General features: G+C 41.3%; 2 protein-coding genes across 2 annotated transcripts; both read right to left on the reverse strand.

The window, feature by feature from the left end:
- Window positions 1-31,170: 31,170 nt before the first annotated feature.
- Window positions 31,171-47,829, reverse strand: LOC139158856 (perilipin-3-like). Its single transcript, XM_070736196.1, has 8 exons — window positions 47,713-47,829; window positions 46,295-46,385; window positions 45,481-45,663; window positions 42,137-42,219; window positions 39,878-40,127; window positions 36,505-36,692; window positions 33,532-33,660; window positions 31,171-31,878 (listed from the first exon to the last, which is right to left on the reverse strand). Exons 1-8 carry the CDS (start codon window positions 47,794-47,796, stop codon window positions 31,525-31,527), a joined length of 1,362 nt encoding a protein of 453 aa, XP_070592297.1. The 5' UTR covers window positions 47,797-47,829; the 3' UTR covers window positions 31,171-31,524.
- Window positions 47,830-52,382: 4,553 nt separating this feature from the next.
- LOC139159525 (tigger transposable element-derived protein 1-like) lies at window positions 52,383-54,113 on the reverse strand. The gene has a single exon (XM_070736836.1). The coding sequence runs from the start codon at window positions 54,111-54,113 to the stop codon at window positions 52,383-52,385; it is 1,731 nt and encodes a 576-aa protein (XP_070592937.1).
- Between the last annotated feature and the right edge of the window lie 17,976 nt (window positions 54,114-72,089).

Here is a 72,089-nt window from a genome sequence, read left to right on the forward strand (position 1 = left end):
TGAATGAAAGAAGAAATACTGTTAGTTGGTTAACTATCTCAGCTATTGTATACATTTGGATTAAAAAATTAACTGTTTTACAGTTTTAGAATTATATGCCATCCAGAGTCACTTGGCAGAGATAGATAGCTGTAGAAATAAAAGAAGTAAATAAATTTACAGGTTAAACTTATTAAAAATGTGGATAATCAAGAGAGGGAACCGCATAGTCTTACAAAATTCCTCATCAGTGATTGGCAGAAAGTGCTCTAATAAGTCATCCGATTTGAAGATAATCTTGTCAACACTACTGGCCATCATCTGTGCCATGTCGATATCCATAATGGTGTCCACAGCACTCCTCGCTGAACACAACGTTACTTCCACGCTCTCCGCGGCAGCTTCGATGCTTATATCTAGCATGGTATCCATAATGTCCTTTACTTCAGTTAATTTGGTATAAATAGATTCAATGGCATTTGTCATGATCTGGCAGTGAGAATCCAAAAAGAGAAGAATGAAGAAAATTGACAGAATTAAGCACCAGCGCATATATACTGTATCTTCCTCTCTAAATTTGGGTTACTGTGTTCCCCCAAAGTAAGACCCTGTCTTATATTGTTTTGAACCCTGAAATAAGCGTTTGGCCTTATTGCCAATGGCTTAAAAGCCCGACTATCAGGGGATGTCTTATTTTGGGAGAAACAGGGTATGTGTCATTTTTGCATCCAATTTGAATTTTATTTCAGTTTGCTTTTAGGGCAGCAATTACGTTTAAAAAACAACAACAACAAATATACAGATAGTCCTCAACCTACAACCACAATTGAGCCCAAATTTCCATCATCTAAGCAAGGCAGTTAAGCGAGTTTTATCCCATTTTACATCTTTTGCCATAAAAGTTAAGCAAATTATGTAGTTGTTTAGTGAAACTGACAATGACAGAGTGGGCCTCCTCCGGGTCCCGTCAACTAAACAATGCCGGTTGGCGGGCCCCAGGGGGAGAGCCTTCTCTGTGGCGGCACCGGCCCTCTGGAACCAACTCCCCCCGGAGATCAGAACTGCCCCTACTCTTCCTGCCTTCCGTAAACTCCTCAAAACCCACCTTTGCCGTCAGGCATGGGGAAACTAAACATCTTCCCCTGGGCACGTTGAAGTTATATATGGTATGTCTGTATGTGTGTATGTTAGTACAGGGGATTTTCTTAAACTTATAATATTTTAATTAATTGGATTGTATTGGATTGTTTTTCACTTGTTGTGAGCCGCCCCGAGTCTTCGGAGAGGGGCGGCATACAAATCCAAATAATAAATAAATAAATAATAAATAAATAAATAAATAAATATGTCAGCTGGTAAGATTAGAAATTGTGATCACACAAGACACAGACAGTGCAACTGTCATCTATACATGCCAATTGCCAAGCACCCAAATTTTGATCATGCAACCATGGGGATGTTGTAATGGTCATTAATTGTGAAAACCTCTTAAGCTACTTTTTCAGTGCCGTTATTAACTTGGAATGGGCACTAAATGAATGGTTGTTAAGTAGAGGACTATATGTGCACAAACCAAATTGATTAGTATGTTCTAGGAATACTGAGCAATGGGTCAGGGTAAGAAATGAAACAAAGATTCCCAAGAAACCTACACAAAAAAAGAATGTGAGGCCTCGTGTGATCTGGAGCTGCCTCAGATAGGCTGCAGAAAAAACACCACCTGAAGGTAAATGACATGGCAGATTCTGAGGAATCGCACAATTGTTTGATACTTTTCAAAATATGTAAAAAATTCTTTCTCATGTGTTTTTGTGTGACACACACACGTAAGAGTCCCCCTCTGAAGGAGATAGGCAATTCAGAAATGTGAATAAATAAAATAAAAACGTTAACTGTTTTCCAAAATTTTGACATGCCAAGCCCAAACGTTTTACCCTCACATAGACCCTACTAAACATAAGGGGCTGTTTTACATTTTTTATAAAAAAGGCAAAAAAAGCATTTTAAAATGTTTGCTGGAGGAATCCTACTAGTCCAAAAATTTGGAAGGTGAAATATTTAAAGGAGAAAATAAAATGTCTTTTTTTCCCACCCATAGGAAGAAAAGGCTGGTTGGCATTTCAGCATGACCTGGTTGGTTCAGCACCTGCTGATAACAGCTATGTCTGAAATCCATTCTCATGAAGTTGATCACTTATCTCTTGTACTGACTATAGTAGAGAGAGAAAGAGAATTTGTGGTCTTCTAAGTCTTGCTGAATTACAGTGCCCTGCATCCTTCACATTCCCTGTCCTAAGGACGTTGGGAGTTTGAAATTCAATGAAATGTAAAATGTCACATTTTGGTTACATGAATCTACACAGATAGATATGATATTTATATTTATGATATTTATATTTATTTACTTACTTACTTATTCCAAAACGGAGTCAGAGCTGCTAACACGTAAGATAAATACAACAATAGTAAAATAGGGAAATAGAACAATCAGATTAAAATCAATAATTTAATAAAACAATATCCTAAAAGAACCATGCATACACTGCAGTCAATCTAATATTATGGAAGGTCAAGTGATTACCTGGTCCACCGTCAGTTGCATAATAGGATATTTGTGTTGTAGCCTGTAAAGATTCCTACAGGCAAACATATTTGCAAAAGAAACTGTAAACAGTAAAGATGAAAAAAAGATTTGATTACTTAAAAGATTCCCAGTTATGTTCAACAACTGGATTCTAGTTGCATTTGGTTTTTATGCTACTTAGAATTTACAAAATGCGATATTGTTTTATGCTGCAGTGTAATGATAAAGGAAAGTAATCACATAAAGGTGGGATTGCAATGCTATGCACTCATTTAGGTAAAGGGTGGGTTCTAACTTACCTCGTTGCCATTCGCTTCCTCCTGCGCCATGTGGGCGTGTGCGCGCAAAGCGCAGGGGCCCAAAATTTGCAAAATATTTTTTATAAAAAACCAAAAACAAGATGGCGGCTCATGCGCAGTGCCGGAAACTTGGCTTCTGCGGAAAGCAATAGACATCACAATCTCTGGAACGTTTTAATTTTTTAAAATTGTACTAAGCTACAGTAATTCATCTGTTTTGTCCATGGTCTTGTAATAGGTCTGTATTGTTCTTCACACCCACCCACCCCGGAACTTTAATCCCAGGGAGTAGAAAGTAGGGAACTCAGTCTCGGAAAAGTTCTGGTTCCTCTTGGATTTTGAGATACCGTAAATTGCAAGATACACATGAAAGGGGAGAATTTTGTTAATCAGTAATAGAAGATTCTCTCCCCTCTCCCGCCCACTCTCAATTAATAAAGATCAGAAACTACCGTATATACTCGAGTATAAGCCGACCCGAGTATAAGCCGAGGCACCAATTTTTGCCACAAAAACTGGGAAAACGTATTGACCCGAGTATAAGCCGAAGTTAGAAAATGCAGTGGCTACTGGTAACTTATAAAAATGGAAAACAATAAAATTACATTAATTGAGACATGTTTTAGAATATTTATTTTAAAGAAAACCAGTAAACTAGCTCTGTAAATTTAAAAGAGGGTAAACAAATTAACAATATTAACAATAAATTAAAAAGTAAAAAAAGTAGCTCGATCAGCAACAAAGCTAAAACCTAAGAGTTAAAATCCTTCAAAACTGGATTCCTTCTCATCATTAATTGGATTTACATTATTGTTCTGTTTTTATATATGCTGTGAGCCACCCTGAGTCCTTGGAGAGGGATTGCATACAAATCCAATTAAATAAATAAACAAACAAACAAACAAATTAATAAGTGTATCCAAAGAAGAGCTTCAGCATTAGCTGCTGTGAGGTTATCAGCATAGAAAACCAAATAGATAGATAGATAGATAGATAGATAGATAGATAGATAGATAGATAGATAGATAGACAGACAGACAGACAGATAGAAAAATAGATAGATAGATAGATAGATAGAAATAGATACAGATAGATACAGATACACACACAAACACACACACACACACACACACACACACGACCTCACCGGCTTCCCATTGCTTTTCCCCTCTCTCGGTTGGAGCAAATGGCTGCCTCGTTTGCTTGAGCCAGGGAGAGGAACTACAGCGTGCGAGAGTGGACAAAAGCTGGTGCCTCCTCGCTCTGGCTCAAGCAATGGCGCCCTCGTGTGGTGACTTTGTCAATGACCTGAGTATACTCGAGTATACTGTATACGGTATATTGCAAACAAAGACCAGGCACTATTCAAAGATGTCTCCGTGGTCATGTGGCTGGCATGACTAAACACCAGAGGCACACTGTTACCTTCCCACGAAAAGTGGTCCCTATTTTTCTACTTGCATTTTTTATATGCTTTCAAAGTGCTAGGTTGGCAGAAGCTGGGACAAGTAACAGGAGCTCATCCTATTATGCGGTACTAGGGATTCGAACCGCTGAACTGCTGACCTTTCGATCGACAAGCTCAGTGTCTTAGCCACTGAGCCACCGCATCCCTACTGACAATCTCAAAAACCATACATTGGAAAACCAAGCCAAAAAGATGAAGAATGACATGGCAAAGAATAATTTGGAGTGAGCCTACCAGCTATGACCAATTACTTACGTTGAGGTTCAAATATGTGGAGAAGAGGCTCTGTGCTTCTTGCAATACTCTTCACATCCGTCTCTGCCATCTCAAAGACTGCTTGGATAGCTGGATGAGACTGCTTGGCAAAAGTATAGGGAGACAAAACCCACTCATAAGTAGAACCGATTAATGGCACATCACCAAACCTTTGGATGGACACTAAGAAATAAGATACCATAGAGTCACCATCTTGCTGGATTGCAGAACAGCTCTACCTTGCTGAACTGCAGTTAGATCATATTTTCAATGAAGTTACGATTCATGCTGGTATGTAAAACTGAATAAATAGTAAACCGATACTGTTGAACTTTAGTTTCTCAGCACATTATTGTGAGCTTAAAAACAGTACAGTGTAAGAATGTACACTGCTCAAAAAAATAAAGGGAACACTCAAACAAAACACCCGAGATCTGAATGAATGAAAAATTCTCACTGAACACTTTGCTGTGTACAAAGTTGAATGTGCACAACAGCATGTGAAATGGATTGTCAATCAGTGTTGCTTCCTAAGTGGACAGTTTGATTTCACAGAAGTTTGCTTTACTTGGAGTTATATTGTGTTATTTAAGCGTTCCCTTTATTTTTTTTGAGCAGTGTATTTAAGGAGTACAAAAGTTTTCCTCAGCATGTTAAGTCCTTTGATAGTTTTACTGTGATAAAACTAGGAGCCTATGGGCCTGCAGATCTTTATAAATCTATGAAATAGATTAGAAAATCCATGCTGGGTTCTATCCTTGTTACAGTTTGATCCTTAAATGGTATCCTGGCTTCTTCCAATATTGGTCACTTACCTGGTGATCATCTACAATTCTTGTAGGGATTAACTCTGCTCCAGGAGAAGACATGATGATGATAATAATGAGAACAAGCGGGCAGCACTATAGAGAGACAAGATCCCATGCAGTCACCACAGTAATATATCAAATTACATTACACACAATTTTAGCAGCTTTTGCAGGAGGAGGAAGTCCAATTAAATAAGCAAACAAATAAACCCTACTCTATCTCTATACCTCTAATTAAGCAGTATTTATTCCAAACCTGATCTATTTTCACCACAAGAACATCTGGAGATCTCAGATTTAGCTTCAGCTTTAGCGGTGAGGTCAAAAGATTCCTCACCACTAATATTTGATTCCATACTTACTGTATGTGATTTGTTTGCTTACTGTAATGTGATTTGTTTGCTTTGGGCTGATCTTTATTCTTGCACTTTTGCCAACTAGCTGTGTTTGTACAAATTATTCAGGTTTTGATTCTTATTATTTACAAGTCAATAGCTCGGGTGTTTTCGACCAAAGACTTACACCCTCAACAAAGCAAATGTTTTAACCCTGATTCTACAGTTATCAGCATAACTTTCTTTCAAAGTAATCAGAAATTGTTGGCATTTCTGAGCATTACAGGTAGGTCTCAACTTACCACAATTGAACCCAAACTTTATGTTGTTAAATGAGAAATTTGTTACATGAGTTTTGCCTCATTGTATTACTTTCCTCACCCATTTTGTTAAGCAAATCACTTCATTTCTTAAATTAGCAACACAGTTGTTAAGTGAACCTGGTTTCCCAGCTGACTTTGTTTTTCAGATCGCAAACTGTTGTAAGGCAAAGACTGCTAATTTCTTGCAACTAAAGCAATATAGCCACAGAATTTCAGACACAGGATTTTAAAGAGAAACCAAATAATTCTGCAAAACAAGCTAAAGGGGGATAAAACCCCACCAGGATACAGCCAAATATGGCCCCCTTTAAAAAACTCAATGAAACTAAGTTTCTGGGAAATACCTCCTCTCTTAAAATATAGCAAAGTTATGTTGGCTCCGGAGCATTTTGGTGGCATTGTTGCACAATGTAACATCCACACTGCAGAAGGCCAAGATGCTATATCTGACAAAAGTCAAATATTTTACTAAAACCTAAACCCAAATTATAAGGATAAATCATCTCTTCCACCGATGCCCAACATGTGTTATTCAAAAGGACACAATGCAATCGACTTATCTCTGAATGAGCAATTTCCATTCAACTATCAAGCCTGGGAGACCAACACTTTGCAAAAAATTTATTAGTTTTGCTTTGCAGAGTCATTTAAAAAGAAAACAGAAAGACCAACTTTAAACCACATTTCAGGTGGGGAGGAAAGCAACTCAGGTTGGTCATACATACCTCAAAGCCAACGATAAAGCCATTTCCGGCCTCAGTGGTCTTTATATACTTATAAAACATGAAAAGGAAGAGTCGGGCTATCATTGACTGACAGTTCCAAAAAGCAATCAAAAGCTTCTTCCACTGCTGAATGGGAGATAAGGTAAATTGTGTTGGGAAAGACAATGGCTGCAATTCTATACTGTATTCCTTTAAAAACCCACAATCAGGTTGACTAAGAATTATGTTAACTAGAATTAAAACCATCCAGAGGAGCCCATGCTAGAAAAAGTAGCTATAAATTTACAGTGACCATATCTGTCCTTTATTAAAAAGGGCAATCTTTTACTTTTTTTAAAAAAAACTGTCCTTTAGATTTTTTAAAAAATTAATCCTTGTATTAATTAATGTTTGTATTCTTATGAACCTCTTTCAGATTTATCCCTTTTGGGGATTATACTTTATTTTTTTCCAAGGGGGAGAGCGTGCAAGACCGGCGGCAATGGAGCGAGACTACGCGCTCCATTGCTGCTGCCGGAATAGTGCTTCCACCCATTCTGGGTCCTGCCCATCCCTACGTAGCGCAGTCTCCTGGAGTTCCGCATTCCCTGCAGGCTTTTCACAGCCACCTACCAACTCACCTCTGGAGGTGTCTGGAACTGGTTCTTCGTCATTCCGTTGCAGCTCCTGGGGAAGGAAGGAAAGGCCAAACTGTCCTCTGGAGAATCCTGTGGACGACAATGATCCCATTCTCCATTAAGGACACCAGTCCCTGCTGACTTGCGGCTGCTGCTGCTGCTCCCTGACCCCATTTGAGCTGACATCTAATCCTGCAAATGAAGATACGGAGGCTAAATCCTAAGCTTTCTGCGTCCCAGTAAGATTGAGAAAGGACAGGGTGCATCAGGCCCTATGGGCCAACAGCAACCCTTAAGGTTAGGGCGATGCCTTCATTCCTGATGGGAGGGGGAGAAAGCTTTTGCAAGCCTTAAGCTTAGGAGGATATCTACCATAATTTCTCCCCCTCCGAGCAAGAGTCAAGGCATCGCCGAGACCCTAACGCTCACCCTCTGCCCCCCTGGCCAAAGGTTTCTTACCTCAGAGGGCTCTCGCTGCCAGATGGTATAGGTCGTCTCTCTGGGGGAAGAAAACAAAGGGGACAAAGATCAAAAGCAGCCATGGCCCATTTTGCAAAAGTGGCCATGTGGAGGCTCCAAGAGCCCTTCCAGCTGGCCTGCCAAGGGGTTTGGCCTGCCAGTGGGACTGCCCTGTGTCACCTGTCCTTTGACACAAGCAGCAGCAGCAGAAGTAGAGACGCCTCCCCTCTGCACGTTTTTTTACCTACCCTGAACACTGGCTGCTTTCTCCATCTTGTGGCTCCTGAAATGAGAATGCAAATATTATATCTATTGCCATAATTTCTTGGCAGGATGTCTGCCATTATAGTAGGGAGGGGGTCTTACCAGTGGCCTTACCATTTCCTTAATGGACTCCACAATAGGGGAGAGCCCTGGAGTCCATTTGGTTGGGATCACCATCCTGGGGAGAGAACGAAGGGCCTGGCATTCAGGTAGGGCAACAACCAAGGACTGTCCAAACAGTCCAGCCACCAATATTGGATCCTAACAACATTCAAAATATTATTGCCCAATACTATATAACAGTGTATGGCTGCTTTTCAGCAAATGGCTGTTTTTCCACTCTACATGGTGATTACCTGAGCTTGCTCTAGTCACCCACAAAACCAGGCCCAGCCTCTGCTGAACCAGCCTTCTTTGCAACACAAATCTTTGGAGGATTAGAGGATCATAATTATTCAGATACCTCAGGTAATGAGAGCCAAGCCTCAGCAATGGAAGAGGCAGAGTGTCAGGATGAGGCCCTCTCTGCTGATGAAGCTTTACCAATAGAGCAGCCTACTCCTGCAGGCCTTTTTCCACCAGCCTTATTTAAATCACTTCTCCAGAAGGCTACGACTGCTTCTGGCCTGGCCACGCCTCCTATCACAGGAACTGGAAACAAAGCTTCTACTTCCATTCCATATATTGCTGAACAAGTCCAGGCAGTGGCCCTTATTCCAGCTCCTCAGCTGTTCATTGATAACATTCAGAAGCAGTTCACTGTTCCTGTGGCAGACTCAATACCTCCAACTTTTGACAAGAAGCATTTCAATGTAGCTCTTGAGCTAGCAAACTTGCTCAAGCCCCTAACTTATCACCTACAGTTAACAACAATGGCAAAAAAAAAAGATAGTAAAATGGGGCAAAACTCACTTAACAAATGTCTCACTTAACAGCTGAAAGTTTGGGTTCAATTCTGGTCATAGGTTGAGAACCACCTCTATAACTCATAGTAGCTTTCCTAGGGCTAAGATTCCAGGCTTTCCCTCCCTTCTGTCCATCCACTCCCAGCTCCCAAATTTCCAACTTCTCTTCCCTCCAAGAATATAAACAGGAAGGAGGACCCCTGTGTTATTGATTGATGGTTATAAGAGCCAATCAGCATTCACTGAATTTGTGGGTAATAGGAAATGGCCTTTCCCAACACAAGGCCTCCAAATCAGGCCTGAGATGAGAGATGTTGAGATGTGGTCCATGCTGTTTGTCCTCCTGTAATTCCCCCCAGGATGAGACAGCCAGTGTTTTCAATGGTTTGCATCAGGGGTAGGTTCCAACTTCCCTCGCTGCTGGTTCGCATGGGTGCGCTTCGTGGGAGGGCCAGTTCTTCGTGGGCACACATGCACAGTAAGAAAAAAATCCCCTCCCCCCCAAAAACCCCAAAGCCAAAAAAACAAAAATGTGGCCTCCATATGCACAGTACAGGAACTTGGCTTCTGCACATGCTCAGGAGGAAAAACATTTTTAAAATGTGGTGGGAATTTTTTTTTATTTTTAAAGATGGTGGTGCCCATGGACCGGCACTGACCAATCCGGTTTTGTGACATTATCATGACGGCACCAGCGGGTGGCTACCAGTTCTTGTGAACCAGTACGAACTGGGAGAAACCCACCTCTGGTTTGTACACTTTTTGCAGTGAAGAGAGACACACAAACACAAAAGCCCATAATTAACTATGAGTAGGTTTATGATGGCGATAAAATACCAAGGCAAAACAAAGCAAGGCAACAGGAAGGAATTATTACACCGGATATTTCCATTTGGGAGCAAATTTTATTTATTTAGACTGGTCTATATCATATACGTGGCATATACATGGATATTCTAATTTTTCAAGTTTCACCTGCAGCATCACATGATGCTAGATTAGTTAGACCAGCTGGACATGCAAATCCAGATTCTCAATACAAAGTTATGGACTTTCTTAACTTAATTTTGATTTTTCGTATTATATGGGCTTAGAAGTCAAAATCTTTTAAAAATCAGTTTCTCTGAAAATTTGATGGGCTTAAAAGACCATACATTTCATTAGGGGTTTAACATAGATGTGGCTGCTCCATCTTATTCTTATTTATCTGAAAGTTCTAGGTTAATATTTGTTTTAAATTATTATAGATGTATAGACATTTGGTCCTACCTCAAGGCATTGTTTTAAACCAGGGGTCTCAAACTCAATTTACCTGGGGGCCGCTGGAGGTAGAGTCTGGGTGAGGCTGGGTCACATCAGGTTTTCCCCCAAAAAAGCTCTTACAAAAACATTCCAATGTTATCAAATGTCTTTATTTTTTCATCTTATTTTATGTTTAAAAATAAAAATAAATTAACAAATTCATAAGAAAAATAAAAATAAATCAGTAATAAATAAAAAAAATGAAAATGATAATAATAATAATAACAACAACAACAATAATAATACAGCAGATATAGAAGACTGAAGAAACCACATATACTGTAGTTGCTGACTAGAGAAATGTAATTAGTATTATTGAGATTCAAATGTCTGTATTAATAGTTCTTTAACATTTAACTTTCTGAACATGAATGGAACATTGAACATGAACTGTTTTGAACGTGGCTTCTTCTCCCTACTTCTTGCTGCTAGAGATCTGGCAGCTCTTACTCTTGCATAGCCAAGCCACATTTGGTTTAAGGGAGGAAGCAGTTGAGATCCTCCATAGGGCTTGGAGATGCTCATCAGTAAGTCTGGACCTGTACTTGGATTTGTTAAATCAGAAGCTGGTGGCCGAGGAAGGTTAACAGCTCTTTATTGGCAATCAGGAACAGTTGAAGTGACCAGCTCGCAGGTAGGAAGTGACTGCTGGCTACCGGCTAAAGCTGCGCCTTATATACCTTGCTGGCGCGGGGAAAACAGCCGTGAGTTCCTCTTTTTAAAACTTTTGCGCCAAGGTTTCCCTTGGCCGCGACTTAAGCCAATCAGCAGTTACCTTTATTTAAAAGTACAAACATAACACCCTTCCCCCCATAGCTTGAACAAACTGTCAATCATTTAGATGTGTGACGTAGTCTTGTAGCCTGATTGGTGGCTTGCCGACTCGCCCAGACCTGCACAGTTCAGTTTGCAGGGAGTTGTCCTCCTGGTCGGCTGGCTGCTGTGCTGCTCCGTCCTGGTAAAGATTGTCTTGCCCTATGGATGTAGAAGTGGCCTTTCCAACGCCAGCCGCCAGGGTTCCAGGGCAGCCGCCGCTGGATGCCAGAAGAGGATGCGCTGAGTAGTCTGGTTGGTTTTGGTAATTCCCATGCGTTTGATCTACGGGAAAAATGTCATTGTTACTTTGTGTTAACTCACTTGGATGTCGTTTTCTGATTTGGTCTATGTGTCTGCGCCAGATTTTCCCATTGGCTGGTTGGATCGTTTATGATTTGGGGCCGGTTTTGGATTCAATTGTCCCCTCTCTCCAGTGGAGATTTGAGTCAAAGTCTTTTGCATAGACTGGGTCACCCATTTTAAAAGTCCGTTCTGGTTCCGTTGTATGCTTATCTTTCCTTTCGGAATACTCTGGGTGAATTCTGTCCAGCTGGGAACGGAGTTTCCTCCCCATGAGAACTGGACTTTTGTTTGTGCTAGCCGACGGGGTGATGTCCTGGACTAATAGGAATTCGCCCAGCTGCTGTTGCCATTCTCCAGGTGCTGACCGATACAGGGCTTCTTTTGTGAACCTCAACATGCGTTCAAACCGGCCACTAGCGGCCGGGAAATGGGGAGATATTAATGCATGTCAGATCCCTCTTTCGGCCAGGAAGACCTCCATTTGCCTGGAGGTTAGTTGTGGGGTGATGTCCTGGACTAATAGGAATTCGTCCAGCTGCTGTTGCCATTCTCCAGGTGCTGACCGGTGCAGGGCTTCTTTTGTGAACCTCACCATGCGTTCAAACCGGCCACTAGCGGCCGGGAAATGGGGAGATATTAATGCATGTCGGATCCCTCTTTCGGCCAGGAAGACCTCCATTTGCCTGGAGGTTAGTTGTGGACCGTTGTCTGAGACGAGCACATCCGGCAGTCCATGTGTTAAGAAAAGTCTCCGCAGCCCCTTTATTGTAGCTGCTGTTGTAGTTGAGGTCATTAAGACAATCTCCAGCCGCTTGGAGTATGCATCGACCACAATGAGGAATGATTGTCCCGCTAGAGGTCCTGCGAAGTCTATGTGTATTCGGGACCATGGTCCCTTTGGTGTCTCCCACTCCGTTGGTTTGGTCTTTGGTGGATCTGGGCGAGTTTGTTGGCATGGGTGACATGTGGCTACCCAGGTTTCTATGTCCTGATCTAAACCTGGCCACCAAAGGTGGCTCCTGGCCAGGCTTTCATCTTTACCATGCCTGGGTGATCCTGGTGTAACAATTTCAATGCTTTCTTCTGCAGCTGTTTAGGAATTACCACCCTGTCACCCCACAATATGCAATCTCTTAATACACTTAATTCAGTTTGTCTGTTCTTGAATACCTGACATGTCTCTTTTGGAATTTTCCCCGGCCACCCTTTAAGTACCCATTGTTTTACTCGGGATAACAAGGGGTCTATTTCTGTCTCTCTGGCTATTTCCGCTGCCGTTATTAATGGGTTTTCTTGCATTTCTATCAGCAATACATTGGACGCTGGGGCTGGGTCGTGTACTAATTCTGCCTGAGGACACCTACTTAACACGTCTGCGTGTCCAATTTCCTTCCCCCTCCCTGTGCTTAAGTACATAATTATAAGCAGCTAAAAAGATCGTCCAACGGGTCATTCTCGGAGACGGAAATGTGGGGGTCTGCTTATCTCCTGCTAAAATGCCTAACAATGGCTTGTGGTCCGTAATCAATGTAAAATGGTGGCCAAACAAATATCCATGGAAGCGTTTAACGCCTGCAACTAAAGCTAATGCCTCCTTATCTAAATGAGAGTAATTCCTTTCTGCAGGTGAAAGGGTTTTAGAATAAAACGCAAATGGGGCATCTGCGCGGGGAAAACAGACGCCAGTTCCTCTTTTTTAAACTTTCGCAACAAGGTTTCCCTTGGCCGCGACTTAAGCCAATCAGCGGTTACCTTTATTTAAAAGTACAAACATAACAGGATTTATTGAAGTTCAAGGTAGAGAAGAGCTTTTCGCACAAGTATGTGCTCCCAAAAAGACACATGGTCCACTTGAACATTCGGGAAAGCTCAGGGAAGCTGGGGGGGCAATTCTGTCAAAAATTGCCCAAGCTTGTCTGCTTTTCCACTCACTTCCCTGAACTTGGCTTTGAGTTCAGAGTTGCACTGCAGTTCAATGAGCACCATTTGAAGCACAGGAGGGGTATCCTGCACATCAAAGGAGAAGGGGTTCCCCAAAATTTGAAATGTTGCTCTGTGCGTCGTGAAGTCTGCAAATCTGTGATCAAATTCCTCCTGTAGCTTCAAAATGACATCCACATACTCCTCACCACTGAATGGTGTGCCTGCATCTATGAGTGCCTTGCATGCTGGGAAATGTCAAATGTTTGTCTGAGAAAGCTGGGCTTTCCATAACATACGTTTTGTAGAGAATGCTCTCACATTGTCATAGGCAGCACTGACAAGTTGCCCCTGGCCTTGTAACTTTTTGTTCAGTACAGTAAGCTCATGTATTGATATCAACAAAAAAAGCTAAGTCCATAAGCCATTTTGTATCACTTGGCGCAGGAATAGCAATCCCATCTTTCTCCACTTCCGCTCTCAACTCAAAAAATCTCTTCAATATGTTTCCCCTGCTGAGCCAACGTACCTCGGTGAAGTAGAGCACATCCCCATATTCTGACTCCATTTCCTCTAAAGAAGCCTGAAACCTGTGCTTTAAGCCCCTGGATCTGATACTCCTCAGCATGTTTAGTTGTGTAATGACATTTCAAATTGTATTCTTTGTGCAAATAAGACACGTGCTCATCACCAACCTTTTTTCTTCACTGCAGGCTTTGAAAAAGACATGTTTAGGGCTGTCTTATATATAATTGCCCCCCGGAGGCGGAGTAAAGACGCTGAGACATATATTGTGGATTAATTAAGGGTCATTTATTAATTAGCATAAATTTAAATAAATTTAAATACGTAACTTGGAATATTTAATTCAAAACAAACTAAGGACCTGCAGAGCCAAACTTACGGGGCGGAAATTCCTAAATAACAAAATGCGCCACACCCCCTAACCAATCCAGTCCGCACCATCAGTGTGGAATAGGCGAAAAAACGGCCGCCTCTAAAGGGGAGGCCGCAAAAAATTCCTATTCGGCCCCAAAGGCAACCTCCTTATGACACACTGTTGATAGCGGAGGGTGGGCGGGTGTTCGCTCCAATTGCCGCAATGCGGAGGTCCCTTCCGGATCGCCCTTAAATTATTAGTTTTGCTTTGCAGAGTCACTTAAAAACAAAACAGAAACACCAACTTTAAACCACATTTCGGGGGGTGGGGGTGGAAAGCAACTCAGGTTAGTCATACATACCTCAAAGCCAACGATAAAGCCACTTCTGGCCTCAGTGGTCTTTATATACCTATAAAAACATGAAAAGGCAGAGGCGGGCTATCATTGACTGACAGTTCCAAAAAGCAATCAAAAGCTTCTTCCACTGCTGAATGGGAGATAAGGAAAATTGTGTTAGGAAAGACAATGGTTTTAACAACCCACAATCAGGTTGATTAAGAATTATGTTAACTAGAATTAAAAACATCCAGAGGAGCCGATGCTAGAAAAGGTAGCTATAAATTTATAGTAACCATATCTGTCCTTTATTAAAAAGGGCAATCTTTTATTTTTAAAAAAAAACTTTCCTTTAGATTTATTTAAAAATTCATCATTATTCTAGGTCTTGCTGTTTTATTTTTCTTCATTCTACAGAGTTGTAAACACAAAGAATTAAATGTTTGTATTCTTATGAACCTCTTTCAGATTTATCCCTTTTGGGGATTATACTTTATTTTTTTCCAAGGTGTAGGTTCCTTTCCTGGTGTAGGTCGTCTCTGATTTACAACCAGTTTAATAGCCATTCAAAATTATAATGTACTCAGTTATCGCATCGTCAGATGATTGTATTTTGTGTGCCTGGCAGCCAAACTTGCATTTATGATGGCTTGCAATGGCCCATGGTCATGTCATCACATTTGCAACACTTTTTTCCAATGGCAAAACCGCCCACTGGTTAAAACGGATTTGCACTTACGACCACATGTTTTGCTTAATAATCACAATGACTTGCGTAAGGATGGTCATAAAAACAGTTGTAACATTAAATCTTATCAAATAGTGACTCAACTTATGACTGCGGTACCTTAACAACTGATATTCAGATCCTTATTATAGTTGTAAATTTTGGACTACTGACCGTCCTATTTCATTAGTATTTCATTATCCTATTAGATTTCTTTGTGCCTTTGTTTCTTTAGTGTTATGCAGCTTAGCTATTTATCATTGCTGTATCTTTATTTAGTGTTATGCAGCTTAGCTATTTATCATTGTTGTATCTTCTTGCTGTGAGATTCCGGATGCTGCGCATGTGGAGCAACCGTAATCTCATGCGCAGACGTTCTTCCAGCAGCAAAAATTCTGTGCATGCATGGAATCAAAACCCGTGATTTTAGCTGCCAGAATTGCTTAGGTTGTGCGTGCATTGCGCCTGCAAGACCGGCGGCAGTGGACCGAGACTACGCACTCCATTGCCGCTGCCGGAATAGCGTTTCCAACCATTCTGGGTCCTGCCCATCCCTACGTAGTGCAGTCTCCTGGAGTTCTGCATTCCCTGCAGGCTTTTCACAGCCAACTACCAACTCACCTCTGGAGGTGCCTGGAGCTGGTTCTTCCTCCTTCTGTTGCAGCTCCTGGGGAAGGAAGGAAAGGCTGTTATTTGTACCAGTTTGCTCTTTCTGTACTTGCCCTCTGCTCTTCCCACGTAGCATATTGGACTCCTTCCTATCTGAGGGGCTCGTCTTCTGGCATTGTTTTGATGCTTTTCTTGGGGTTTTCTTACTAAGGATACTGGAGGAGGCTGCCATTTCCTTCTCCAGTAGACCACATTGTGCCAGCATCCCCCACTAGGACCTGTCTGATTGGGTGGCCCTGCACAGCATAGCTCATTGCTTCATTGAGCTTCGCAAGGCAAGGCATTGATCCCTGAAGAGGGTAGAATACATACCTCTAATTCCTGGAGGAGGCGCTCCAAGCTGTCCGGGGTGTTTCCCTCCAGGCTGCCCAAATTCGCCGGACTGTTCTCTGGAGAATCCTGTGGACGACAATGATCCCATTCTAAATTACCAATCTCATTACTAGGAAGAATTGCCACAATAAAAATGACCATATTACCCAAATTTCTATATTACTTCCAAACAATCCCAATTAAATTAGAAGGAACCTTTAAAAAAAAAAATAGACAAATTAATATCCAAATTTATATGGCAAATGAAGAGACCAGAATTAGACTTAAATGGACACAAGATAGCCCTATGCAAGGCGGACTTGGCTTACCCGACTTCAAACTCTATTACCGAGCAGCAGCCCTAACATGGGTTAAAGAGTGGATACAACTTCAAAATACGAGACTACTAGCTTTGGAAGGATATGATATCCAGTCCGGATGGCACAGTTTCATTTGGGACAGCAAATCTACTACACACTCATATTTTAAACACCATCTGATAAGGAAGTCATTAATAGACAACTGGAACTTAATTAGGAAGCAACATTATTTTAAAATACCACTATGGTTCTCAAGCATAGAAGCAATAATTTACCCAAACACTATCAGTCGACAAAAACTATTAAACTATTCACAGTTATTAAATAAAGACTCAAAATTAAAAACACGAACACAGTTAAATGAAGAAGGAATAAAAGTGGATTGGTGGTGTTATCACCAAATATCATCTAGATTCCATGTAGACATAAAGAAATATGGAATACAGAAAAACTACACTCCATTAGATAAAATCTTATCAGGGCCCCACAAGAAATCAATTGCAAACATTTACAAAATACTCCAAGAACACCAAAACGTGGAAGAAATAGTAAAAGGGAATATGATTGCTTGGGCAAAGAATATAGGTCACACAATACAATTGTACCAATGGGAAAAAATATGGCATACCAATTACAAAATCACAAAATCCACCGCATACAAAGAAAATGCAATAAAAATGTTTTATAGATGGCATGTGCCCCCTGAAAGGCTAGCAAAAATGTACACCAGCCTCAAGCCTAACTGTTGGAAGTGTGGTGAGAAACAAGGTTCATATTTTCATATGTGGTGAACCTGCAGACAAGTTAAAGGAATCTGGCACAAACTTCAGAAATGGATAAAGGAAATAACTAAGATTGAACTAGAAATGAAACCTGAAATATTTTTGCTTGGCATTATTGAAAATCAGATGAATAAGGAACATTATTACCTAATACAACATCTAATAACATCAACGAGAATAGCTATCGCACAATTTTGGCAGAATGAAAACATGCCAAATGAAAGGAATTTAATAAAAAAAATGTTACATTGTGCTGAAGCAGATAAACTAACAATGGAACTAAAAGAAAAAGAAAAAACAAAATACTACCAAATATGGGAATAATTTTACATTTGGTTAAATAAAAGAACACCCCTTTATAGTGCTGCGAGATAAAGAAAAAACTTAAAGAACAATCTTTTTTTCAAAAGTCAATACAGTGGTCCCCCGAGTTTCGCGATCCGAAGTGTGGAATCAGAAATGTGGAAAGTGTTCTCACTGAGAGTTAGCAACTTGAGAGGGCAAAAAAACCAGGTTCAAATCGGACTTGGAAATCAGAAGTGACAGAACGACTCGTGCCCCAAGAAAGCCGGTGACAGGGGCGAATCGGGCGGGCGGGGGGGTAGCGGCGAGGAGCCCGGAGACGCTGGGGGGGGGGTGGCCGGCATGAAAAATAACCATTGCCAGCCTTCGAACTGCCGTCGCCACACCATCTGTGCATGCGCGGCCATGGAAAACAGGACACGCTTGCGCAGATGGTGTTTTTACTTCCGTGCCGCTCATCGCGAGGTTACGATTATCGCGAGGGGTCTTGGAACGGAACCCTCGCGATAATCGGGGGACCACTGTATAGTTTTTTGCTTGGTTTATTTGATAAGAACTTACGACATAAGAATTCAACTATAACAACATACAACTCAAACCACTGGTCTTAACACCGCCAAGAATTTTTTTTTAAAAAAAAGAGAGGACGCTGTCAACAGTCTCTACTACAGGAGAAGAGAAGAAATATATCTCTTGCTTGTTTTTTATGTTCTCTGTATTTTATGTAAATGCACTGTTTGTCGTTATTGTCTTATTATATATACAGTGGTACCACGGTACTCGACCACAATTCGTTCCAAAAGTGTGGTCGAGAACCGATTTGGTCGAGTATCGAATTTATTTATCCCATAGGAAATAATGGAAATGGATTTAATTGGTTCCCAGCCCCTGTTAACTCTCTGAGAACCAATTAAATCTATTTTCTTTATTTCCAATGGGATAAATAAATTCGGTACTCCAAGCTGCAGGAAGGGTGGGGGCTGCTGCAATCCCAGCAGCTTCAGGGGGCTGAGGAGCTGTATAAGAGCTCCAAGCTGCAGGAAGGGTGGGGGCTGCTGCAATCCCGGCAGCTTCGGGGGGCTGCTTTCCTCATTGCTTCCTCTTATTACCTGTATGCAGCTGCAAAAACTTTCTCCTTTCCGGTGGCTGCAACGGCGGCGGCTTCCCTTCGAGGAGCAACAGCGCCGGTAACGTCACGTAATGAAGGGAAGCTGCTGGAGCGGCGGCAACTGCTGAGATGGCTCCAGCGGCTTCCCTTCATCACGTGACGTTCCCGGCGCTGTTCGAAGGGAAGCCGCCGCCGTTTCAGCCGTCGGGAAGGAGAAAGTTTTTGCAGCTGCTTACAGGTAATAAGAGGAAGCAATGAGGAAAGGAGCCCCGCGAAGCTGCTGGGATTGCAGCAGCCCCCACCTTCCTGCAGCTTGGAGCTCTTATAGAGCTCCTCATCCCCCTGAAGCTGCTGGGATTGCAGCAGCCCCCGGCAGTAAGATTTCGGATAATGAACAAAATTTTCTCTGTCTGTTTGGTATCCGAATTGTTGTTCAGATACTGAAGCAAATTTTTGCCGAAAATTTTGTTCGTTATCCGAAATGTACGAGAACCAAAGCGTTCGAGTACCAAGGTACCACTGTATGTAAATCAAAATTATTTTAAAAAAGAAAAAAAACGAATACATACCTCTAATTCCTGGATGAGGCGCTCCAAACTGTCCGGGGTGTCTTCCTCCAGGCTGCCCAAATCAGAAAAACTGTCCTGAGATTCCTGTGGACGACAATAATCCCATTCTCCATTAAGGACACCAGTCCCTGCTGATTTGTGGCAAAGGAGCCATTGGCACCAGAGCTTGGGGGCATGTGTCTAACCTAAGTCCCTTCTCCCAAGGGCAGGGTGTCCCCCTGCTCCGCTGCCCAGAGCGCTCCAGCACAGCTCGGTCAGGTTAGGAGAACTAACTAGGGGGACTCCACCCCTCCCCAACTGAGAAGACTTTGTCTTACTTACCCAAGGGCTGGAGGATCCCAAAAATGAGGCCAGGTCCAGGCTGCTCCCTGACCCCATTTGAGCTGACTTCGAATCCTGCAAATGAAGATACGGAGGCTAAATCCTAAGGTTTCTGCGTCCCAGTAAGATTGAGAAAGGACAGGGCGCAACAGGCCCTATGGGCCAACAGCAACCCTTAAGGTTAGGGCGATGCCTTCAGTCCTGATGGGAGGGGGAGAAAGCTTTTCCAAGCCTTAAGCTTAGAAGGATATCTACCATAATTTCTCCCCCTCCCATCAGGAGTCAAGGCATCGCCCTAACCCTCTCACCCTCTGCCCCCCTGCCAAAGGTTTCTTACCTCCGAGGGCTCTCGCTGCCAGATCGTATAGGTCGTCTCTCTGGGGGAAGAAAACAAAGGGGAGAAAGATCAAAAGCAGCCATGGCCCATTTTGCAAAAGTGGCCATGTAGACGCTCCAAGAGCCCTTCCAGCTGGCCTGCCAAGGGGTTTGGCCTGCCAGTGGGACTGCCCTGTGTCACCTGTCCTATGACACAAGCAGCAGCAGCAGAAGCAGAGACGCCTCCCCTCCGCACGTTTTTTTACCTACCCTGAACCCTGGCTGTATTCTCCATCTTGTGGCTCCTGAAATAAGAAGGCAAATATTATATCTATTGGCATAATTTCTTGGCAGGATGTCTGCCATTACAGTGGGGAGGGGGGTCTTACCAGTGGCCTTACCAGTTCCTTAATAGAGGAGAGCCCTGGAGTCCACCTTCTGGGGATCTCCATCCTGGGGAGAGAACGAAGGGCCTGAGTCATTCTTCTGTTAGCCAAAGTAGAGGCAGAGGGTAGAGATGCCTCCCCTCTTGTAAACCTTACTCCTAGCCACCTTCTTGGGGGCTTCAGAGTCCCTCGTATGAGAGGACACTCACCCCACGAAGGGCAGGTCCCTGCCAGACTTCGATGTATTTGGGGTCCTGGCAGCCCCAGCCATCGATATCTGCAAGTAAAAAAAAAATCCAAAGAGCTCTTCTTCAGTTTTCTAGGCTGGCCAAGTTCCCCCCAGTGGGATTTCCACCCTTCCCCCACCCAGATTTGAGGAATGGCCACCCACTGGCCACGTTGCAGAAGCGTACTTACTCCAGGAGGTGTCTCTTCTCCTCCTCTTCCTCCTCCTTCAGTCCTGCCCAAAAGAAGAAGGTGGCATGTCAAAAACATCCATCTCTAGCTGAGCCTCTCCTTTCTCAGCCTGGCCTGTCAGCCTGCCCATCTTTTTGCCCCTGAAGGTCCCTCTGCACAGAAAGTCATTTTGGGGAGAGGATCTTACAGACTCTGCAGACCTTCAGCGGTGCCTAGGGATGGGCAGCAACCACTTTCAGCTGGAAAACTCCCTCATTGTCCAGGTTTACTGCCTTATAAATAAAGTACAGGCTGGAGTGGGAGCGCTGGAGGTGATTGCTTTTTTTCCACAGTTGTCCATGAGAGGCAGAGAATTGCAAAGCAACAGCCATCCCCCTCACAGGCCCATCCAAACGGAGATGCTGCCATTGTCCAAGTTTATTTCCCTCCTGACCCTCCCCTGCCACCGCCGCTCTCCTACAGCCGCTCATGGACAACTGCGCTCGGCGAGCCGCTGGGGATTTGGAAACACCAGGGATTTGGTGGCACCTTTTAAATAAAGTAAAGTCCTGATTTTCCTTTCTCTCGACTGCCCAGAGTGAATGAAACATTTCGCTTCTCAGGGTGCTGGGACGAGGATTCTTCTCCCTCTGCTACTAATCCATTTGAACACTTTTAATTATTCAATTTTTTCTAGTTTTTTCTTACAATGCTTATAAACTCTTAGTTCTCGTTATAATCCATAGAACTATTTCTTTTTTTAATGGTAATTTTATTTAAGATTACAATTTTACAACAAAGTAACAAATCAATATGTTTTACAGAACTGAAGAAGTTTCCTTCAATCCTTACTGAAAGAAGTTACTAAGGACAAACTTTAAGGAATAAATAGCGAAAGAGTATTAAATTTTTTATTTTAAAAAGTTTCAAATGCCTATTGGTTCAGATAAATTTTAAATAACATTTTGGAGTTAATTATAAAGACCCATTCTCGTAGGAAAATATAATTTTGAATTATTTAAAAAATAAAAAAGTCTAAAATTTGGGCATTAAAGGAAAATAGATGAAATATTACAATTATAAAAAACCACTCACCCTCAAATTATAAATGTAGAATGAAGCAAAATATTTTAACATTGCACATACTAAAAATATTTTGAACAATGAACCTAGAAATTAACTTTAAGAGTTTCTTCCTCTACAGATACACTACTTTGTAAATTGTTACTTTGTTGCAAATTGTAATCTTAAATGAAATTACCATTAAAAAAAGAAATAGTTCTACGGTTTATAATGAGAACTAAGAGTTTATAAGCATTGTAAGAAAAAAACTAGAAAAAATTGAATAATTAAAAGTGTTTAAATGGATTAGTAGCAATTCTTAAATATCTGATTGGCAAACAGATGGAAAAAAGTATAATTCAAAGATTCCTAACAACTGAAAAACCCTTAACTGGGTGCTGACTCTGGCTTCATCCTGACCATCTGCACCCTCACGCAATGTCCTTAGGACAGTGGTTCCCAACCTTTCTTTGACCATACCCCACCTAAGCATCTCTAAAATTGTGACCCCCCCCTGACATATAATTGTTACTATTCAAAAGTGAACTCCTCAGCCAAAGGAAGCGTAAAAGGCCATTAACTTGGTTTAAACAAGGTTCCAATCGCTCCCATTAAAAATCAAATTGCCCCCCTGTAGGGCGTGGGCCCCACGTTGGGAACCATGGCCTTAGTAAAAATTTTGGCTGCCCTATCCTGGTGTTGTCCCACCATGGCCAGGGTTTAAGGAGAAGGGGGAGGTGGTACCTGGGAATGACCTCCTTTTCTCCTGTGCAGCAGCAAAATCTTCTTCGCAAATATTTCCAAAATCTCTGTGAAATAAAATAGACATGTTAAAAGAGTTGGGAAGCATGAACTTCCTCCCCTACTGCGAGATTCCTCCCATTTGAGATATCAACACTTACCCTGCAGCACTTCCTGGCTGCCATGCTGAGACTTCACCCGGTTAGAATGCTCTGGGGCGGGGCTTATCAGGGCAACTGACAACCAGGTTCCCTTGGCAACAGGTAAACAATAGCCATTGTCTATGTCTACACAAGTGGGGCAGCTCACCTGGGTCTAGGGAAGGCCAGTGGCTGACTCTTTTGGTGACCTTTGGCCTCTGCATTTCCTGTGGGTAGTTGTCTGTTCATGAACAACAGGGAAGTACCATCATTGTGGCACAAAGCACAGAGGGCATCATGGCATCCTAGGGCGGAATCGACTTTTAGTCCAACTCTCTCTCTCCACTTATATTATGAGTTATGGGGGCTGCGTATCCCTACATCTATGGTTACATAATTGCAATTAGATGCTCGGCAATTGTCTTACATTGGTCACTGTTTGCATCCTTCTGGAATCCATGTGATGCCTCGATTTAGGACTGCAACAACTTACAAATGTTCAATTGCAGTCTTAAGTTGAGGATTACTGTTACTGATAATGGGACTTTACATTAGAGAGATTCTGTACTGAAATACATTCACTGCCCTAATATATAGAGAGAGACAGTTCTTCTTTCCTCAGGAATGGACTTGGTAGTAGCAAATATATTCTATTTTAAATTTCCAAATATACACTAGGAACAAAATAAAAATAAAAATAGACACCCAGTTTAAAGTAACCAGTTTCCCAACTTGTACAAAATCAGATACAATGAAATATGAAAGCACACGCTTCACGGAAACTGAACAATTTCTGACTTTCTTTTAAATCCAATTTTGGATTTTTGGTTCTAAAATATCCATTGTATCATATCGCTATAGTTTTTATTCTTCCTGTAATGGGAGAATTCAAAATATTGGAAACAGGATTAGGTAGACATAGGACAAGTAGTCATTAGGGTTCATTTAGAGTTCATTTAGTGACTGTTGAAAGTTACAATGGCACTGAAAATAGGAACTTATGACCACTTTTCAAACTTATGACCTTTGTATCAATCCCTTGATCATGTAATCAAATTGAGATGTTTGGCAATTGGTTCATACTTATGACCACTGCTGTGTCCCAAGTTCATATAAAGCCCTTCATGGCATAGGACCAGATTATCTCCGAGACCGCCTTCTGCCGCACGAATCCCAGCGACCGGTGAGATCCCACAGAGTTGGCCTCCTTAGGATCCCGTTAACCAAACCATGTCGGCTGGTGGGACCTAGGGGAAGAGTCTTCTCTGTGGGAGCCCCGACCCTCTAGAATCAGCTCCCCCCAGAGATTCTCACTGCCTCCACCCTCCTTGCCTTCCAAAAGAGCTTAAAAACTCATCTTTGCCGCCAGGCTTGGGACATTTACATCTTCCCCCTGATCAATGAATGTTTCAAGTATGAGTGTTGAATAATTGGTTTAATAGGTTTTACTTTCTTTTAATAGAATTTAATGGTTGTTTTTAATGTAGTATTAATTGGATTTATATGATTGTTCTGGTTTTTGTAAATGCTGTGAGCTGCCTCGAGTCCTCGGAGAGGGGCGGCATACAAATCCAATTAAATAAATAAATAAATAAATCTGATCATCTACTGCAACCGTTTGAAAAGCAAAATCAATGCTGAAGCCAAATTCATTTAACGACCATGTTAATAACTTATCACATACAGTTAACAACAATGGCCAAAAAAAGGTAGTAAAATGTGTCAAAACTCACTTAACAAATGTCTCACTTAACAGCTGAAAGTTTGGGATCAATCCTGGTCATAAGTCGAGAACCATCTTTATAGCCCACAGACCAGCACTGACCAATCCGGTTTTGTGACATTATTGTAATGGCACCAGCGAGTGGCTACCGGTTCTTGTGAACTAGTCCGAAGTGGGAGAAACCCAGTTGGCGATAAAATACCAAGGCAAAACAAGGCAAGGCAACAGGAAGAAATGGTTACACCGGATATTTCTATTTGGGAGCAAATGTTATTTATTTAGCCTGCTCTGTGTCATATACATTTATTTATTTATTTATTTAGACTGGTCTATATCATATACATGGCATATACATGGACATTCTAATTTTTTAAGTTTCACCTGTAGCATCACACGATACTAGATTAGAGTTAGACCAGCTGGACATGCAAATCTAGATTCTCAATACAAAGTTATGGGCTTTCTTAACTTAATTTTGATTTTTCATATTATCTGGGCTTAGTAGTCAAAATCTTTTCAAAACCAGTTTCTGTGAAAATTTGATGGGCTTAAAAGACCATACATTTAAAGACCATACATTTCATTAGGGGTTTAACGTAGATTTGGCTGCTCCATCTTATTCTTACTAATTGAAAGTTCTAGGTTCATACAGAGGGACCCAGGTGCTCAGTGAGGAGTTCAGAACTTTTTTGGACAGGCATTTAAACTAGGTAAAGGGGACAGAGATGTAACTGATGTGGATGATTTCTGTTCCCGATCAATGATGATAAATCAGTTGCTTGAAGTTTATGAAAAGAGAGTTGTAAATAAAATAGATGTAGTTGTTGATGATAAGGGGAAAACTAATAATGATAATAATGTTCTTAGGGTAATGTGCACGAATGCTCGAAGCTTGAGCAACAAGCTCTGTGAGTTAATGGCCATAATTAGTGTTGGGCGAACCGAAATCGCAAAGTTCGGGTTCGTACCAAACTTTGCGAAATTCGGTATGCCGAACCCAAACCCGAACTTTTCCAAAGGTTCGGCAAAAGTTCGGGTTCAGGTTCAGGAGAATGCCAAGAAGCGCCACTTGCCAGCTGTCACCTTCCCAGAAGAGCCGGGGAGCTGTCGGCCAGTCAGGAGGTGCAAACGGAGGTGGGGAATCCCAATAGGGGATTCCAGGGGTGGAGGTTTGACATCACGGAGACATCATTCCTGGAGTCCCCGTTTCGGCCGCCCAGGAAAGACGTCTCCGTGATGTCAAAGCTCCACCCCTGGAATCCCCTATTGGGATTTCCCACCTCCGTTTGCGCCTCTTGACCGGCCGACAGCTACCCGGCTCTTCTGGGAAGGTGAAAAATATTCTAGTCTGTGCAGTCAAAGCAAGCCTGTAGCTTTAACTTTGCCTGTTCAATTCCAGTCTTTACTGATTTAATTGTTGGTTTTGTGGCTTTAAATCTTTGTAAGCAGATAGAAAATGCATCATGCGATGATCAGAATGGCTCACAGCTGCTCTTTTTTTTTTTTTTTTTAATATTTTATTTATTGATTTTTAACAATTTAAAATCACACAACATAAAACAGTGCATAGTGAAATGTGAATTGTGCCCATCACCCCGATATACACACATTCCCCACCACCAAATTGGGGGTATTTCTTTTTTAATCCACTTAACCCAAGAGCAATATATCTGTCTACATATTATAGAGTGATTCTAGTTTATTTCTTGTAGCTTGGTCTCGGATTCTGCTCGTCATATATCGTCTTACCTTGTCCCACCGTCCCATCAGCTGTCCCAAATCAGTTTCATTATCCAAATTTATCCTTTTTTCCATAATTTCAAATTGAATATGATCCACCATGTACCTATACCAATTTTGCATTGTCCATTTTGTCGCATCCTTCCAACCCAAAACTATTACTGCCTGAGCACTTTCTATTGCTGCTTTTTTTATTTCCCTAAATTCTCCCATCGCATTGCTTTTTACTAGTACTGCCATTTCCTTAGTGATTGTCCATTGTATATTTAACATTCCATTGATATCCTCTTTCACTTTTTGCCAAAATTCCTGCACTATCGGGCATTCCCAAAACATATGCATAAACACTCCTTTATCTTGACAACCATGCCAACAATTCCCCCTAACATTCTGCTGAAAATGTGCAAATTGAACGGGAGTAAAATACCACTTATGTAATATTTTCCTTCTCATTTCCCTAATTCTTGTATTTTTAATTTTCCTTATATCTTCTACTATATTTTCCATTTCTTGTACCTCTACTAATATCTCATTTTGCCACCATTTAGTCAATCCATCAATCGTGTCCCCATCTGACTGCACTAGCAGTTTGTATATATTAGTTGCTTGCGCCTTTATCCCCTCACTTTTTTCTCTTATTATTTTCTCTAACCCTGTCTCCTCCTGCCATAATACTTCTTTATTCTCCCTTTCATTTAGATATTTACATATTGCATTTATTTGTAGCCACCTTCCCTTACCTAACCACCATTCTATGCGATTTCTACTTGGCCTGCCATCCTTCTCGTATAACTGTTCTATCTTAGTTATCCCTCTTCCCTTCAACTCTCCTATAACCCTATTTAAGTTAATTTCGTTTTCTCTATTTATTACATAAAGCGATGACAGTTTAGATTTATATAATCCTATTTTCCCTTGCCATTTTTTCCAAATTTCCATAGTCCCTTTCATTGGGCCTATTAATTTTCCTATATCTCTCCTATTCCACTTCCTAAAAATTAATTCTCTATTATTCATCCCGTTTATCTGTTTTTCCAATTTCGCCCATTTATTTTCACTTAATTGCAACTCCATTAACCTTTCCATTTGAAAAGCTTCCCTATACAGCTCCAAACATGGAACACCCCATCCCCCCTCTTTTTCATTCGCAATTAACCACTTTTTTCTTATTCTTGGTCTCTTATCTTCTTCAATCCAATAATTTAATTTTTTGTCCCACTCTTTAACCTTACATACCGATAACCCCCCCGACAGCACCTGAAATAGGTACATCATCTTGGGAGCTATCATCATTTTTAAAGCTCTTATTTTAGAGAGTCTCCTTAGCTTTTTATCTTTCCAGCTCCTCATCTGTTTCAACATTTTCCTCCATGTTATTCTATAATTAATCTCTTCCATTTTCACTGGGTTTTTTTATAACCAAATTCCCAAATATTTTATTTTTTTAAGTCCTAATTTCAACCCTGATTCTTTCCTAATTTCTATCTGTTCTCTCGGATCTGTATTTAAACACATAATCTCTGATTTTTCCATATTAACCGACAGTCCCGATTCCTGCTTAAACTCTTGTAAAATATTTATTATACCTTTAATCATCTCCATCGGGGTCTGGGTCAATATAATTGCATCATCTGCAAATAAATTTATTTTCATTTCTAATTCCCCTATTCTATATCCTGCCCAAGTGTTATCTTGTCTTATCTTATTAGCTAAGATCTCTATTGCTATTACGAATAATTTTGGAGACAGAGGGCATCCCTGCTTGGTGCCGTTTAATATTTTAATACTCTGCGTTCTTTGTCCATTCACTCTTATATATGCTTCATTTCCTTTATAAATCTCTTTTATAGTTTCACAAAATTTTTCCCCCATATTTAATTTGTTACATAATTTATATAAGTAACTATGGTTAACTTTATCGAACGCTTTATAAACATCTAATTTCAAAATTCCCAATTTCCTTTTAGTAGCGGTAGCATGGTGCATCACATTCATTACATTTCTAATTGGTTCACTTATTTTCCTTCCCTTCACGAATCCATATTGATCCTCTTCAATTATTTTTGGTAAAATATTTTCTAATCTATTTGCCAGTATTTTCATAAATATTTTATAATCCTGATTTGCCAAACTGATCGGACGGTAAGACCCAGGCTCTCTTAAATCTCGACCCATCTTCGGAATGGTAACAATTTCTGAAAGCTTCCATGTCTGCGGGATATCACGATTTGACAATATATTATTAAACAATTTCCCCAAATGCGGCAGCAAAACATTCACATAAGTTTTATAGAATTCCCCTGTAAACCCATCTGGGCCCGGTGCTTTGGCTTGTTTTAACCCTTTAATTACTCTAGCAATTTCATCTTGTGTAATTTCTGCATTCAAAATTTGTTTGTCTTCTTCACTTACTATTTTCCCAACCTTGAGGACTTCTATCTTCACTTGCTCCTCTTTATACAAATCTTCATAATATTTCCTCATTATCTCCTCTAACTGGTCATTACCATATCTAACCACTCCACTGGTGTCCCTCAATGCTAAAATACATGATTTTTCTTTCCTCTTCTTCAGATATCTCGCCATTTGCTGCATTGATCTTGTCCCCCAACTCTGTATTTTTTGTCGCATCGCCATTCTCATCTTATTCCATTTAATCTCATCATACACCATCAACTGTTTCTTTTTCAATTTCAGTAAACTATTCCAATCTCTACTTTTCGTCATTCTTAACTGCTCTTGTATCAAATCTATTTCCCTTATCTTCCTTTCCCTCTCTCTACCCCACCTCTTCCTAATATCTACTTCCATACATATACATTGTCCCCTCATGAAGGCCTTACATGCATCCCATACAATTGATTGTTTAATACCACCCACATCATTAATTCTAAAATATTCTGATAACTCTGTTTGCAATTTCTCTTTATCTTGTTCCCTAGCAGTTACAACTGCATTATATCTCCAAATTTTTTGATTTCGTTCCTGACCTATTTCCAATTCTGCCAATAGTGGGGCATGATCTGATATCCATATACTTTTAATGTCTACTTTTTTAACTTGTATATTACCTCCCCTGTTCATTAATATGTAGTCTATGCAGCTAAATGTGTGATATCTTGCTGAATAATATGTAGCTCTGTTTAAAATATCTGCATGTAGATCCACCATATTAAGTCTATTTAAATGTAACATCCTGCTATTTGCATTCCCATTTGTTAATTGCATATTAAAATCTCCTGCCAAAAAAGTTGAGCCCTCCTTAAAATTGTCTAGCTGCTCTTGGTTTTTTATGGAAATTGGGTTTTGGAAGGCTGACACCTAGAGTTAAAACCTAATGGTTATCTGTAATTTACTAAGCATATCTCTCCTCAATGCAGCAGCCACATTGATTCTGTTGTAGTTCCACCCTTTGATTTTCTGTTAATTGTTCTTTCTGACCTCTTTAGCCATTCATTTCCTCCTTGTCCCTGAAAACCCCCTCTAAATCCTCCTCACCTACCTCTTTCACAAAAATCTCTATCACTGCACTATTTTGATGAGAGAGTTGAGCAAGAACCCAATTCTTCTCTCCTTCTGTTTGGTCCTTTCTGAACTTTTATTTCTATTACTCTTTTCATCCTGTACATCAATGACCTCTGCGATAATATCGCAAGCAACTGTGTGCTTTTTGCCGACGATGTGAAACTTTTCAACACCACTGACAACACACTCACTCTCCAAAAAGACCTCGACTTTGTCTCAGATTGGTCTAACACCTGGCAACTTCAAATATCAACCAACAAATGCTCTACCCTCCACATCGGCAAAAAGAATCCAAACCACATATATGAACTGAATAAACAAATTCTCTCAGCCAACCCACACTCAGTAAAAGACCCTGGAATACTAATAACAAATGACCTAAGTGCTAAAGCCCACTGCAACAATATCGCCGAAAAGGCTTCCAGAGTTGTTAACCTGATCCTACGTAGCTTCTGCTCTGGCAATCTCTCACTACTGACTAGAGCCTACAAAACCTATACCAGACCCATTCTCGAATACAGCTCATCTGTCTGGAACCCACACCACATCTCAGACATCAACACTCTCTAAAACGTCCAAAGGTATTTCACCAGAAGAGCCCTTCACTCCTCCACTCGAAACAGAATACCCTACGAAAATAGACTAACTATACTGGATCTTGAAAGCTTAGAACTGCGGCACCTAAAACACGATTTAAATATTGCCCACAAGATCATATGCTGCAACGTCCTTCCGGTCAACGACTACTTCAGCTTCAACAGCAACAACACAAGAGCACACAACAGATTCAAACTTAATATTAACCGCTCCAAACTTGACTGTAAAAAATATGACTTTAACAATCGAGTTGTCGAAGCGTGGAACTCATTGCCGGACTCAGTGGTGTCAGCCCCCAGCCCCCAACATTTCTCCCTAAGACTCTCCACGATTGACCTCTCCAGGTTCCTAAGAGGCCAGTAAGGGGCATACATAAGTGCACTGATGTGCCTATCGTCCCCTGTCCAATTGTCTTTCCTTATCTCATATATCATATATTTTCTCTCCATTCCTTCTACTTCTCTTCTTTCTTACTTTCTATCTTTATTTATATTACTTAATGTCTATTCTATTTCATATGTATTGTATATTGGACAAAGAATAAATAAATATTAGTATGTTTAATAAGCTATGTCTAGTAATTCTGAGATTGGGCGCAGCAGGAGGCAAGTCTAACATCAGTGAACCTTTATAAAAAGGAATTAAACTATTTTTGGGCAGTTAGGTTTTTGATAGAGCTGCATATGTGCAGAGAAACTGATCCTTGTGAGAGACTTCTTTTGAAGTTGCCTGCAAGAATGAATCAAACAACCTATCTAACCTCTAAAATGGAATATAATAAATTGCAACCTTCAAGAACCAGATCAAATACTAGAACCCGCTATTTCAAGCCACTTACACATTGCCACATCATAGCTGTTTAATTGCAATTTTATTTGTGTAAACAAATGTACAATTGCCTCTCACTTATTAAAAACTTCAATCTCTATAGTAATTAAAATTCTTAAGTTATACAGTTGAGTATTTGGCTAGTAGTCAACATAAAGTACACTTACAACTATATAATATTAAAAGAATCATGCATAATATGGAAGTGGCTAATAATTACTTTTAAAAGGTCAATCCATTTACTAATTTCTCTCATTTTCTAAGAGCCCAGCCACCTAAGTCTTGTCCAAGGAATGCATCGGAAGACCCCAGTTCTCAATATTATTAATAGGAAGAATTGATATATGTTATTTGTTTTATAAATTATTAAGAGTAAAGAACTAATATACGTTATTGTGTTTTATGGATTCCTCTGCTGAATATTCAGCAGGACAATAGGGTCCCTCTACCCATGGCTGACAAGTGTATTTAGCTATATATTCCATGACTTCAAACAGAGCCTTCCTGGCCTTGTTAATTTTCTCTGTGGTCTCTTTCATGAAGCCACTGGGAAGATCCTGGAAGGATGTGGCAGTAGAGAGGACAGCTTGTAGCTCTGTTAAATCACACTGAGCCTGTTGGACTTTTTGTTGAAGATGTTCAGGAAGGCTCTGCAGGTTGGTTAAGACATTCTGGCAGACCTCCTGCATCTTCTGTGCAACAGTGTAAGATGTGGCTAGAGAATGGGATTCCATCTGTTATGAAAGAAATGAACAAAAAGATCTGTTAATTGAACATCATAGGTGTTCATCTATGGCAGGGGTAGGCAAAGTTGGCTCTTCTATGACTTATGGACTTCAACTCCCAGAATTCCTGAGCCAATCATGCTAGCTCAGGCATTCTGGGAGTTGAAGTCTACATGTCATAGAAGAGCCAACTTTGCCTACCCCTGATCTATGGGATTATCTGAAGGGAGGGAGGGGGTGGGGAGAGAGATTGACAGACGGACATAGGGCAACTGAATATTCTTGTTTATGCATGGAGACACCATTGTTGATTGCTGTTCCCTTGATTTCAGCCATGCAGTACATGCCAGGTGGCAGAATTCAAATCTCCTCCCTCTTTTCTTCCTCAAACAATTTTCTGTATGTTGTGTATGTTCTATAAAGGATCTTAGACCCAGCTCTTCATCTCAGCCTTTTCATATATCCTGAGAAACACACCAACTCTCTTCTGGTTCTGGGAATAATTTTTGCATAAATATATAGTTTGTTTAATAATGTTGCAACATCCAATTTGCGTCAGCCACTGGGGATAAAGATTTAGTCCAGTGTTGGCGAAACGTTTTTGATCCGGGTGCCAAAAGGATGCGCTTGCGGGTGATAGGGCGTGTGTGTGTACCCACATCTGTAATGCAATGCTCTCCCCCACCGCATGCACACAACCCCCCCTGCGCTGCCCTTCCACATATGCGGACAGGCCTCACTGAAGCCTCCGGACTTCCAATAAGCTTTTAGGGCCTTTTTTTGCCCTTGCCCAGGGTTCAGAAAAGCCTCCGGAAGCCTGGAGATGGCAAAAAAACAGGCCAGGAGGCTTTGTTCCAGTTTTTGCTGGAGCAAAATGGCTTCAGGAGGCTTTCCTGAACTCTGGGGAGAGCAAAAACAGCCATAAAGAAGGCACGAATCCCAGCGGCCAATTAGGTCCCACAGAGGTGGCCTTCTCCAGGTCCCGTCGACCAAACAATGTCGGCTGGCAGGACCCAGGGGCAGAGCCTTCTCTGTGGTGGCCCCGGCGCTCTGGAATCAACTCCCTCTAGAGATTCGACCAGCCCTCACTCTCCTCGCCTTCCATAAAATGTTGAAGACCCACTTTTGTCGCCAGGTGTGGGCATAATTACCACCTTTCCCCCTCTTTTTAATTATGTTTTTGGCCTTACTGTATGATAGAGTAGGTTGAATGTGTGTGATTGCATAGTTAGGGATTTTATTATGTTATTAATACTTGCTTAAATTGATTTAATTTTTATTATTGGATTTGTAATGTATTGTACTACTGTTATGCTGTGAGCCGCCTCGAGTCTTCGGAGGGGGTGGCAGACAAATCTGATAAAGTATAAACTGTAACTAAACTATAAATATCAGCGGACCAGCAGGCCCGAGCTGACAGAGGGCAATGCCTCACGTGCCGTCAGAAATGGCTTCGCATGCCACCACATGTGCCATAGGTTCGCCATCCTTGATTTAATCTATTTAATAATGAATAATAATTACCAAATAAATCATAATTGTCTAGGTTTACCCAGTATGCCTAACCACAAACCATGGTCAAGGCAGAATCTTCACTGAGCAATGGCCATTCCCTATTTTTTTAATATCTTCAAAAGATGAATCATTCTCATGCTGAGATACCTCTGTCTGATTGGCTCCATTGCTCTGATCCTGCTTAGGTTCTCCTTTGTACCATTCCTTCCACATTTGGTACATTTTTTCGTGACCTCTGTGAACTTTGTAGTCCAATTCCTCCTTGGTATATTTTAGCTACAAAAAAGCAAAAAAAAAAAAGGAAAAGGGAAAGAAAAAAATCATGCACTCAAGCCTAGTGTTTTGCGTTTGGCCTCATAACTACAGTTTTGGCTCAAAGGCCAGAGCTATACATTCCCTACTCTTATCATAAGAGCCACAGCGGCACAGTGGTTAGAATCTAGAACTGCAGGCTATTTCTGACGGCTGCTTGCGAAGCTGGTAAAATGAGGACCTAGTTTTTTGTGGGGCAAAATTCTGAGGGTAGTAATAGCTATTGCTATCTTCAATTATTCAGAAAAATCTCTTAAGGAACTTCCATCAAGTTTATTCAGGAAGTATAGGTAGCCCTTGACCTATAACTATTCATTTTGTGACTGTTCAAAGTTACTGAAAGTCAGAAATTACTCCGTTTTTTCTTGTTTTTCTGCATTATTTTGACTTTTTTCTGAACCATTCTTTCCTAGTCATTCTATGCTTCTGTAATACTTTTTCTTTCTTTATATATGATCTCTTATTGAAATGTAATAGTTTTCTTTAAAAAAAAGAAAATATTTTCCCCCAACAGACAAAATAAAAAAGAACCAGTGCACAATCAGCTGGGCATTTTTTCTTCATTATATAATTGCTGTAGCCTTTCACATTAGCATTAATAAACAAGGCTCATTTTGGCCTGGGAACCTCAGAGGGCATTGCTAGTGATCTTCTAACATGACCAAAGTAGTTGTAGTGAATATTTGTGTGTGGGGGGGGGGGAAGGTTACTATTGGACAGAGGATTAAAGGAACAAATTGGAACTTCAAGCTTTGCAGATGTTTAAAGCATCCACCTCACTTTTTAAAATTCCTCCAGTGAGAGAAAATACTTAAATCTCTTTCAGCTTTGGATATTCCATTCCTCAAGCCCCATAAATGATCCCCTCCCCCCAAAAAATTGGCATATGTCCACTCATATTCCAGAGACACATAGATTTTCATCTGTCCTGGGGTCAGAGATTTACTTAAGTCCCTTAGAATTGAATTTTTCTTTACAGTAGTGAACTGCCCTAAAGCAGTCTCAACTTGGTATCTTGCAAGTATCTTACACCACATCTCTCATCCTCTCCCAGACACGGCCAGATTAGAAAAGCTGGAAAACTATTTTTGGAAGAGTGCTTCAAAAGTTTCTACCAATGCTCCTGCCTATTCCTCGAATAGAAATCAGACCATTAAAATGTACTAAGCTTGTGTGAAGAGTTCCAAACAAGCAATTATTCTGGAGTTGTACTAACAAGCAATATTGAACTCATTGTCAACACTGCTTTCTAATCAAAAAGTAAGCATCCTGAATATGCCATTAATCCTTCCAGGTGAGTATTCTGCGCTCAGAGGATACAAGGCACTGCACTACATTGTTGTGCGACAAAATGGCCATGCCAAATGGAGACTATACTGTATAATTACAATCCAGCACATCTGGAAAGCATCAAATTGGCGAAGATAGCAGAATTTTATTTATTAATGAAAAGGTTGAATCCACATGAAGTCAAGCAGGAAGAACTTATGCACAAAAGATGAGCAGATTTGCTATAATACAAGAAAATGTTGATGTTTTTCCCCCCATTCTGAATCTCATTAATGGATAACGTAGGTCTGTGTTTTTCAACCTTGGAAACTTTGATTTGATTCTCTGGATTTCAATTTCTACAATTCTTAGCAAAGGCCATCCTATCTGGAAGTTAAATTTCTTAACATCTTCAATGCTAAGAAAGATTGCTGTAGATAGACTGTTAAGCAAGAATCCAAGTGGAAGACACAATGCACAGTCCCTAAAAACAGCACTGCAGGCAGACTACCTGGTTAACATATACATTGTGCAAAGCCCTTGTTTTTAGACCAAATCCAAATCTACATAACTCAATCCATTAACCTTTTACTGGATACTAATGGTAGAACAAGATTTAGACACAGGAATATTTATATCCTGCCTTTGTCCTTTTCATAAGTAACTCAAGGCAGTGAACATACCCAATACTTTCTTCTAATTTCCCTACAACCATCACCCTGTGAGGTGGATTGGGCTCAGTGTGGGTATGGCCCAAAGTGATTCAGCCAAATGAGTAGTAGCTATTACAGTTAGGTTATTATAACCATCATTCATCATCAGCCCAATTTATCTTTTAATATATTTTAAATCAAATATCTTTTAAGAGTTTTGCTATGTACAGTATATTAAATGTCAGCTTCTTCAATAACATCTCTGTGAACCTGCAAATGACTCTATAGCAGTGATGGCGAATCTATGGCACGGGTGCTGTAGGTGGCATGCAGAACAGTATCTGTTGGCACGCGAGCCTTTGCCCTAGCTGAGCTTCAACGTGTATGTGTGTGCCGGCCAGATGATTTTTGGCTAGCACAGAGGCTCTGGGAGGGCATTTCTGGCTTCTAGAGAGCCTCTAGGGGGATGTGGGGGGGCATTTTTTACCCTCCCCTGGCTCCAGAGAAGCCTTTAGAGCCTGGGGAAGGTGAAACATGAGCCTACTGGGCCCACCAGAAGTTGAGAAACAGGCCAGTTCCAGCCTCCAGGGGGTGGGGGAAGGCGTTTCGCCCTCCCCAGGCATTGAGTTATGGGTGTGGGCACTCGCAGATGCACGATAACGCGCACGCATGCTCTATTGGCACATGAGGGAAACAAGGTTCGCCATCACTGCTTTATAGAAAACAGTCTGCCTCCATTCCATGGCTGAATCAATGTCCCTGAGTTCAGCTGCTTGGGCTATTTGCTAAAGAGACCATTCAGCAACTTACATGGTCCAATAAGGTCTGACTATTCACCCTTTCCTTTTATTTCCCAAACATAGCAGAGAATGACTGAGTTTCTTACCAAGTAGAAGAGCTGTTCAAGCTGGAGCAATGCCTGCTCTGCACCCAGTTTGATCTTTATCCGAGAATGCTGGTAGGCTCGACTACAGAGCTTCATCGACAAGGAACTCAGGCGCCTGTAGTAAGTTGGCTCTCCTTCCTGATTTTCAAGAGAGGCTGCTCCAGAGCGGTCCGAAAATGCAATGGCAACTAAACAAACAACAATTAGATCAAAAGAGATCCCCATTCACAATCCCTGAGCTAATATTATCAGTCTGTTCATTTCACAAATAACATTCCCCACAACTAGGTTTCCGAGAAATTTTAGCTAGTAGTCACTTTAGTCCTCAAATAAATCCCCCTTGATTAAGCTTTGGGGAAATCTGAGCTATACTTCGAATAACTAAAAAAAACCACATTTCAATTCCTCTCCCTCATTGTTAATAATATTTAATTGAGGAAGTGAGGGGATTATTTTAGCACATGTACTACAATTTGTTGAGGAACCACAAAAAGAGATCAGCTTTGGCCCAGACTCCTTTTCACAGCCCTCCGTTCCCCAGCACTACACTATTATTACATTTTAGTGTAGTGAACTTAACCTTCCTGCTGTGTAAAAATAAGATCCATAGGCTTTGTGAAACTGTTCAGTTAGATTTTGTGAAAGAGGCAAGATGGTAAAATACAACCCTTTTGGTGGAGATGGGTAGGTATGTACATTTGATCAATAAACTGATCTGTACCAGGCTCCCTATCAATCATCTGCCACACTTTAGGACAGTGTTTCTCAACCTCAGAATTTTTAAGATGTGTGGTCTCTAACTCCCAGAATTCTGTGGGATGCTGGCTAGGGAATTCTGGGAAATGTAGTCCACAATCGGAAAAATTGCTGAGATTAAGAAACACTGCTTTAGAATGTTTTTCGTAAAGTCAGAGAATTAATTTCATAAGCCCGATAAGCGTGTACTTTTGTTTGCTAAAATGTGACCCAATTTTTTAAAAAGTAAAGCATTTCATTTTTGGTGACCTTACACCAAAATTGAATGGGCAATGAGTGATAGTGATGACTTGTTATGGCCTTGAACTTTTTAGACTGGGGGTTATAAATGCCCATGCCTTTCATTTAGGTTAGGTGACAATAAGTTTTCCAAAGTCTCCATAACAGAGGAGAAAAAACAGATACCGTATATACTCGAGTATAAGCCGACCCGAGTATAAGCCGAGGCACCAATTTTTGCCACAAAAGCTGGGAAAACGTATTGACCCGAGTATAAGCCGAGGTTAGAAAATGCAGTGACTACTGGTAACTTATAAAAATGGAAAACAATAAAATTACATTAATTGAGACATGTTTTAGAATATTTATTTTAAAGAAAACCAGTAAACTAGCTCTGTAAATTTAAAAGAGGGTAAACAAATTAACAATATTAACAATAAATTAAAAAGTAAAAAAAGTAGCTCGATCAGGAACAAAGCTAAAACCTAAGAGTTAAAATCCTTCAAAACTGGATTCCTTCTCATCATTAATTGGATTTACATTATTGTTCTGTTTTTATATATGCTGTGAGCCACCCTGAGTCCTTGGAGAGGGATTGCATACAAATCCAATTAAATAAATAAACAAACAAACAAACAAATTAATAAGTGTATCCAAAGAAGAGCTTCAGCATTAGCTGCTGTGAGGTTATTAGCATAGAAAACCAAATAGATAGATAGATAGATAGATAGATAGATAGATAGATAGATAGATAGATAGATAGATAGAAATAGATACAGATAGATAGATAGATAGAAAGAAAGAAAGAAAAATAGATAGATAGAAATAGATACAGATAGATAGATAGATAGATAGATAGATAGATAGATAGATAGATATAGATAGAAAGATAGACAGACAGACACACAGATAGAAAAATAGATAGATAGATAGATAGAAATAGATACAGATAGATAGATAGATAGATAGATAGATAGAAAAATAGATAGATAGAAAGATAGAAAAATAGATAGATAGAAATACATACAGATAGATTATAGATAGATAGATAGACAGATAGATATAGATAGAAAGATAGATAGACAGACAGACAGATAGAAAAATAGATAGATAGATAGATAGAAATAGATACAGATAGATAGATAGATAGATAGATAGATAGAAAAATAGATAGATAGAAAAATAGATAGATAGAAAGATAGACAGATAGAAAAAGAATTCCTGTCTAGCTCTGCCTCATAACACATTATTAGATCCTATCCAAGCAAGGACAGCAACTATCACAAAATACCATTTTTTAAACAGTTTAAATCCTTTCAAAGGAGGGGGAGGAGAATCTGACAGCAGGGGGCCTTTTTAATCCGACTAAGGGCAATGCAGAGAGAGCAAGGAATAGTTACTCACCATTGCTTTTCCCCCCTCTCGGTTGGAGCAAATGGCTGCCTCATTTGCTTGAGCCAGGGAGAGGAACTACGGGGTGGGAGAGGGGACAAAAGCTGGTGCCTCCTCGCTCTAGCTCAAGCAATGGCGCCCTCGTGTGGTGACTTTGTCAATGACCCGAGTATAAGCCGAGGTTGTGTTTTTCAGCCCATTTTTTGGGCTGAAAAACTCGGCTTATACTCGAGTATATACGGTACTCTTTTCACTTAAGTCTTCAACCTAACCTTTGCATAGGTCTTAAAATCAGCTGTAGCAAGGAGGATCAGCTGGAAAGAGGATCGATAGAGGGATTTGGAAGAAATGGGCTTAGGTTAAGTCATGGATGATTGAATATGGTTTGTTGAATAAGCCACAAATACTGGCTCATCATATCAGTTGGGTCTTTCAGATTTCACATCACTCACTGACCAGCAAGAGCTGTCTAGGCAAGAGATTTTCAGAATTAACAGCACTCAATTTTAACAAAAATGAACTATAAAATATTAGATTCCGTGGTTTTTAAAAATAACTAATCTAATCTGTTTAGCATACCTAAGTCCTTGGAGAAGGGCGGCATACAAGTCTAATAAATAATCATAACAATAACAATAATAATACCTCCCAATGCTTACTTCTGACATATTTTCAATATTGTACTGTATATCTTTACTAGGCCAGCAAATGCATTCTTGGTCTACTTTTTCTAGCTAATGACTTTCAGATGTTTTAAACTTTACTCAAATGAATAAGTTTTTAAAACTGAATGAATGAAAGAAGAAATACTGTTAGTTGGTTAACTATCTCAGCTATTGTATACATTTGGATTAAAAAATTAACTGTTTTACAGTTTTAGAATTATATGCCATCCAGAGTCACTTGGCAGAGATAGATAGCTGTAGAAATAAAAGAAGTAAATAAATTTACAGGTTAAACTTATTAAAAATGTGGATAATCAAGAGAGGGAACCGCATAGTCTTACAAAATTCCTCATCCGTGATTGGCAGAAAGTGCTCTAATAAGTCATCCGATTTGAAGATAATCTTGTCAACACTACTGGCCATCATCTGTGCCATGTCGATATCCATAATGGTGTCCACAGCACTCCTCGCTGAACACGTTACTTCCACGCTCTCCGCGGCAGCTTCGATGCTTATATCTAGCATGGTATCCATAATGTCCTTTACTTCAGTTAATTTGGTATAAATAGATTCAATGGCATTTGTCATGATCTGGCAGTGAGAATCCAAAAAGAGAAGAATGAAGAAAATTGACAGAATTAAGCACCAGCACATATATACTGTATCTTCCTCTCTAAATTTGGGTTACTGTGTTCCCCCAAAGTAAGACCCTGTCTTATATTGTTTTGAACCCTGAAATAAGCGTTTGGCCTTATTGCCAATGGCTTAAAAGCCCGACTATCAGGGGATGTCTTATTTTGGGGGAAACAGGGTATGTGTCATTTTTGCATCCAATTTGAATTTTATTTCTTCAGTTTGCTTTTAGTGCAGCAATTACGTTTAAAAAACAACAACAACAAATATACAGATAGTCCTCAACCTACAACCACAATTGAGCCCAAATTTCCATCATCTAAGCAAGGCAGTTAAGCGAGTTTTATCCCATTTTACATCTTTTGCCATAAAAGTTAAGCAAATTATGTAGTTGTTAAGTGAAACTGACAATGACATTGTCATATGTCAGCTGGTAAGATTAGAAATTGTGATCACACAAGACACAGACAGTGCAACTGTCATCTATACATGCCAATTGCCAAGCACCCAAATTTTGATCATGCAACCATGGGGATGTTGTAATGGTCATTAATTGTGAAAACCTCTTAAGCTACTTTTTCAGTGCCGTTATTAACTTGGAATGGGCACTAAATGAATGGTTGTTAAGTAGAGGACTATATGTGCACAAACCAAATTGATTAGCATGTTCTAGGAATACTGAGCAATGGGTCAGGGTAAGAAATGAAACAAAGATTCCCGAGAAAAAACTTTTATTTATGAAAATACCCGCAAAGCCAGTCAAATGGTTTATAAATCTGGAACTCAATTACCCTGCTAATAGGAATAATGATGATGCTGAACCTAGGGAGCGCATGTCAAATATGGCATGTTTTGGGTAACACACCAGTGTTTACCAACACCTAACAATTATTCTCAAAAGCACATGCTGTTCTCATGCAATTATCTGACATCTTGGGAGCTGCATGAGAATGGGGGTATGTGTGCGTTGCCATGTAGCCTCTGGAGGTTGTGCGAGGGGGCCACGCTCTTGCACAACCTCTGGAGGCTCTAAAAATCAGGCAAGTATCAGATAGTTTTCAGAAGCCACAGAACCTACACAAAAAAAGAATGTGAGGCCTCGTGTGATCTGGAGCTGCCTCAGATAGGCTGCAGAAAAAACACCACCTGAAGGTAAATGACATGGCAGATTCTGAGGAATCGCACAATTGTTTGATACTTTTCAAAATATGTAAAAAATTCTTTCTCATGTGTTTTTGTGTGACACACACACGTAAGGGTCCCCCTCTGAGGGAGATAGGCAATTCCAAAATTTTGACATGCCAAGCCCAAACGTTTTACCCTCACATAGACCCTACTAAACATAAGGGGCTGTTTTACATTTTTTATAAAAAAGGCAAAAAAAGCATTTTAAAATGTTTGCTGGAGGAATCCTACTAGTCCAAAAATTTGGAAGGTGAAATATTTAAAGGAGAAAATAAAATGTCTTTTTTTCCCACCCACAGGAAGAAAAGGCTGGTTGGCATTTCAGCATGACCTGGTTGGTTCAGCACCTGCTGATAACAGCTATGTCTGAAATCCATTCTCATGAAGTTGATCACTTATCTCTTGTACTGACTATAGTAGAGAGAGAAAGAGAATTTGTGGTCTTCTAAGTCTTACTGAATTACAGTGCCCTGCATCCTTCACATTCCCTGTCCTAAGGACGTTGGGAGTTTGAAATTCAATGAAATGTAAAATGTCACATTTTGGTTACATGAATCTACACAGATAGATATGATATTTATATTTATTATATTTATATTTATTTACTTACTTACTTATTCCAAAACGGAGTCAGAGCTGCTAACACGTAAGATAAATACAACAATAGTAAAATAGGGAAATAGAACAATCAGATTAAAATCAATAATTTAATAAAACAATATCCTAAAAGAACCATGCATACACTGCAGTCAATCTAATATTATGGAAGGTCAAGTGATTACCTGGTCCACCGTCTGTTGCATAATAGGATATTTGTGTTGTAGCCTGTAAAGATTCCTACAGGCAAACATATTTGCAAAAGAAACTGTAAACAGTAAAGATGAAAAAAAGATTTGATTAGTTAAAAGATTCCCAGTTATGTTCAACAACTGGATTCTAGTTGCATTTGGTTTTTATGCTACTTAGAATTTACAAAATGCGATATTGTTTTATGCTGCAGTGTAATGATAAAGGAAAGTAATCACATAAAGGTGGGATTGCAATGCTAAACTCTCATTTAGGTAAAGGGTGGGTTCTAACTTACCTCGTTGCCATTCGCTTCCTCCTGCGCCATGTGGGCGTGTGCGCGCAAAGCGCAGGGGCCCAAAATTTGCAAAATATTTTTTATAAAAAACCAAAAACAAGATGGCGGCTCATGCGCAGTGCCGGAAACTTGGCTTCTGCGGAAAGCAATAGACATCACAATCTCTGGAACGTTTTAATTTTTAAAAATTGTACTAAGCTACAGTAATTCATCTGTTTTGTCCATGGTCTTGTAATAGGTCTGTATTGTTCTTCACACCCACCCACCCCGGAACTTTAATCCCAGAGAGTAGAAAGTAGGGAACTCAGTCTCGGAAAAGTTCTGGTTCCTCTTGGATTTTGAGATACCGTAAATTGCAAGATACACATGAAAGGGGAGAATTTTGTTAATCAGTAATAGAAGATTCTCTCCCCTCTCCCGCCCACTCTCCATTAATAAAGATCAGAAACTACCGTATATACTCGAGTATAAGCCGACCCGAGTATAAGCCGAGGCACCAATTTTTGCCACAAAAACTGGGAAAACGTATTGACCCGAGTATAAGCCGAAGTTAGAAAATGCAGTGGCTACTGGTAACTTATAAAAATGGAAAACAATAAAATTACATTAATTGAGACATGTTTTAGAATATTTATTTTAAAGAAAACCAGTAAACTAGCTCTGTAAATTTAAAAGAGGGTAAACAAATTAACAATATTAACAATAAATTAAAAAGTAAAAAAAGTAGCTCGATCAGCAACAAAGCTAAAACCTAAGAGTTAAAATCCTTCAAAACTGGATTCCTTCTCATCATTAATTGGATTTACATTATTGTTCTGTTTTTATATATGCTGTGAGCCACCCTGAGTCCTTGGAGAGGGATGGCATACAAATCCAATTAAATAAATAAACAAACAAACAGACAAATAAATAAGTGTATCCAAAGAAGAGCTTCAGCATTAGCTGCTGTGAGGTTATCAGCATAGAAAACCAAATAGATAGATAGATAGATAGATAGATAGATAGATAGATAGATAGATAGATAGATAGATAGATAGATAGATATAGATAGAAAGATAGATAGACAGACAGACAGACAGACAGATAGAAAAATAGATAGATAGATAGATAGATAGATAGATAGATAGATAGATAGAAATAGATACAGATAGATAGATAGATAGATAGAAAGAAAAATAGATAGATAGAAAAATAGATAGATAGAAAGAAAGAAAAATAGATAGATAGATAGATAGATAGATAGATAGAAATAGATACAGATAGATAGATAGACAGACAGACAGATAGATATAGATAGAAAAATAGACAGACAGACAGACAGACAGATAGAAAAATAGATAGATAGATAGATAGATAGATAGATAGATAGATAGATAGATATAGATAGAAAGATAGATAGACAGACAGACAGATAGAAAAATAGATAGATAGAAAAATAGATAGATAGAAAGATAGAAAAATAGATAGATAGATAGAAATAGATACAGATAGATAGATAGATAGATAGATAGATAGATAGACAGACAGACAGACAGATAGATATAGATAGAAAGATAGATAGACAGACAGACAGATAGAAAAATAGATAGATAGATAGATAGATAGATAGATAGATAGATAGAAATAGATACAGATAGATAGATAGACAGACAGACAGATAGATATAGATAGAAAAATAGATAGACAGACAGACAGACAGACAGACAGATAGAAAAATAGATAGATAGATAGATAGATAGATATAGATAGAAAGATAGATAGACAGACAGACAGATAGAAAAATAGATAGATAGATAGATAGAAATAGATACAGATAGATAGATAGATAGATAGATAGATAGAAAGAAAAATAGATAGATAGAAAAATAGATAGATAGAAAGATAGAAAAATAGATAGATAGATAGATAGAAATAGATACAGATAGATAGATAGATAGATAGATAGATAGATAGACAGACAGACAGACAGACAGATATAGATAGAAAGATAGATAGACAGACAGACAGATAGATAGATAGATAGATAGATAGATAGAAAAATAGATAGATAGAAAAATAGATAGATAGAAAGATAGACAGATAGAAAAAGAATTCCTGTCTAGATCTGCCTCATAACACATTATTAGATCCTATCCAAGCAAGGACAGCAACTACCACAAAATACCATTTTTTAAACAGTTTAAATCCTTTCAAAGGAGGGGGAGGAGAATCTGACAGCAGGGGGCCTTTTTAATCCAACTAAGGGCAATGCAGAGAGAGCAAGGAATAGTTACTGTAAACCTGTTGACAAATACACACAGGGAGAAAAAAAAAAGCCTCTGGGTTTCAGCAAGAGGTAGCTGGCTTTTTTCACGGTGGGGGGGAGAGGGGGCATGCGCACACACACACACACACACACACACACACACACGACCTCACCGGCTTCCCATTGCTTTTCCCACCTCTCAGTTGGAGCAAATGGCTGCCTCGTTTGCTTGAGCCAGGGAGTGGAACTACGGCGTGCGAGAGAGGACAAAAGCTGGTGCCTCCTCGCTCTGGCTCAAGCAATGGCGCCCTCGTGTGGTGACTTTGTCAATGACCTGAGTATAAGCCGAGGTTGTGTTTTTCAGCCCATTTTTTGGGCTGAAAAACTCAGCTTATACTCGAGTATATACGGTATATTGCAAACAAAGACCAGGCACTATTCAAAGATGTCTCCGTGGTCATGTGGCCGGCATGACTAAACACCAGAGGCACACTGTTACCTTCCCACGAAAAGTGGTCCCTATTTTTCTACTTGCATTTTTTATATGCTTTCAAAGTGCTAGGTTGGCAGAAGCTGGGACAAGTAACAGGAGCTCATCCTATTATGCAGTACTAGGGATTCGAACCGCTTAACTGCTGACCTTTCGATCGACAAGCTCAGTGTCTTAGCCACTGAGCCACCGCATCCCTACTGACAATCTCAAAAACCATACATTGGAAAACCAAGCCAAAAAGATGAAGAATGACATGGCAAAGAATAGTTTGGAGTGAGCCTACCAGCTATGACCAATTACTTACGTTGAGGTTCAAATATGTGGAGAAGAGGCTCTGTGCTTCTTGCAATACTCTTCATATCCGTCTCTGCCATCTCAAAGACTGCTTGGATAGCTGGATGAGACTGCTTGGCAAAAGTATAGGGAGACAAAACCCACTCATAAGTAGAACCGATTAATGGCACATCACCAAACCTTTGGATGGACACTAAGAAATAAGATATCATAGAGTAACCATCTTGCTGGATTGCAGAACAGCTCTCCCTTGCTGAACTGCAGTTAGATCATATTTTCAATGAAGTTACGATTCATGCTGGTATGTAAAACTGAATAAATAGTAAACCGATACTGTTGAACTTTAGTTTCTCAGCACATTATTGTGAGCTTAAAAACAGTACAGTGTAAGAATGTACACTGCTCAAAAAAATAAAGGGAACACTCAAACAAAACACCCGAGATCTGAATGAATGAAAAATTCTCACTGAACACTTTGCTCTGTACAAAGTTGAATGTGCACAACAGCATGTGAAATGGATTGTCAATCAGTGTTGCTTCCTAAGTGGACAGTTTGATTTCACAGAAGTTTGCTTTACTTGGAGTCATATTGTGTTATTTAAGCGTTCCCTTTATTTTTTTTGATCAGTGTATTTAAGGAGTACAAAAGTTTTCCTCAGCATGTTCTTAAGTCCTTTGATAGTTTTACTGTGATAAAACTAGGAGCCTATGGGCCTGCAGATCTTTATAAATCTATGAAATAGATTAGAAAATCCATGCTGGGTTCTATCCTTGTTACAGTTTGATCCTTAAATGGTATCCTGGCTTCTTCCAGTATTGTTCACTTACCTGGTGATCATCTACAATTCTTGTAGGGATTAACTCTGCTCCAGGAGAAGACATGATGATGATAATAATGAGAACAAGCGGGCAGCACTATAGAGAGACAAGATCCCATGCAGTCACCACAGTAATATATCAAACTACATTACACACAATTTTAGCAGCTTTTGCAGGAGGAGGAAGGCCAATTAAATAAGCAAACAAATAAACCCTACTCTATCTCTATACCTCTAATTAAGCAGTATTTATTCCAAACCTGATCTATTTTCACCACAAGAACATCTGGAGATCTCAGATTTAGCTTCAGCTTTAGCGGTGAGGTCAAAAGATTCCTCACCACTAATACTTGATTCCATACATTTAGCTTACTGTAATGTGATTTGTTTGCTTTGGGCTGATCTTTTTATTCTTGCACTTTTGCCAACTAGCTGTGTTTGTACAAATTATTCAGGTTTTGATTCTTATTATTTACAAGTCAATAGCTCGGGTGTTTTCGACCAAAGACTTACACCCTCAACAAAGCAAATGTTTTAACCCTAATTCTACAGTTATCAGCATAACTTTCTTTCAAAGTAATCAGAAATTGTTGGCATTTCTGAGCATTACAGGTAGGTCTCAACTTACCACAATTGAAACCAAACTTTATTTATTTATTTTATTTATTACTTAGATTTGTATGCCGCCCCTCTCCGAAGACTTGTTAAATGAGAAATTTGTTACATGAGTTTTGCCTCATTGTATTACTTTCCTCACCCATTTTGTTAAGCAAATCACTTCATTTCTTAAATTAGCAACACAGTTGTTAAGTGAACCTGGTTTCCCAGCTGACTTTGTTTTTCAGATCGCAAACTGTTGTAAGGCAAAGACTGCTAATTTCTTGCAACTAAAGCAATATAGCCACAGAATTTCAGACACAGGATTTTAAAGAGAAACCAAATAATTCTGCAAAACAAGCTAAAGGGGGATAAAACCCCACCAGGATACAGCCAAATATGGCCCCCTTTAAAAAACTCAATGAAACTAAGTTTCTGGGAAATACCTCCTCTCTTAAAATATAGCAAAGTTATGTTGGCTCCGGAGCATTTTGGTGGCATTGTTGCACAATGTAACATCCACACTGCAGAAGGCCAAGATGCTATATCTGACAAAAGTCAAATATTTTACTAAAACCTAAACCCAAATTATAAGGATAAATCATCTCTTCCACCGATGCCCAACATGTGTTATTCAAAAGGACACAATGCAATCGACTTATCTCTGAATGAGCAATTTCCATTCAACTATCAAGCCTGGGAGACCAACACTTTGCAAAAAAATTATTAGTTTTGCTTTGCAGAGTCATTTAAAAAGAAAACAGAAAGACCAACTTTAAACCACATTTCAGGTGGGGAGGAAAGCAACTCAGGTTGGTCATACATACCTCAAAGCCAACGATAAAGCCATTTCCGGCCTCAGTGGTCTTTATATACTTATAAAACATGAAAAGGAAGAGTCGGGCTATCATTGACTGACAATTCCAAAAAGCAATCAAAAGCTTCTTCCACTGCTGAATGGGAGATAAGGTAAATTGTGTTGGGAAAGACAATGGCTGCAATTCTATACTGTATTCCTTTAAAAACCCACAATCAGGTTGACTAAGAATTATGTTAACTAGAATTAAAACCATCCAGAGGAGCCCATGCTAGAAAAAGTAGCTATAAATTTACAGTGACCATATCTGTCCTTTATTAAAAAGGGCAATCTTTTACTTTTTTAAAAAAAACCTGTCCTTTAGATTTTTTAAAAAAATTAATCCTTGTATTAATTAATGTTTGTATTCTTATGAACCTCTTTCAGATTTATCCCTTTTGGGGATTATACTTTATTTTTTTCCAAGGGGGGGAGCGTTCAAGACCGGTGGCAATGGAGCGAGACTACGCGCTCCATTGCTGCTGCCGGAATAGTGCTTCCACCCATTCTGGGTCCTGCCCATCCCTACGTAGCGCAGTCTCCTGGAGTTCCGCATTCCCTGCAGGCTTTTCACAGCCACCTACCAACTCACCTCTGGAGGTGTCTGGAACTGATTCTTCGTCATTCCGTTGCAGCTCCTGGGGAAGGAAGGAAAGGCCAAACTGTCCTCTGGAGAATCCTGTGGACAACAATGATCCCATTCTCCATTAAGGACACCAGTCCCTGCTGACTTGCGGCTGCTGCTGCTCCCTGACCCCATTTGAGCTGACATCTAATCCTGCAAATGAAGATACGGAGGCTAAATCCTAAGCTTTCTGCGTCCCAGTAAGATTGAGAAAGGACAGGGTGCATCAGGCCCTATGGGCCAACAGCAACCCTTAAGGTTAGGGCGATGCCTTCATTCCTGATGGGAGGGGGAGAAAGCTTTTGCAAGCCTTAAGCTTAGAAGGATATCTACCATAATTTCTCCCCCTCCGAGCAAGAGTCAAGGCATCGCCGAGACCCTAACGCTCACCCTCTGCCCCCCTGGCCAAAGGTTTCTTACCTCAGAGGGCTCTCGCTGCCAGATGGTATAGGTCGTCTCTCTGGGGGAAGAAAACAAAGGGGACAAAGATCAAAAGCAGCCATGGCCCATTTTGCAAAAGTGGCCATGTGGAGGCTCCAAGAGCCCTTCCAGCTGGCCTGTCAAGGGGTTTGGCCTGCCAGTGGGACTGCCCTGTGTCACCTGTCCTATGACACAAGCAGCAGCAGCAGAAGTAGAGACGCCTCCCCTCTGCACGTTTTTTTACCTACCCTGAACACTGGCTGCTTTCTCCATCTTGTGGCTCCTGAAATGAGAATGCAAATATTATATATATTGCCATAATTTCTTGGCAGGATGTCTGCCATTATAGTAGGGAGGGGGTCTTACCAGTGGCCTTACCATTTCCTTAATGGACTCCACAATAGGGGAGAGCCCTGGAGTCCTTTTGGTTGGGATCACCATCCTGGGGAGAGAACGAAGGGCCTGGCATTCAGGTAGGGCAACAACCAAGGACTGTCCAAACAGCCCAGCCACCAATATTGGATCCTAACAACATTCAAAATATTATTGCCCAATACTATATAACAGTGTATGGCTGCTTTTCAGCAAATGGCTGTTTTTCCACTCTACATGGTGATTACCTGAGCTTGCTCTAGTCACCCACAAAACCAGGCCCAGCCTCTGCTGAACCAGCCTTCTTTGCAACACAAATCTTTGGAGGATTAGAGGATCATAATTATTCAGATACCTCAGGTAATGAGAGCCAAGCCTCAGCAATGGAAGAGGCAGAGTGTCAGGATGAGGCCCTCTCTGCTGATGAAGCTTTACCAATAGAGCAGCCTACTCCTGCAGGCCTTTTTCCACCAGCCTTATTTAAATCACTTCTCCAGAAGGCTACGACTGCTTCTGGCCTGGCCACGCCTCCTATCACAGGAACTGGAAACAAAGCTTCTACTTCCATTCCATATATTGCTGAACAAGTCCAGGCAGTGGCCCTTATTCCAGGTCCTCAGCTGTTCATTGATAACATTCAGAAGCAGTTCACTGTTCCTGTGGCAGACTCAATACCTCCAACTTTTGACAAGAAGCATTTCAATGTAGCTCTTGAGCTAGCAAACTTGCTCAAGCCCCTAACTTATCACCTACAGTTAACAACAATGGCAAAAAAAAAAGATAGTAAAATGGGGCAAAACTCACTTAACAGCTGAAAGTTTGGGTTCAATTCTGGTCATAGGTTGAGAACCACCTCTATAAATCCCATCTGTCCATCCACTCCCAGCTCCCAAATTTCCAACTTCTCTTCCCTCCAAGAATATAAACAGGAAGGAGGACCCCCGTGTTATTGATTGATGGTTATAAGAGCCAATCAGCATTCACTGAATTTGTGGGTAATAGGAAATGGCCTTTCCCAACACAAGGCCTCCAAATCAGGCCTGAGATGAGAGATGTTGAGATGTGGTCCATGCTGTTTGTCCTCCTGTAATTCCCCCCAGGATGAGACAGCCAGTGTTTTCAATGGTTTGCATCAGGGGTAGGTTCCAACTTCCCTCGCTGCTGGTTCGCATGGGTGCGCTTCGTGGGAGGGCCAGTTCTTCGTGGGCACACATGCACAGTAAGAAAAAAATCCCCTTCCCCCCAAAAACCCCAAAGCCAAAAAAACAAAAATGTGGCCTCCATATGCACAGTACAGGAACTTGGCTTCTGCACATGCTCAGGAGGAAAAACATTTTTAAAATGTGGTGGGAATTTTTTTTTATTTTTAAAGATGGTGGTGCCCATGGACCGGCACTGACCAATCCGGTTTTGTGACATTATCATGATGGCACCAGCGGGTGGCTACCGGTTCTTGCGAACCAGTACGAACTGGGAGAAACCCACCTCTGGTTTGTACACTTTTTGCAGTGAAGAGAGACACACAAACACAAAAGCCCATAATTAACTATGAGTAGGTTTATGATGGCGATAAAATACCAAGGCAAAACAAAGCAAGGCAACAGGAAGGAATTATTACATATTAATGCATGTCGGATCCCTCTTTCGGCCAGGAAGACCTCCATTTGTCTGGAGGTCAGTTGTGTGGTGATGTCCTGGACTAATAGGAATTCGTCCAGCTGCTGTTGCCATTCTCCAGGTGCTGACCGGTGCAGGGCTTCTTTTGTGAACCTCACCATGCGTTCAAACCGGCCACTAGCGGCCGGGAAATGGGGAGATATTAATGCATGTCGGATCCCTCTTTCGGCCAGGAAGACCTCCATTTGCCTGGAGGTTAGTTGTGGACCGTTGTCTGAGACGAGCACATCCGGCAGTCCATGTGTTAAGAAAAGTCTCCGCAGCCCCTTTATTGTAGCTGCTGTTGTAGTTGAGGTCATTAAGACAATCTCCAGCCGCTTGGAGTATGCATCGACCACAATGAGGAATGATTGTCCCGCTAGAGGTCCTGCGAAGTCTATGTGTATTCGGGACCATGGTCCCTTTGGTGTCTCCCACTCCGTTGGTTTGGTCTTTGGTGGGTCTGGGCGAGTTTGTTGGCATGGGTGACATGTGGCTACCCAGGTTTCTATGTCCTGATCTAAACCTGGCCACCAAAGGTGGCTCCTGGCCAGGCTTTCATCTTTACCATGCCTGGGTGATCCTGGTGTAACAATTTCAATGCTTTCTTCTGCAGCTGTTTAGGAATTACCACCATGTCACCCCACAATATGCAATCTCTTAATACACTTAATTCAGTTTGTCTGTTCTTGAATACCTGACATGTCTCTTTTGGAATTTTCCCCGGCCACCCTTTAAGTACCCATTGTTTTACTCGGGATAACAAGGGGTCTATTTCTGTCTCTCTGGCTATTTCCGCTGCCGTTATTAATGGGTTTTCTTGCATTTCTATCAGCAATACATTGGACGCTGGGGCTGGGTCGTGTACTAATTCTGCCTGAGGACACTTACTTAACACGTCTGCGTGCCCAATTTCCTTCCCCCTCCCTGTGCTTAAGTACATAATTATAAGCAGCTAAAAAGATCGTCCAACGGGTCATTCTCGGAGACAGAAATGTGGGGGTCTGCTTATCTCCTGCTAAAATGCCTAACAATGGCTTGTGGTCCGTAATCAATGTAAAAGGGTGGCCAAACAAATATCCATGGAAGCGTTTAACGCCTGCAACTAAAGCTAATGCCTCCTTATCTAAATGAGAGTAATTCCTTTCTGCAGGTGAAAGGGTTTTAGAATAAAACGCAAATGGGGCATCTGCGCGGGGAAAACAGCCGCGAGTTCCTCTTTTTTAAACTTTCGCAACAAGGTTTCCCTTGGCCGCGACTTAAGCCAATCAGCGGTTACCTTTATTTAAAAGTACAGTGGTACCTCGAGATACGAGTTTAATTCGTTCCGGACCTGTGCTCTTAAGTCGAACAGCTCTTATCTCGAACGACTTTTCCCCATAGGAATTAATGTAAATAATTTTAATTGGTTCCAGCCCTCAAAAAACTCACAAAGTTAGTCTAAATTATGTAAAAATACATGTTTTTAATGAAGAAATGTACATGTACATATAAATGAATAATGAAGTTTCTTTCACTTAACTTGTAAACTTTCTTAAACTTTTAAATTTACATATGTACACAGTAGTCTAATCATCTGTTTTTCCCTTTTCGGCTGCACTTTCACTTGGAGCAGCTCTTTTCGTAAGAAATTTGTCCAATGACATCTGCTTTTGCCTGCTTTTCAAAATGTTGCGAAAGTGAGTCAATGAGGTGTCATTGAAAAGTGCTGCTGAACGACTCGTGGCTACTTTCTCTGGGTGATTTTTTTCCACAAAACTGACAACGTTCTCCCACTGCGCTAGCATCGCTTTTATCTCACTGGTAGGAATGGCTTTCTGTGGTTCCTGTACCTCTTCCTCACTGCTGCTCATCTCTTGGGTCATCTCCATTTGTTGCATCTCATGGAGCGCCTTCAGGTCCTCTGTAGAGAGCGGTTCTTCATGCTCTTCGACAAGCTCATTGATGTCACCCTCGTCTACCTCCAGACCCATACACTTACCGAGTGACACAATCTCCTCCAATGGGGTGTCAGTCTCGGTGATGTCCTCGGTCTCACCCTCGGGCTCAGCAGAGTCCCTTGGTGCAACAGCAGCAGGCCACAACTTCTTCCACGCCGAGTTCAAGTTTCGCCTTGACACTTCTTGCCAGGCAAGGTCAATGATGTTAAGGCAAGAAACAATGTTAAAATGATCCTTCCAAAACTCACGCAGTGTCAAGTTGGTGTTCTCTGTTACATCGAAACATCGGCGGAACAGATGCTTCGTGTACAGCTTCTTGAAGTTAGCTATGACCTGCTGATCCATTGGTTGCAGGATTGAAGTCATGTTGGGTGGGAGAAAGACAACCTTCACAAACTGAAATTCTTCAAGGATGTCCTCTTGAAGAGCAGGTGGGTGGCCTGGAGCATTGTTGAGCAGCAGTAAGGCTTGTAGGGGGAGTTCATTACTCAAAAGATATTCCTTCACCGTAGGACCAAAAGCAAGATTTACCCAGTCCACAAAGAACTGCCTCGTTACCCATGCCCTTGCATTGGAGCGCCACAGGACATGGAGTCTTTCCTTTAGAATTTTGTGCGTCTTGAACGCGCGAGGATTCTCCGAATGGTACACGAGAAGTGGCTTCACTTTACAGTCACCCGACGCGTTTGCACACAATGCAAGGGTTAGACGGTCCTTCATGGGCTTATGTCCTGGCAGGCTCTTTTCCTCGGCAGTAATGAAAGTCCTACGGGGCATTTTCTTCCAAAACAGCCCAGTCTCATCACAGTTAAAGATCTGTTGAGAGACATAGCCTTCTTTTTCAACCAGGCTAGCAAAACGCATAACAAACTCCTCCGCTGCCTTGATGTCTGCACTCGCTGTCTCCACATGCCTAACCACTGAGTGAATGCCACTTCTTTTTCTGAACCTGTCAAACCACCCATGGCTTGCCTTGAACTCATCTGGATCTCCCGACGAGGATGGTTCATTGCTCTTTAGATCGGAGAATATTGCACGTGCCTTCTCGCTGATGACCACCTCTGTTATTGTATCTCCGGCCAGCTCCTTTTCTTTTATCCAAATTAGCAATAACCTCTCCATCTCTTCATGAACAGACGTCCTAAGTTGGGAATTTATCGTCGCACCTTTTGCTGCTTTTACACCTTTAAGGATGTCCTTCTGCTTCAGGATTGTACAGATGGTGGACGTGCTGCGTTGGAACTTCCTCGCAAGATCAATAACACGAGTCCCTTTTTCGTGCAAATTAATGATCTCCTGCTTCGCTTCTATGGATATCATCATCTTCTTCTTCTTCTCAGCGGCCTTTTTTGGAGCCATCCTCACTCTAAACACCGACACCACCGAGACAACTTAGGAAGTTCGGCTCCTATCCCGAATTTGCCTGCAAGCAGAAAAATTAAAATCAGCCAAGTAAGAAAGTTTTAATGCCAACACTTAGAAGGTCCTATTGGTCAGCACTTTGGCCCACAAGCCTATTTGCTCCTTCTGGGGGAAGCCTCTGACCATCCTTTGATAGGACTAGAATTAGAGAAAGTGGATGTAGAAATCCTATTTATTCTATAGTCTCAGAAATGGAGTGCAGAATGAATAAATCATTAAAGGTGATGTTTCTTCTGACCTTGCTAGGCCAAGTCAGGAAATGTAGACATTACAAGAACTTATTGTTATTAATAAGATGATAAGCTGAGAGCTTTCCTTCCCTTCCTCTTTTTACCCAAAACAATCAACATGGCAAACTTTATTCAACTTCTCTGCCACCCAATCCTGTAGGACAGAGGTCCCCAACCTTTTTTGCACCAGGGACCGGCTTTAAGCTAGACCAGTTTTCCATGGCCCGGTGGTGGTGGTGAGCTAGCTGTCAGCGGCGCCGTAAAAGGGTCGATCAAGAGAGGAATGGGTGAATGAATGGACGGAGGGTGGGTGGGAAGGAAGGAAGGAGAGAAAGCAAGAGAAAGAAAGAAAGCAAGAGAAAGAAAGAAGAATGAAAGAGCAAGAGAGCAAGAGAGAAAAATAAAGAGAGAAAGAAAGAAAGCAAGAGAAAGAAAGAAAGCAAGAGAAAGAATGAAAGCAAGAGAAAGAAAGAAGAATGAAAGAGCAAGAGAGCGAGAGAAAAATAAAGAGAGAAAGAAAGAAAGGCAACTTCAAAGAAAGGCTCACTGAGCATCTCTCACTCTCTCTCTTTCTCTCCCCCCTCTCCCTCTTTCCCTCCCTTCCTTCCTTCCCTTCTTTCTCTCTCTCCAACCCTCACCCTCTGACTTCCCTCCCTTGCTGCTGAAGGGACGAGCGCGGGCTTTTTTTCCCCCCCGCCTCTGGCAGCGAAAGTGCTCCGGGTTTTTTTGCTTTTTTCCCCCCACCTCTCGCAGCGAAAGTGCTCCGGGTTTTTTGCTTTTTTTTCCCCACCTCTCGCAGCGAAACTGCTCCGGGTTTTTTTGCTTTTTTTCCCCCACCTCTCGCAGCGAAAGTGCTCCGGGTTTTTTGCTTTTTTTCCCCCACCTCTCGCAGCGAAATTGCTCCGTTTTTTTGCTTTCCCCCCCCCGCCTCTTCCACGGCGAAATTGCTCCGTTTCTTTTGCTTCTGCACCCCCCGCCCGCCTCTTCCACAGCGAAATTGCTCCGTTTCTTTTGCTTCCCCCCCGCCTCTTCCACAGCGAAATTGCTCCATTTCTTCTGCTTCCCCCCCGCCTCTTCCACAGCGAAATTGCTCCGTTTCTTTTGCTTCCCCCCCGCCTCTTCCACAGCGAAAGTGCTCCGTTTCTTTCGCTTCTGCACCCCCAGCAGAAGCCAAGGACTCACCAAGAGCTGGATAAGAGCTGAGAAGAGCCGGGCTGCTGGCTTGCTTTGCTTCCTTCCCGAGCTGATGCAGAGCCGAATAAAGCGTCATGGCCCCCTGACGCTTTTGGCGGCAAAACAGCCCAGCGTCGCTTCGGAAGCCGCCGAAAGCATCAGGGGGGCGTGACGCTTTATTCGGCTCTGCATCAGCTCGGGAAGGAAGCAAAGCAAGCCAGCAGCCTGGCTCTTCTCGGCTCGTATCCCGGATTTGAGCTCGGGAGTCGAGCAAAAATTTCTCTCCTCTGCCAGCTCGTATCTTGGAATCCTCGTAAGTAGAGCACCTCGTATGTCGGGGTTCCACTGTACAAACATAACAGGATTTATTGAAGTTCAAGGTAGAGAAGAGCTTTTCGCACAAGTATGTGCTCCCAAAAAGACACATGGTCCACTTGAACATTCGGGAAAGCTCAGGGAAGCTGGGGGGGAAATTCTGTCAAAAATTGCCCAAGCTTGTCTGCTTTTCCACTCACCTCCCTGAACTTGGCTTTGAGTTCAGAGTTGCACTGCAGGTCAATGAGCGCCATTTGAAGCACAGGAGGGGTATCCTGCACATCAAAGGAGAAGGGGTTCCCAAAAATTTGAAATGTTGCTCTGTGCGTCGTGAAGTCTGCAAATCTGTGATCAAATTCCTCCTGTAGCTTCAAAATGACATCCATATACTCCTCACCACTGAATGGTGTGCCTGCATCCATGAGTGCCTTGCATGCTGGGAAATGGCAAATGTTTGTCTTAGAAAGCTGGGCTTTCCATAACATACGTTTTGTAGAGAATGCTCTCACATTGTCATAGGCAGCACTGACCAGTTGCCCCTGGCCTTGTAACTTTTTGTTCAGTACAGTAAGCTCATGTATTGATATCAACAAAAAAAGCTAAGTCCATAAGCCATTTTGTATCACTTAGCGCAGGAATAGCAATCCCATCTTTTTCCACTTCCGCTCCCAACTCAAAAAATCTCTTCAATATGTTTCCCCTGCTGAGCCAACGTACCTCGGTGAAGTAGAGCACATCCCCATATTCTGATTCCATTTCCTCTAAAGAAGCCTGAAACCTGTGCTTTAAGCCCCTGGATCTGATACTCCTCAGCATGTTTAGTTGTGTAATGACATTTCAAATTGTATTCTTTGTGCAAATAAGACACGTGCTCATCACCAACCTTTTTTCTTCACTGCAGGCTTTGAAAAAGACATGTTTAGGGCTGTCTTATATATAATTGCCCCCCGGAGGCGGAGTAAAGACGCTGAGACATATATTGTGGATTAATTAAGGGTCATTTATTAATTAGCATAAATTTAAATAACTTTAAATAAATTTAAATACGTAACTTTGAATATTTAATTCAAAACAAACTAAGGACCTGCAGAGCCAAACTAACGGGGCGGAAATTCCTAAATAACTAAATGCGCCGCACCCCCTAACCAATCCAGTCCGCACCGTCAGTGTGGAATAGGCAAAAAAACGGCCGCCTCTAAAGGGGAGGCCGCAAAAAATTCCTATTCGGCCCCAAAGGCGACCTCCTTATGACACACTGTTGATAGCGGAGGGTGGGCGGGTGTTCGCTCCAATTGCCGCAATGCGGAGGTCCCTTCCGGATCGCCCTTAAATTATTAGTTTTGCTTTGCAGAGTCACTTAAAAACAAAACAGAAACACCAACTTTAAACCACATTTCGGGGGGGGGGGGGTGGAAAGCAACTCAGGTTAGTCATACATACCTCAAAGCCAACGATAAAGCCACTTCTGGCCTCAGTGGTCTTTATATACCTATAAAAGCATGAAAAGGCAGAGGCGGGCTATCATTGACTGACAGTTCCGAAAAGCAATCAAAAGCTTCTTCCACTGCTGAATGGGAGATAAGGAAAATTGTGTTAGGAAAGACAATGGTTTTAACAACCCACAATCAGGTTGATTAAGAATTATGTTAACTAGAATTAAAAACATCCAGAGGAGCCGATGCTAGAAAAGGTAGCTATAAATTTATAGTAACCATATCTGTCCTTTATTAAAAAGGGCAATCTTTTATTGTTTTTAAAAACCCTTTCCTTTAGATTTATTAAAAAATTAATCATTTTTCTAGTCTTGCTCTTTTATTTTTCTTCATTCTACAGAGTTGTAAACACAAAGAATTAAATGTTTGTATTCTTATGAACCTCTTTCAGATTTATCCCTTTTGGGCATTATACTTTATTTTTTTCCAAGGGGGGGAGAAAGAAATGGAAAAAATGTACCTAGTAATTTTCTTTTTACTCTGCACCTTTGTTTTCTGTTTTCCCGCCTTCATGGAGCTGGGGTGGGTGTGGCCTGTGCGTGATCAATTATGCCACCAGTTTGACAACCATGCCTAATACTATTCTTGTCAAATAATTGTCCAATCTGTTTATGAAAACCTTCAGTGATGGAGTGAGCACCCACAACTCCGGGAACCATTGATCAATTCTTCTCCCTCTCAGAAAATGTCTCCTTTCTTCTAGTTTAGATATCAGATCTAACAAGTTTCCATCCATTCTTTCCTTTCCTGGTGTAGGTCGTCTCTGATTTACAACCAGTTTAATAGCCATTCAAAATTATAATGTACTCAGTTATCTCATGGTCAGATGATTGCATTTTGTGTGCTTGGCAGCCAAACTTGCATTTATGACGGCTTGCAATGGCCCATGGTCATGTCATCACATTTGCAACACTTTTTGCCATTGGCAAAACCGCCCACTGGTTAAAACGGATTTGCACTTACGACCACATGTTTTGCTTAATGACCACATGTTTTGCTTAATAATCACAATGACTTGCTTAAGGATGGTCATAACAACAGTTGTAACATTAAATCTTATCAAATAGTGACTCAACTTATGACTGCGGTACCTTAACAACTGATATTCAGGTCCTTATTATAGTTGTAAATTTTGGACTACTGACCGTCCTATTTCATTAGTACAGTGTTCCCTCGATTTTTGCGGGGGATGCGTTCCGAGACCGCCCGCGAAAGTCGAATTTCCGCGAAGTAGAGATGCGGAAGTAAATACACTATTTTTGGCTATGAACAGTACCACAAGCCTTTCCTTAACACTTTAAACCCCTTAAGTGCAATTTCCCATTCCCTTAGCAACCATTTAGATCATTACTCACTATGTTTATTTATTAAAGTTTATTTTAAAAAATATTTATTAAAGGCAGATGAAAGTTTGGCAATTACATATGACATCACTGGGCAGGAAAAACCGTGGTACAGGGGAAAAACCCGCAAAGTATTTTTTAATTAATATTTTTGAAAAACCGTGGTATGGACTTTCCGCGAAGTTCGAACCCGCGAAAATCGAGGGAACACTGTATTTCATTATCCTATTAGATTTCTTTGTGCCTTTGTTTCTTTAGTGTTATGCAGCTTAGCTATTTATCATTGCTGTATCTTTCTTTAGTGTTATGCAGCTTAGCTATTTATCATTGCTGTATCTTCTTGCTGTGAGATTCCGGATGCTGCGCATGTGGAGCAACCGTAATCTCGTGCGCAGACGTTCTTCCAGCAGCAAAAATTCTGTGCACGCATGGAATCAAAACCCCAGTGATTTTAGCTGCCAGAATTGCTTAGGTTGTGCGTGCATTGCGCCTGCAAGACCAGCGGCAGTGGAGTGAGACTACGCACTCCTTTGCCGCTGCCGGAATAGCGTTTCCAACCATTCTGGGTCCTGCCCATCACTACGTAGCGCAGTCTCCTGGAGTTCTGCATTCCCTGCAGGCTTTTCACAGCCAACTACCAACTCACCTCTGGAGGTGCCTGGAGCTGGTTCTTCCTCCTTCTGTTGCAGCTCCTGGGGAAGGAAGGAAAGGCTGTTATTAGTACCAGTTTGCTCTTTCTGTACTTGCCCTCTGCTCTTCCCACGTAGCATATTGGAGTCCTTCCTATCTGAGGGGCTTGTCTTCTGGCATTGTTTTGATGCTTTTCTTGGGGTTTTCTTACTAAGGATACTGGAGAAGGCTGCCATTTCCTTCTCCAGTAGACCACATTGTGCCAGCATCCCCCACTAGGACCTGTCTGATTGGCTGGCCCTGCACAGCATAGCTCATTGCTTCATTGAGCTTCGCAAAGCAAGGCATTGATCCCTGAAGAGGGTAGAATACATATCTCTAATTCCTGGAGGAGGCGCTCCAAGCTGTCCGGGGTGTTTCCCTCCAGGCTGCCCAAATTCGCCGGACTGTTCTCTGGAGAATCCTGTGGACGACAATGATCGCATTCTAAATTACCAATCCCATTACTAGGAAGAATTGCCACAATAAAAATGACCATATTACCCAAATTTCTATATTACTTCCAAACAATCCGAATTAAATTAGAAGGAACCTTTTGTAAAAAAAATTAGACAAATTAATATCCAAATTTATATGGCAAAAAAAGAGACCAGAATTAGACTTAAATGGACACAAGATAGCCCTATGCAAGGCGGACTTGGCTTACCCGACTTCAAACTCTATTACCGAGCAGCAGCCCTAACATGGGTTAAAGAGTGGATACAACTTCAAAATACGAGACTACTAGCTTTGGAAGGACATGATATCCAGTCCGGATGGCACAGTTTCATTTGGGACAGCAAATCTACTACACACTCATATTTTAAACACCATCTGATAAGGAAGTCATTAATAGACAACTGGAACTTAATTAGGAAGCAACATTATTTTAAAATACCACTATGGTTCTCAAGCATAGAAGCAATAATTTACCCAAACACTATAAGTCGACAAAAACTATTAAACTATTCACACTTATTAGATAAAGACTCAAAATTAAAAACACGAACACAGCTAAATGAAGAAGGAATAAAAGTGGATTGGTGGTGTTATCACCAAATATCATCCAGATTCCATGTAGACATAAAGAAATATGGAATACAGAAAAACTACACTCCATTAGATAAAATCTTATTAGGGCCCCACAAGAAATCAATTGCAAACATTTACAAAATACTCCAAGAACACCAAAACGTGGAAGAAATAGTAAAAGGGAATATGATTGCTTGGGCAAAGAATATAGGTCACACAATACAATTGGACCAATGGGAAAAAATATGGCATACCAATTACAAAATCACAAAATCCACCGCATACAAAGAAAATGCAATAAAAATGTTTTATAGGTGGCATATGCCCCCTGAAAGGCTAGCAAAAATGTACACCAACCTCAAGCCTAACTGTTGGAAGTGTGGTGAGAAACAAGGTTCATGTTTTCATATGTGGTGGACCTGCAGACAAGTTAAAGGAATCTGGCACAAACTTCAGAAATGGATAAAGGAAATAACTAAGATTGAACTAGAAATGAAACCTGAAATATTTTTGCTTGGCATTATTGAAAATCAGATGAATAAAGAACATTATTACCTAATACAACATCTAATAACATGAACGAGAATAGCTATCGCACAATTTTGGAAGAATGAAAACATGCCAAATGAAAGGAATTTAATAAAAAAAATGTTAGATTGTGCTGAAGCAGATAAACTAACAATGGAACTAAAAGAAAAAGAAAAAACAAAATACTACCAAATATGGGAAGAATTTTACATTTGGTTAAATAAAAGAACACCCCTTTATATTGCTGCGAGATAAAGTAACAACTTAAAGAACAATCTTTTTTTAAAAAGTCAATATAGGTTTTTGCTTGGTTTATTTGATAAGAACTTACGACATAAGAATTCAACTATAACAACATACCACTCAAACCACTGGTCTTAACACCGCCAAGAATTTTTTTTTAAAAAAAAGAGAGGACGCTGTCAACAGTCTCTACTACAGGAGAATAGAAGAAATATATCTCTTGCTTGTTTTTTCTGTTCTCTGTATTTTATGTAAATGCACTGTTTGTCGTTATTGTCTTATTATATATACAGTGGTACCTCAGTACTCGACCACAATTCATTCCAAAAGTGTGGTCGAGAACCGATTTGGTCGAGTACCGAATTTATTTATCCCATAGGAAATAATGGAAATGGATTTAATTGGTTCCCAGACCCTGTTAACTCTCTGAGAACCAATTAAATCTATTTTCTTTATTTCCAATGGGATAAATAAATTTGGTACTCCAAGCTGCAGGAAGGGTGGGGGCTGCTGCAATCCCAGCAGCTTCAGGGGGCTGCTTTCCTCATTGCTTCCTCTTATTATATGTATGCAGCTGCAAAAACTTTCTCCTTCCCGGCGCCGCCGTTGCAGCCACCGGGAAGGAGAAAGTTTTTGCAGCTGCTTACAGGTAATAAGAGGAAGCAATGAGGAAAGGAGCCCCGCGAAGCTGCCGGGATTGCAGCAGCCCCCACCCTTCCTGCAGCTTGGAGCTCTTATAGAGCTCCTCAGCCCCCTGAAGCTGCCGGGATTGCAGCAGCCCCCGGCGGTAACATTTCGGATAATGAACAAAATTTTCTCTGGCTGTTTGGTATCCGAATTTTTGTTCAGATACTGAAGCAAATTTTTGCCGAAAATTTTGTTCGTTATCCAATATGTACGAGAACCAAAGCGTTCGAGTACCGAGGTACCACTGTATGTAAATCAAAATTATTTTAAAAAAGAAAAAAACGAATACATACCTCTAATTCCTGGATGAGGCGCTCCAAGCTGTCCGGGGTGTCTTCCTCCAGGCTGCCCAAATCGGCCAAACTGTCCTGAGAATCCTGTGGACGACAATAATCCCATTCTCCATTAAGGACACCAGTCCCTGCTGATTTGTGGCAAAGGAGCCATTGGCACCAGAGCTTGGGGGCATGTGTCTAACCTAAGTCCCTTCTCCCAAGGGCCGGGTGTCCCCCTGCTCCGCTGTCCAGAGCGCTCCAGCACAGCTCGGTCAGGTTAGGAGAACTAACTAGGGGGACTCCACCCCTCCCCAACTGAGAAGACTTTGTCTTACTTACCCAAGGGCTGGAGGATCCCAAAAATGAGGCCAGGTCCAGGCTGCTCCCTGACCCCATTTGGGCTGTCATCGAATCCAGCAAATGAAGATACGGAGGCTAAATCCTAAGCTTTCTGCGTCCCAGTAAGATTGAGAAAGGACAGGGTGCATCAGGCCCTATGGGCCAACAGCAAGCCTTAAGGTTAGGGCGATGCCTTCAGTCCTGATGGGAGGGGGAGAAAGCTTTTGCAAGCCTTAAGTTTAGAAGGATATCTATCATAATTACTCCCCCTCCCATCAGGAGTCAAGGCATCGCTGAAACCCTAACGCTAACCCTCTGCCCCCCTGCCAAAGGTTTCTTACCTCCGAGGGCTCTCGACGCCAGATGGTACAGGTCGTCTCTCCGGGGGAAGAAAACAAAGGAGACAAAGATCAAAAGCAGCCATGGCCCATTTTGCAAAAGTGACCATGTGGAGGCTCCCAGAGCCCTTCCAGCTGGCCTGCCAAGGGGTTTGGCCTGCCAGTGGGACTGCCCTGTGTCATCTGTCCTTTGACACAAGCAGCAGCAGCAGAAGCAGAGACGCCTCCCCTCTGCACGTTTTTTTACCTACCCTGAACCATGGCTGTTTTGTCCATCTTGTGGCTCCTGAAATAAGAAGGCAAATATTATATCTATTGGCATAATTTCTTGGCAGGATGTCTGCCATTACAGTGGGGAGGGGGTCTTACCAGTGGCCTTACCAGTTCCTTAATAGAGCAGAGCCCTGGAGTCCACCTTCTGGGGATCTCCATCCTGGGGAGAGAACTAAGGGCCTGAGTCATTCTTCTGTTAGCCAAAGTAGAGGCAGAGGGTAGAGATGCCTCCCCTCTTTTAAACCTTAGTCCTAGCCACCTTCTTGGGGGCTTCAGAGTCCCTCGGATGAGAGGACACTCACCCCACGAAGGCCAGGTCCCTGCCAGACTTCGATGTATTTGGGGTCTTGGCAGCCCCAGCCATCGATACCTGCAAGTAAAAGAAAATCCAAAGAGCTCTTCTTCAGTTTTCTAGGGTGGCCAAGTTCCCCCCAGTGGGATTTCCACCCTTCCCCCATCCAGATTTGAGGAATGGCCACCCACTGGCCACGTTACAGAAGCGTACTTACCCCAGGAGGTGTCTCTTCTCCTCCTCTTCCTCCTCCTTCAGTCATGCCCAAAAGAAGAAGGTGGCATGTCAAAAACATCCATCTCTAGCTGAGCCTCTCCTTTCTCATCCTGGCCTGTCAGCCTGCCCATCTTTTTGCCCCTGATGGCCCCTCTGCACAGAAAGTCATTTTGGGGAGAGGATCTTACAGACTCTGCAGACCTTCAGCGGTGCCTAGGGATGTCGGGATTGGAGTGACCCCCTTACCTTAGACAAGGCGCTCAGCCCGTGAGGAGTGAGCCGGGAGCTTCCGGAGGTGATGGATATTGAAGTACAGACAAATCATGTTCGAATGAACAATTAGTTTTTATTATAAAAGTATAAAAACAATAAAAGTCTGAAGAGACATAAAAAGCACATCCTCTAGCTAGGGATGTACGGAGAAAAGATGTCTCCTAATTAAGGACAGCCCTTCTTCTTCAAGAAGAGACAGGATGTGAGCAAACAGGTTACATCACACAGGAGGAGCTACCTTACTAGACAGAATTAACTCTCTAACTACTGGATGTTTCTCAATGTCGTTGGGGGCTGGCAATTTCCAGCGCGACACCCCTTCTTTGTCAGTTATCAGAGACAAGAGGGACATCAGGACATCAAGACATCAATTCACTTAAGGCACAATTTGTTGGTGAGGTATTCATGTTGATCAGCTGGCAATGGCTTATTCAGCAAGTCAGCGATCTGCTCAGTAGTAGCCACATACTGAAATTTCACGAAACCATCTTTCACCTTCTCTCAGATATTTTGATACCGAATGTGAATGTGCCGTGAACGAGCTCCAACAAATTCAGCTTCAGCAATGAATGCAACTGAAATATTATCCTCCATAATAACAATTGGTGTCATAGGACCTTTCCAAATACTATCAATGAGAGGAAAAAGAGACATTAATGCATTACAGCAATCAGAAACACATGCATATTCAGATTCAGTTGAAGAGCAAGAAATAAACTTCTGCTGCCTAACTTTCCAAAAGAAAGGACAACCATTTAAAAACATGATATAACCAGAAGTACTTTTTCGTGTTTCTGTGTCACTTGCCCAGTCAGCATCAGCATAACAAATCACTTCAGGGTACCCAACATGATCTGGCTCAAGGTACAGCTTCTTGCCTTTTGTGAGCTTCATGTATTTGAGCAGCTTCTTTATGCAAGACCAATGAAACGTGGTAGCCTTTCCAACGTATCTGGACAGTAGATTCACACTCAGTGAAATGTCAGGTCTCGTCCAGCTGCTGATGTACAATAGCGATCCAATCACTGACCGGTACAATGTTTTGTTCTCAAAATCAGGATACTCTTCTCGGGTTAACCTGTAAAAGTCAGTTTGCATAGGAGAACGACAAGTATGCGCATCAGACATGTTACAATTTTGCAAAAGCTGGTCAACCTTACTTTCTTGTGAAAGAGAGAACCCCTTCTCAGTTTTCTCAAACTGAACACCTAGATAATCATTGATATGCCCTAGGCTTTTCAAGGTGAAATGTTTCTCAAGGCCCTTAGCAAAAGTTTGACTAGTGCTTTCATTGAGACCTACATAAACAATATCATCAACATAAACAAGAACAATTTCATAAGTCTTACCTTGCCCTTTTGTGAACACGCATCCATCAGATTCGGACTTAATAAAGCCCATTGAATTTAGCTTTTGGGATAATAATTTGTACCAGCAGAGGACGCTCTGTTTGAGGCCGTATAAAGACTTGCTCAGAGACCAAACCTCTCCTTCTCGGTTCTGGAATCCAGGAGCACCCTTGACGTAGATCTCTTCATTCAGATCAGCGTTCAAATAGGCAGTCTCTACATCGAACCGGAAAACTTCTAAACCCAAAGCAACAGCAGTGATTAGGGCAATCTTGACACTTTCATTTCTGACTGTGGGTGAGTATGTGTCTGTGTAGTCTTCCGGATAAACTTGAGAAAATCCTTGAGCTACGAGTCTAGCTTTGTACAGCTTTTCCTCATTAGGTTTTTGTTTGACTTTATACACCCAGCGTGTGCCAATGACTTTCTTCTTGTTAGGAGGCTCCACCTTCTGGAACACATTAAGTTTCTTTAAACAGTCCAGTTCGTGTTCCATAGCCTCATGCCATTTTTCTTGTTCAGAGTCAGGCAAAAGTTTGATCTGGTGAAAATGATCAGGTGGAAGTGTAAGATTGTTACACATGAAAAGATAAGGAGAGTCAGATACTTGCTGTGCAAATCTCTTTGGAGGAGTTCCTTTGGTAGTTCTCTTGGAACGTCTGGGAACGCTGGTCCATCCTTCATTATCATCTCCGCCTCCAAGTTCATCACCAGAGGTTTCCTCGGCAACTGTCGAAGGCTGTTCATCATCTGGAACATCAGGAATATCTGGCACAGCTCCCTGGGCATCAGGACTCTGCACACTTTCCTTAGGAAAATAAACTGAAGTATCATTACTATGTATACTGGACCAATTTGTGTCTTCCTCAAATTTGGCTGAATTAGAAATGTAAACTCTGTGATGAGAGTCAGCAAATTTGTGGTACTTGGAGACTTCATCAAAGCCGATGAATCTCATTCTTTCTGACACAGGACCTCCTTTTCTTCTCTGTTCAACTGGAATGTTAACAGTGGCATAACAACCAAAAATGTAAATGTTTTGAATGTCAGGTTTCTTGCCATGGAGCAAGTAATAAGGAGTGTCTTGAATGACGCTACTCCATGTTCTGTTAACAATGTAATTAGAATACCTTAATGCTTCGCCCCAGTATGAAAAGTCCACGTTTGCATCCTCAATGAGACAACGAAACATTGTCTGCAGAATCCCGTTCCTGAGTTCGCACACACCATTGTGCTGTGGCGTCCCGGGTGATGAGGTCTGCTGGCGGATTCCATTCCTGGCCATCCATCCTTGGAACTGTTGCGACATAAATTCGCCTCCACGATCACTTTGAATCCGCTTGATCCAGACGTCGTGTTGGGTAAGTATCTCTGCAGCAAAGCCTTTAAAAGCCTCAAACGCCTCTGATTTTTGTTTTAAAAGAAAAACATAGCCAAATCGTGAGTAACTGTCAACTACAGTTAAGAAATACTTACGTTTACCAACAGTAGGCCGAAATGGACCGACAACGTCGGTATGGACCAATTCAAAGATGCGTGTACAGAGCCGGACAGCAATTTTTGGGACCGGGGAGTGCCGGGATTTTGCAGAATTACAAATTTTACAATCTAGGTAAACCTTGCAAGCCCCATCAATTGTGAAACCATCAACATATTCAGACATCTTTGCTAAGACGGGGTAAGAAGCATGCCCCAAGCGACGATGCCATCTGTGAATGCACCTGGAATGAAAAGATTTGTTTGTTAACATATGTTTAACATTTTTAACAGCATTAGGAACCTCAGGGGTTTCATTGGTTTTAGGAACCTTTGAACTAGCGGTGGCACCAGGGTTTCTCTCTGGACCTGTGCATACGCCCTTTGGAACGCTTATACTTACACTACCTTTGCTGGCAGGTTTGGGTTGCAAATAAAAGACACCTTTGATGGGGATGGCAGTAGCAAGAAGTTTGCCATCCTTGATAATGTTGGTGTCAACAAGTTCATAGTTTATTACAACCTTCAATTCTTCTCTCAGGCAATATCCACTAAGGATGTTGTTCTTGGCAGTTGGAACGTAGAAAACATTTGAGATAAGGGAGTCCAGTTCTTTGATGAAGACTTTTCCTTTTCCTTCCACCTTGGAACGTAGATCACCAACTCCAAACACTTCTTTGACATCTGTCGGGTGTAGCTCACTGAAGGATTCCTTCCGGTACGCGATGTGTGCCGCTGCTCCACTGTCTAGGGTCCATAACTCACGAGTATCGTAGAGTGGACTCTTGTCAGGAACAATGCTGAGGTGGATGGTACCAACATAAGTAGGTTTCTCATCTTTGGAGTCTTTGGGAGTTGACTTTGCAGCTCCAGAACTCTTTCCTCTGGATCCTTTCTTGTGTGCGCCTTTTGGCTGGGTTGGATAAGGTGGATGATCAGTCTCGCCAGACTTCACACTTTGCACATCAGGAGATTTGCGAGTGTCATCCTTCTTAAAAGGTTTCTGGTGTGAGTACTTTGGAGTACTTGTTTTCTGCTGACCGCCCTTGGCCAAGTTAGATTTAAATGCTGCTGACATAGGTCTAAGGCCAGTGTTCAGCAACTCTGCTTCTTCAGTTAGCATGTTACAGAGTCTCTGAGTAGATTTCTGGGCCATTGGGAGTATACTGAACTTGTAAATAACTTCCTTCCATTCAGGACCAAGAGAAGTTATAATAGCCGCATTTACTTGATTATCATCATAACGGTATCCTCTTTCTTCTAAATCTTTGTGCATTGTAAGGATTTTAGAAAGGTGAGGTGCAAGTTCGCCCCCTGTTGGAAGTTTAGTGTTATTAAACTTGGCTATCAGTATGTAATTGCCTTCATCTGATATTGGCCTAAACATGCCATCTATTGACTGCAATATCTGAGCAGAAGTAATGTCATGTGTGTCATATCTCTGTGACAACTGTGAGTCCATGCTCATAAGAATGAGTAGCTTGGCTTTTATGTCAGCTTCCCTTTCTTCTGCAGTCCAGCGCCTTACTGGGGGATTATGAGCGATCCCATCTATGTCATGAGCCAGTAGGTGCAAATTTATTCTGTGAAGCCACTTCCGATAATTGTGTCCATTAGGTAACAGCACAAACTCACCTTTCAGAACAGAGGAGGTGATGGTCTGCCTTGTTGATGCAGTCAACTGGACCGCTTGGAGTTGCTGGGGTTGAGCCCCAACCCCTCCTGACAAACCTTGTGGCTGTACCACCTGGGGAAGTTGTGCAGGCATCTGCGGAATAAAAACTGGAGGTCTCTGCGATGAAACAGAAGTACCTGAAACAAATGGAACTTTTCTTTGCATTTCAGCAGCCATATCTGCCTGGGAAAGTCCCTGTCTGGCTTCTGGCAATGGTTTTTCCTTTCGGACGTTCCATCCACTAGTGGCCGCTGTTGCGTAACTTGTAGCAGTGGGGGAAAGCCTCCCCCTTTCTCTGTAATCAACAGTTTCAAACTGCAAAGGGACCATTTTTTAATCTTCGGGCTGGGTAGCCCTCCCTTCTTTGAAAGGAATGTGTTCTATGTTAGAGCTTGGCGGAAAAAAGTGTGTGACCACGGGAGGATTTACGATGTGCACATGCGTATCTTGGGGTGAGTGGGAGGAATGGATTCCTTCTATCTCTCCCTTTGGAGAATGAGCACGTGAACTACCTCTCAGGGACATAACCTCCATCTTTTCTGTAAGAAGTTTAAGCTGAAGTTTTTTCAGAGATCGTAATTCAGTCCTGGCATTATCAGCCTTTTTTAAGTAACTGAAATAGATTTCTTGCTGCTCTATATTTTTCATTGTAGGAAGGTTATCAAAATGGAGACAGACTGATTCTAAGGAATGTATCTCCTTCTCATCCTTCTCAATGAGCTGCTCAATTGTCTGCAAGTTTAGGGAAGTTCCCCTTATGTTAGCAGAAGCGAGAGAGCTGAAATCATCTAGGTGCCTTGTCTTGGCTTGTACCTTAACATGCGTGCCGGATGATTGCGAGGGGAACAGAGTTAAAGTTTCTTCCTCCTCATCTTCGCTAGGATTAATGGAAAGACTGCCGGAGGGCTCACCCTGGGTAGTTTTACAATCCTGTTCCCTGGTTTCTACATCATCAACGAAGTAAGATTCACTTACGGTTTGTTGAATGCAGGCGTCAGCTGGAAGAACTTCCTTCTCACCGTGCAAAGACATTGTAGGATTCCTTTTACAATCGGTTACACGAATTGTCTCCTTGAGTTGGGCCAACTGGTCACTCGTGAGGGAATCCACGTAGGATTGCGTGAGAGGATTACGTTTCTTTTTCGCTGGCATTCGGGAAAAATTCCTAGGAAGCTTACGGGGTGTAAGCGGGGTCTATTACTTCAATAAGAACCACTTTCAGCTGGAAAACTCCCTCATTGTCCAGGTTTACTGCCTTATAAATAAAGTACAGGCTGGAGTGGGAGCGCTGGAGGTGATTGCTTTTTTTCCACAGTTGTCCATGAGAGGCAGAGAATTGCAAAGCAACAGCCATCCCCCTCACAGGCCTAACCAAACGGAGATGCTGCCATTGTCCAAGTTTATTTCCCTCCTGACCCTCGCCTGCCACCGCCGCTCTCCTACAGCCGCTCATGGACAACTGCGCTCGGCGAGCCGCTGGGGATTTGGAAACACCAGGGATTTGGTGGCACCTTTTAAATAAAGTAAATAAAATCCTGATTTTCCTTTCTCTCGACTGCCCAGAGTGAATAAAACATTTCGCTTCTCAGGGTGCTGGGAGGAGGATTCTTCTCCCGCTGCTACTAAATAAATAGCGAAAGAGTATTGAATTTTTGATTTTAAAAAGTTTCAAATGGTTATGGGTTCAGATAAATTTGAAATAACATTTTGGAGTTAATTATAAAGACCCATTCTCATAGGAAAATATAATTTTGAATTATTTAAAAAATAAAAAAATAAAAAAGTCTAAAATTTGGGCATTAAAGGAAAATAGATGAAATATTACAATTATAAAAAATCACTCACCCTCAAATTATAAATATAGAATGAAGCAAAATATTTTAACATTGCACATACTAAAAATATTTTGAACAATGAACCTAGAAATTAACTTTAAGAGTTTCTTCCTCTACAGATACACTACTTTGTAAATTGTTACTTTGTTGCAAATTGTAATCTTAAATGAAATTACCATTAAAAAAAGAAATAGTTCTACGGTTTATAATGAGAACTAAGAGTTTATAAGCATTGTAAGAAAAAACCTAGAAAAATTGAATAATTAAAAGTGTTCAAATGGATTAGTAGCAATTCTTAAATATCTGATTGGCAAACAGATGGAAAAAAGTATAATTCAAAGATTCCTAACAACTGAAAAACCCTTAACTGGGTGCTGACTCTGGCTTCATCCTGACCATCTGCACCCTCACGCAATGTCCTTAGGACAGTGGTTCCCAACCTGTCTTTGACCATACCCCACCTAAGCATCTCTAAAATTGTGACCCCCCTGACAATCTGGTTCCCTTGGCAACAGGTAAACAATAGCCATTGTCTATGTCTACACAAGTAGGGCAGCTCACCTGGGTCTAGGGGAGGCCAGTGGCTGACTCTTTTGGTGACCTTTGGCCTCTGCATTTCCTGTGGGTAGTTGTCTGTTCATGAACAACAGGGAAGTACCATCATTGTGGCACAAAGCACAGAGGACATCATGGCATCCTAGGGCGGAATCGACTTTTAGTCCAACTCTCTCTCTCCACTTATATTATGAGTTATGGGGGCTGCGTATCCCTACATCTATGGTTACATAATTGCAATTAGATGCTCGGCAATTGCCTTACATTTGTCACTGTTTGCATCCTTCTGGAATCCATGTGATGCCTCGATTTAGGACTGCAACAACTTACAAATGTTCAATTGCAGTCTTAAGTTGAGGATTACTGTTATTGATAATGGGACTTCACATTAGAGAGATTCTGTACTGAAATACATTCACTGCCCTAATATATATAGAGAGACAGTTCTTCTTTCCTCAGGAATGGACTTGGTAGTAGCAAATATATTCTATTTTAAATTTCCAAATATACACTAGGAACAAAATAAAAATAAAAATAGACACCCAGTTTAAAGTAACCAGTTTCCCAACTTGTACAAAATCAGATACAATGAAATATGAAAGCACACGCTTCACGGAAACTGAACAATTTCTGACTTTCTTTTAAATCCAATTTTGCATTTTTGGTTCTAAAATATCCATTGTATCATATCGCTATAGTTTTTATTCTTCCTGTAATGGGAGAATTCAAAAAATTGGAAACAGGATTAGGTAGACATAGGACAAGTAGTCATTAGGCTTCATTTAGAGTTCATTTAGTGACTGTTGAAAGTTACAATGGCACTGAAAATAGGAACTTATGACCACTTTTCAAACTTATGACCTTTGTATCAATCCCTTGATCATGTAATCAAATTGAGATGTTTGGCAATTGGTTCATACTTATGACCACTGCTGTCTCCCAAGTTCATATAAAGCCCTTCATGGCATAGGACCAGATTATCTCCGAGACTGCCTTCTGCCGCACGAATCCCAGCGACCGGTGAGATCCCACAGAGTTGGCCTCCTTAGGATCCCGTTAACCAAACCATGTCGGCTGGTGGGACCTAGGGGAAGAGTCTTCTCTGTGGGAGCCCCGACCCTCTAGAATCAGCTCCCCCCAGAGATTCTCACTGCCTCCACCCTCCTTGCCTTCCAAAAGAGCTTAAAAACTCATCTTTGCCGCCAGGCTTGGGACATTTACATCTTCCCCCTGATCAATGAATGTTTCAAGTATGAGTGTTGAATAATTGGTTTGATAGGTTTTACTTTTTTTTAATAGAATTT

Source organism: Erythrolamprus reginae, chromosome 2 (assembly GCF_031021105.1).
Source record: "Erythrolamprus reginae isolate rEryReg1 chromosome 2, rEryReg1.hap1, whole genome shotgun sequence".
NCBI classification, from domain to species: Eukaryota; Metazoa; Chordata; class Lepidosauria; order Squamata; family Dipsadidae; genus Erythrolamprus; species Erythrolamprus reginae.

Excerpts from the sequence above, each read along its gene's own strand:
- LOC139158856 (XM_070736196.1), bottom strand. The coding sequence starts at position 47,796 with ATGATAGCCCGACTCTTCCTTTTCATGTTTTATAAGTATATAAAGACC. Across the intron at positions 42,220-45,480 it reads CCACATATTTGAACCTCAAC|TTTCTTTTGCAAATATGTTT; the intron begins GTAAGTAATTGG and ends TACTGTTTACAG. Across the intron at positions 40,128-42,136 it reads TGCAACAGACGGTGGACCAG|ATCATGACAAATGCCATTGA; the intron begins GTAATCACTTGA and ends TCTCACTGCCAG.
- LOC139159525 (XM_070736836.1), bottom strand. The coding sequence starts at position 54,113 with ATGGCTCCAAAAAAGGCCGCTGAGAAGAAGAAGAAGATGATGATATCC.